Below are 71,553 nucleotides of genomic sequence, written 5' to 3'. Positions count from 1 at the left end.
CATGAACTCCTCAAACTATGGTCATCACCGGGAGTGGTCCCGATTATTGTCACTTCGGGGTTGCCAGATCATAACACATAGTAGGTGACTATAGACTTGCAAGATAGGATCAAGAACTCACATATATTCATGAAAACATAATAGGTTCAGATCTGAAATCATGGCACTCGGGCCCTAGTGACAAGCATTAAGCATAGCAAAGTCATAGCAACATCAATCTCAGAACATAGTGGATACTAGGGATCAAACCCTAACAAAACTAACTCGATTACATGATAGATCTCATCCAAACCATCACCGTCCAGCAAGCCTACGATGGAATTACTCACGCACGGCGGTGAGCATCATGAAATTGGTGATGGAGGATGGTTGATGATGACGACGGCGACGAATCCCCTCTCCGGAGCCCCGAACGGACTCCAGATCAGCCCTCCCGAGAGGTTTTAGGGCTTGGCGGCGGCTCCGTATCGTAAAACGCGATGAATCCTTCTCTCTGATTTTTTTCTCCCCGAAAGTGAATATATGGAGTTGGAGTTGAGGTCGGTGGAGCGTCAGGGGGCCCACGAGGTAGGGGGCGCCCAGGGGGGCAGGCGCGCCCCCACCCTCGTGGACAGGGTGTGGGCCCCCTGACGTGGATTTTTCTTCCAGTATTTTTAATATTTTCCAAATAGATGTTCCGTGGAGTTTCAGGTCATTCCGAGAACTTTTGTTTCTGCACATAAATAACACCATGGAAAGTCTGCTGAAAACAGCGTCAGTCCGGGTTAGTTCCATTCAAATCATGCAAGTTAGAGTCCAAAACAAGGGCAAAAGTGTTTGGAAAAGTAGATACGACGGAGACGTATCAACTCCCCCAAGCTTAAACCTTTGCTTGTCCTCAAGCAATTCAGTTGATAAACTGAAAGTGATAAAGAAAAACTTTTACAAACTCTGTTTGCTCTTGTTGTTGTAAATATGTAAAGCCAGCATTCAAGTTTTCAGCAAAGATTATGACTAACCACATTCACAATAACTCTTAGGTCTCATGTTTACTCATATCAATGGCATAATCAACTAGCGAGCAATAATAATAAATCTCGGATGACAACACTTTCTCAAAACAATCATGATATGATATAACAAGATGGTATCTCGCTAGCCCTTTCTGAGACCGCAAAACATAAATGCAGAGCACCTTTAAAGATCAAGGACTGACTAGACATTGTAATTCATGGTAAAAGAGATCCAGTCATAGTCATACCCAATATAAATTAATAGTAATGGATGCAAATGACAGCAGTGCTCTCCAGCTAGTGCTTTTGATAAGAGGGTGATGACTCAACATAAAAGTAAATAGATAGGCCCTTCGCAGAGGGAAGCAGGGATTTGTAGAGGTGCCAGAGCTCGGTTTTGAAATAGAGATAAATAATATTTTGAGCGGCATACTTTCATTGTCAACATAACAACCAAGAGATGGCGATATCTTCCATGCTACACACATTATAGGCGGTTCCCAAACAGAATGGTAAAGTTTATACTCCCCCTCCACCAACAAGCATCAATCCATGGCTTGCTCGAAACAACGAGTGCCTCCAACTAGCAACAGTCCCAGGGGGAGTTTTGTTTGCAATTATTTTGATTTAGTTTGCATAAAGCATGGGACTGGGCATCCCGGTGACCAGCCATTTTCTCGTGAGTGAGGAGCGGAGTCCACTCCTCTTGAGAATAACCCGCCTAGCATGGAAGATACGGACAGCCCTAGTTGATACATGAGCTATTCGAGCATACAAAACAGAATTTCATTTGAAGGTTTAGAGTTTGGCACATACAAATTTACTTGGAACGGCAGGTAGATACCGCATATAGGAAGGTATAGTGGACTCATATGGAATAACTTTGGGGTTTAAGGGATTGGATGCACAAGCAGTATTCCCGCTTAGTACAAGTGAAGGCTAGCAAAAGACTGGGAAGCGACCAACTAGAGAGCGACAACAGTCATGAACATGCATTAAAATTAATAAACATTGAGTGCAAGCATGAGTAGGATATAATCCACCATGAACATAAATATCGTGAAGGCTATGTTGATTTGTTTCAACTACATGTGTGAACATGTGCCAAGTCGAGTCACTTAAATCATTCAAAGGAGGATACCACCCCACTATACCACATCACAACCATTTTAATAGCATGTTGGCACGCAAGGTAAACCATTATAACTCATAGCTAATCAAGCATGGCATAAGCAACTATAATCTCTAATTGTCATTGCAAACATGTTTATTCATAATAGGCTGAATCAGGAACGATGAACTAATCATATTTACAAAAACAAGAGAGGTCGAGTTCATACCAGCTTCTCTCATCTCAGTCAGTCCATCATATATCGTCATAATTGCCTTTCACTTGCACGACCGAACGATGTGAAAATAATAAGAGTGCACGTGCATTGGACTAAGCTGGAATCTGCGAGAATTCAATAAACAGGAGAAGACAAGGCAATATGGGCTCTTGGTTAAATCAACAATAATGCATATAAGAGCCACTTCAACAATTTAATTATGGTCTTCTCCTATCGACCCCCAAAGAAAGAAAAGAAATAAAACTATTTACACGGGAAAGCTCCCAACAAGCAAAAAGAAGAACGGGAAATCTTTTTGGGTTTTCTTTTTAATTATTATTACTATAGCAAGAAAAGTAAACTAACTAAAAGCTACACTAATTTTTTTTGTTTTTCTTAAGGTTTATCAAACACACAAGAAGAAAGCAAGAAAAAGAAAATAAACTAGCATGGATATTACAGTGAAAGAGTATGAGCACCGACAACTAGCAATGAGTGTGTGAACATAAATGTAATGTCGGTGAGAGATACGTACTCCCCCAAGCATAAGCTTTTGGCCTAAGTTGGTCTATTGCCACGGATGGCCTGGCGGATATCCATACTTGTAGCCGGGGTCGTACTGAGATGCAGCAGCTATCGCCTCCTGAGCTGCAGCGTGGCGGCGAGCTGCCTCTGCCCTCCTCTCGTACTCATCTGCCTCCTCTCTGGTAATAACATATCTTCCTTTTGCCTGATAATCAAAGAAGGCAGGAGCAGGGAGAGTAATACGGACAGCACGACGTCTGTCAAAGATTAAGCGATAATGGAGAGGTGATTCATTCCTCTCAACAAATTGGTGGTGAACCATAGCATTAAAGTCTAGGTAAGCAGGAGGCAATTCAATATCATCCTCACGTATGTCCACACCAAGAAAATTAGCTAAGCGGGTTGCATAAATTCCACCAAAGAAATCTCCATTAAATATATTGTGATGCAACCTACGTGCAACAATGGCTCCCACATTATAAGATTTGTCTCCTAACACAGCACTCCTAAGAATACTGAGGTCAGGGACACACATGTGACATGCTTCATCTTTACCATTTATGCACCTACCTATGAAGAGAGCAAAATAATGTATAGCAGGAAAATGAATGCTCCCTATGGTAGCTTGTGCTATATCTCTAGATTCCCCCACAGTTATACTAGCAAGAAAATTTCTAAATTCAGATTTGCGAGGTTCACTAGCACTACCCCATTGTGGAAGTTTGCAAGCAGTGGTAAAATCCTCTAAGTCCATCGTATAAGATTTTTCATAAAGATCAAACAGGACAGTTGGAGAATTACGTGAAGATGAAAATTCAAACCTCCTCACAAAGGAACTAGTGAGATAGTGGTACTGGCGGCACTTTTCTGCCTCGAAGCTCACAAGATCAGCGTTACGCAAATATGCGTTAAATTCTTCCTTGATTCCCGCTCGATCCATAAAGTTTTCTGAAGGCCATTCACAAGGCCGCACTGGAGCGTCCCTTGGTGGCTCATCGTCAGCATCACGCATTGCAAGCCTGGGTCCTTGCTTCCTTGAAGAACCACCTTGGAACATTTTCCTAAGCATATTTCTTCCTCTGAAAAATTTCTGAAATTTTTAGTAACTTCAAATAAAAGTGAACCAAGCTCAACAAAATTGATAGCAACTACTCCTACAAGTGCCTAGAGCCTATATCAAGCATTAGAACTACTTGGAACCATATAAATTTGACATGCAAGCTCAAGAACATGGTCACCTAGGCAGCACAAATTTGCAATGAATAAAGCACTAGAACAAAAACTAATTGGACCAATGGAGGAGTCACATACCAAGGAACAATCTCCCCAAGTAGTTTTGTGAGAGGTGCTTTGAGCAAGGAGATCGAAAATCGCAGCAAAATGAGCTAGAACTCGTGCTTGAGCTGGATGGTGATTTTTTGGGAGGAAGAAGAAGTGTGTGGGTGCAGGAATAAGTGGAGGGGAGCCACCATGGGCCCACGAGGCAGGGGGCGCGCCCAGGGGGGTAGGGCGCGCCCTCCACCCTCGTGGCCAGGTGCTTGCCCCTCCTGCTGTGTTCTCAGTGCCAGATATTCTCAAATATTCCAGAAAAATCATATTTCATTTTCAGGGCATTTGGAGAACTTTTATTTTCGGGGTATTTTTATATTGCACGGATAAATCAGAAATAGACAGAAAAATACTATTTTTACTTTATTTCAACTAAATAACAGAAAGTAGAAAGAGGGTACAGAAGGTTGTGCCTTCTAGTTTCATCCATCTCATGCTCATCAAAAGGAATCCACTAACAAGGTTGATCAAGTCTTGTTAACAAACTCATTCCGAATAACATGGAACCGGAGAAATTTCGAATAACACTATGTTACCTCAACGGGGATATGCACATCCCCAATAATAAGAATATCATATTTCTTCTTGACAGTAGGAAGAGGAAATTCAAAACCTCCAAAAATAATCGATGGAATTTTTCCAATAGAATTGATACTGTGGACTTGAGGTTGTTTCCTCGGAAAGTGTACCGTATGCTCATTACCATTAACATGAAAAGTGACATTGCCTTTGTTGCAATCAATAACAGCCCCTGCAGTATTCAAAAAGGTCTTCCAAGAATAATAGACATACTATCGTCCTCGGGAATATCAAGAATAACAAAGTCTGTTAAAATAGTAACGTTTGCAACCACAACAGGCACATCCTCACAAATACCGACAGGTATAGCAGTTGATTTATCAGCCATTTGCAAAGATATTTCAGTAGGTGTCAACTTATTCAAATCAAGTCTACGATATAAAGAGAGAGGCATAACACTAACACCGGCTCCAAGATCACATAAAGCAGTTTTAACATAGTTTCTTTTAATGGAGCATGGTATAGTAGGTACTCCTGGATCTCCTAGTTTCTTAGGTATTCCACCCTTAAAAGTGTAATTAGCAAGCATGGTGGAAATTTCAGCTTCCGGTATCTTTCTTTTATTTGTAACAATATCTTTCATATACTTAGCATAAGGATTCATTTTGAGCATATCAGTTAATCGCATACGCAAAAAGATAGGTCTAATCATTTCAGCAAAGCGCTCAAAATCCTCATCATCCTTTTTCTTGGATGGTTTGGGAGGAAAAGGCATGGGTTTCTGAACCCATGGTTCTCTTTCTTTACCATGTTTCCTAGCAACAAAGTCTCTCTTATCATAACGTTGATTCTTTGATTGTGGGTTATCAAGATCAACAGCAGGTTCAATTTCTACATCATTATCATTGCTAGGTTGAGCATCATCATGAACATCATTAATTTCACTAGGTTCATGTTCATTACCAGATTGTGTTTCAGCATCAGAAATAGATATATCATTTGGATTCTCGGGTGGTTCAGCAATAGGTTCACTAGAAGCATGCAAAGTCCTATCATTTTTCTTTTTCTTCTTTTTAGAAGGACTAGGTGCATCAATATTATTTCTATGAGAATCTTGTTCAATTCTCTTAGGGTGGCCTTCAGGATACAAAGGTTCCTGAGTCATTTTACTAGTTCTAGTAGCCACTCTAAAAGCATAATCATTATTCTTACTATTCAATTCATTGAGCAAATCATTTTGAGCCTTAAGTACTTGTTCTACTTGAGTGGTAACCGTAGAAGCATGTTTAGTAATGAGTTTAAGTTCACCTTTAACTCTAGACATATAATCACCCAAGTGTTCAAGCGTATCGGAATTGTATTTCAATTGTCTATCAAAATAAGCATTGAAGTTTTCTTGTTTGACAATAAAATTATCAAACTCTTCTAAGCATTGTCTAGCAGACTTATAGTGAGGAATATCACCTTCATCAATTCTATAGAGAGAATTTACCTTTACTACCTGTGTCGGGTTGTCAAGACCATGAGTTTCTTCAATAGGTGATGGATTAAGATCATATGTTTCTTCAACAGGCGGTAAATTAAGACCATGTATTTCTTCAATAGGTGGTAAATTCTTAACATCTTCAGCTTTAATACCTTTTTCTTTCATAGATTTCTTTGCCTCTTGCATATCTTCAGGACTGACAAATAGAACACCTCTCTTCTTCGGAGTTGGTTTAGGAATAGGCTCAGGAATTGGCTCAGGAAGTGTCCAATTATTTTCATTTGTCAACATATTATTCAATAGAATTTCAGCTTCATCCGGTGTTCTTTCCCTGAAAACAGAACCAGCACAACTATCCAGGTAATCTCTGGAAGCATCGGTTAGTCCATTATAAAAGATATCAAGTATTTCATTTTTCTTAAGAGGATGATCAGGCAAAGCATTAAGTAATTGGAGAAGCCTCCCCCAAGCTTGTGGGAGACTCTCTTCTTCAATTTGCACAAAATTATATATATCCCTTAAAGCAGCTTGTTTCTTATGAGCAGGGAAATATTTAGCAGAGAAGTAATAAATCATATCCTGGGGACTACGCACACAACCAGGATCAAGAGAATTAAACCATATCTTAGCATCACCCTTTAATGAGAACGGAAATATTTTAAGGATATAAAGGTAGCGAGATTTCTCATCATTAGTGAACAGGGTGGCTATATCATTTAATTTAGTAAGATGTGCCACAACAGTTTCAGATTCATAGCCATGAAAAGGATCAGATTCAACCAAAGTAATTATATCAGGATCAACAGAGAATTCATAATCCTTATCAGTAACACAGATAGGTGAAGTAGCAAAAGCAGGGTCAGGTTTCATTCTAGCATTAAGAGATTGCTGCTTCCATTTAGCTAATAACCTCTTGAGCTCGTATCTATCTTTGCAAGCTAAAATAGCTAAAGCAGCTTCTTTTTCAAAAACATAACCCTCAGGAATAACAGGCGATTCATATTTATTAGGGGGAGAGTCTTCATCATCACTTTCATCAATGTTATCAGTTTCAATAATTTCATTCTCTCTAACCCTAGCAAGTTGTTCATCAAGAAATTCACCAAGTGGCACAGTAGTATCAAGCATAGTAGTAGTTTCATCATAAGTATCATGCATAGCAGAAGTGGCATCATCAATAACATGCGACATATCAGAATGAATAGCAGAAGCAGGTTTAGGTGTCGCAAGCTTACTCAAAACAGAAGGTGAATCAAGTGCAGAGCTAGATGGCAGTTCCTTACCTCCCCTCGTAGTTGAGGGAGAAATTGTTGTCTTAGCGTCTTTCAAGTTCTTCATAGTGACCAGCAGATATAAATCCCAAGTGACTCAAAGAATAGAGCTATGCTCCCCGGCAACGGCGCCAGAAAATAGTCTTGATAACCCACAAGTATAGGGGATCGCAACAGTTTTCGAGGGTAGAGTATTCAACCCAAATTTATTGATTCGACACAAGGGGAGCCAAAGAATATTCACAAGTATTAGCAGTTGAGTTGTCAATTCAACCACATCTGGATAACTTAATATCTACAGCAAAGTAATATGGAAGTAACGGTAACAGAGGTAACACTAGCAAAAGTAATATTTTTGGTGTTTTGTAGTGATTGTAACAGTAGCAACGGAAAAGTAAATAAGCGAAGAACAATATGTGAAAAGCTCGTAGGCATTGGATCGGTGATGGAGAATTATGCCGGATGTGGTTCATCATGTAACAGTCATAACATAGGGTGACACAAAACTAGCTCCAATTCATCAATGTAATGTAGGCATGTATTCCGAATATAGTCATACGTGCTTATGGAAAAGAACTTGCATGACATCTTTTGTCCTACCCTCCCGTGGCAGCGGGGTCCTAATGGAAACTAATGGATATTAAGGCCTCCTTTTAATAGAGTACCGGACCAAAGCATTAACACATAGTGAATACATTAACTCCTCAAACTATGGTCATCACCGGGAGTGGTCCCGATTATTGTCACTTCGTGGTTGCCGAATCATAACACATAGTAGGTGACTATAGACTTGCAAGATAGGATCAAGAACTCACATATATTCATGAAAACATAATAGGTTCAGATCTGAAATCATGGCACTCGGGCCCTAGTGACAAGCATTAAGCATAGCAAAGTCATAGCAACATCAATCTCAGAACATAATGGATACTAGGGATCAAACCCTAACAAAACTAACTCGATTACATGATAGATCTCATCCAACCCATCACCGTCCAGCAAGGCTACGATGTAATTACTCACGCACGGCGGTGAGCATCATGAAATTGGTGATGGAGGATGGTTGATGATGACGACGGCGACGAATCCCCCTCTCCGGAGCCCCGAACGGACTCCAGATCAGCCCTCCCGAGAGGTTTTAGGGCTTGGCGGCGGCTCTGTATCGTAAAACGCGATGAATCCTTCTCTCTGATTTTTTTTCTCCCCAAAAGTGAATATATGGAGTTGGAGTTGAGGTCGGTGGAGAGTCAGGGGGCCCACGAGGTAGGGGGCGCGCCTAGGGGGGCAGGCGCGCCCCCACCCTCGTGGACAGGGTGTGGGCCCCCTGACGTGGATTTTTCTTCCAGTATTTTTCTTATTTTCCAAATAGATGTTCCATGGAGTTTCAGGTCATTCCGAGAACTTTTGTTTCTGCACATAAATAACCATGGAAAGTCTGCTGAAAACGACGCCAGTCCAGATTAGTTCCATTCAAATCATGCAAGTTAGAGTCCAAAACAAAGGCAAAAGTGTTTGGAAAAGTAGATACGACGGAGACGTATCATCCACCCTCGGGGCTGAGGGTTTGTACCAGTAGCTATGTGTTTAATCTCTCTCTCTCTCGTGATCTATATCATGGGCTTTGTTAATATAGTCGGATCATATGGTGTTTCTCCCATCTATACCCTTGTTGTTATGAATTGAATCTTTACCCTTTGAAGTTTTGTCATGTCGGATTGAATATTCAGATTTGAGATCACATGATGTATGTCTTGCGGTATGAATACTTGAGGTGACATTGGGGTATCTTATTGATTCACTTGATATACGTTATGGCACTCAACTTGCGGATTCCCGCGGTGATATTGGGGTAATCTATGCATAGGGGTTGATGCACGTTTTTATTATCTTTTCTCCGATAGAAACTTTGGGGTCTCCTTGTAGTTCTTTGTGTGGATTGAGTATTATGAATATGAATTTGCTTTGGTGTTATTCTAGTACGAACTCTAGGATAGATCGAACGGAAACAACAACTTTGTGTTATTTTAGTATGAACTCTTGAATAGATCGAACGGAAGAATAGCTTTGAGGTGGCTTCGTACCCTACAAACAATTCCTATCTTTTGTTCTCCTCTCATAGGAACTCGGGAGTGATTCTTCATTGCACTTTGAGGGATAATCATATGATCCAACTATGTTAGCATTGTTGAGAGATTGCACTAGTGAAAGTATGGACCCTAGGCCTCATTTTCAATCATTGCAACACCGTTTTTGTGCCCGTTTACTATTTGCTACATTGCTGTTTTTATTTATTCAGATTATAAAAATATATTTCTACCATCCATATTACACTTTATCACCATCTCTTCGCCGAACTAGTGCACCTATACAATTTGCTATTGTATTGGGTGTGTTGGGGACACAAGAGATATCTTGTATTTGGTTGCAGGGTCGTTTGAGAGAGACCATCTTCATCCTACACCTCTCACGGATTGATAGACCTTAGGTCATCCACTTGAGGGAAAATTGCTACTGTCCTACAAAACTTTGCGCTTGGAGGCCCAACACGTGTCTACAAGAATAAAGTTGCGTAGTAGACATCAGTTGTCATTCTCCATTCCATGTCTGAGGCCCTCACCGGCGTTGCCATGAGTTTGTTCCTTCCAGCCTGAAAAGAAAGCTAGTCTCCCCAGCGACAACGGAGCTAGTTTCTACAACTGGAGACAGAAATGGCAGGAGAAGACGAAAGGCCACCGACGGTTGCCGAAGTCCGAGAGCCGTCAGTGGCGAGGAGGCCGACAATCGTGCCGGAGGATCCATCGGCAAGGGGATGACAACGTGAGAGAATCTCGGCTGAGGCGTTCATGGAGGAATATGAGAGGCATCGAAGGCAAGGCGATCGTGGCGGAGCCGGATGAGCTTTCAGAAGTGAGGCGGCCTGGCAGTCGTGCTGGACCAAGAGAGTGGACAGTGGGCTGGTGGACAGAGCCATACATAGGAGTGCCATCACGCCGAGATCACTGTCCAGTCGCCTCACCTATGATGTGGAGAAGATATCACTTCTTTTATGAGGGGTCCTTGATCTTTTTTTACTTTTAAGGGAGAGAAGGGCCGGTGGTTATTCATAGTTGGAACCATCCACCTCCTCTGCCACAACAAGCACCTGCTGATGAGCCACCCATTCTCACGAGAGCGGCAAGCAAAGGCAGGAAGCTGAGGTTGCGGTCACCACTCAGCACAATGCCCAAACGGGGGCTTTTGGAGGAAGATTTATATGCTGCAATTTGCTAGAAGCTGGGTGGTCCGAGGAAGTTGAAGGGGAAGGGTGTAGGTAGAGAAGGGGATGAAGTATTGGGATGGAAAAAGTAATCTCTATGCCGGTTAAAATAATAATTAATGACATGGGATCATGCATGTAGTGCGCCAAGTAGTTTACCACTGAAAAGGAAATGCAAGAGGGGGCTTGATTTGGCCAATCACGTATGAATGGAAACAGAAGGCACGATGTCCCATGTTTACATGTTCAGAGTTGCTGATAGGCCGCATGTCAAGAGAAATAGGTAGTGGGGTGCTCCTATTTAAATATAGTAGATGCCATCATCAAAAACAATTTTTTTGCAAAATCAAGCACTTTATTCACTAACATCACCACAGAAAAACAAAGTAGAAGAGGAGAAAGGTATGTTACTTCGTTTCACGGCAGAGAGAAGGGGACAATAATCATGATGCTGCAGATGTAGAGTTGTAATATAAATTCCTTAGAGCATCTCCAGCCGTTTGCCCCAGGCATGGAGTAGCAGCAATAGCAGCAGCTCGCCACCGCAAATCCACCTCTTCCGACGCACCCCCGTCCACCGCCGCCGACGCAGGAGCAGCAGCTCGCCAGTCGGCACCGCAAATCCACCGCCGCCGACGCACCCCCGTCCACCGCCGCCGACGCAGGAGCAGCAGCTCGCCAGTCGCCACCGCAAATCCACCGCCGCCGACGCACCCCCGTCCACCGCCGCCGACGCAGGAGCAGCAGCTGTAGCAGCCCGCGGAGCAGAGGATCCGCCATGGGCATGGGCGGGCGGTCGGGCGGTTGGGCGTGGGCGGCCAAGCGAGGGAGGCGCGCGGCGGAGACGAGAGCCGCCCAAGACGTTCGCGCGCGTGCTCGCCCTCGTCCAAGTGCAGTTCCCCGGCCGCCGTGATCGACCACTCCGTCACCCCGCCGTCATGGCCGCCGACGGGCCGAGCCGACTGCGGAAATGGATTTGCCGTGCCGTTCTCCTCGTCCACACGGAAGATCGCGAGCCGGAGCTTCCGTCGCGGACCGGCCGGCGAGCGAGCGAGCAGTGCGTGCGTGCGATGGAGAGGTGCGGGAGCTGGTTTGGGTCCGACGCGGCGGCGCAGGCGGCCGCGCAGAAGGCCGTGCCCGCCTCCCTTCGTCGTCCCGGCCTCCCTTCTTCAGGCCTCTGCACTTCCCGCTATTCCATCCCGGCGTCTTCGTGGCTCATCACCACCAGCAGTTCATGGGCGAGGACGGCACAATGGCCGTGCACGCTGGCATCGGCGTCCCGTTCATGCAGCCGCATTGGCGGGAGCAGGGCGCGCCTCAGTTGTTGGCGCTGGGCAGCCCTGCGCGCCCTCGCCGGCAGCGGAGGGCAACGGCCGTGGCGCCAGCGCGGCGGTGCTGATGGACGAGAACGAGCAGTTGCAGGGTCAGCAACACGACACCGCTGCAGGAGCTCTCCCACATGCGCAAGCTCCACAACGTGGTCGGGAGGTTGTTGGAGGGGCGGGGACGGGGGAGTGTGCCTTGTGCGGCCGAGCGCGTGGGTGGGCCTGGAGAAAAGAGAGGGAGAGAGAGAGGAGAGAGGGAGTTGGGACACTGACAGTGGACCGTTTGCATGCAAATAACAGTGCCGGCGTCCCCAGCTACCCCCGGGGGCTGGGTTTCGCCTGGGATCGCCGGCTGAACTTTTGCTCAAATCCGGCGAAAACTGGGCTCTTGGGGTGACGTGTGGAAAAAAATTCAGTCGCCGGTGCCTAAAAAGTGGTCCTGGGGGGACGGCTGGAGATGCTCTTAGGCTGCAAGGCTAAAAGGAAGACATTCCATCGCTTTCAGAGAAGAGATTCATCAGCGGACATATGTAAAGTCATCGAGAGAGAGAAAGATGACTTGCTAGCCTATTCTCACACATTGTCCTGGAGTGTCGTGCTCCTCTCCGTCGTTTACTAGTCCTCCCCATGGCAGAGCTTGCCGGAGGTGACACCTCGTGTTGTAGCTAGTGGAGGAGTAGGTTGAGAAGGGTTGGCTAGAGATCTCGACCGGGGTGTGGAGAAGTTGTGGTGTCACATGGGTGCACTGGAGGGAGATCTCGAGTTCCTGTAGGAGCAAAAGGCAATGGCTGCGGCGGTGGACACCAGAGGAGGGGGGAAACTTCAGACAAAGAAAAGAAACTAGGCGTAACTAGACTTGCAGGAGGCGATGCTAATGGCCACTGGACCGCCGCGCATGCGAACCTAGCTTCGCCTAGTGTTTGGTGCGGGGACATGTCAAGAGGGGGTCGAAGGCTAGGCTAATGTAGGAATTGGTGGTGACGGATCGTTGCGAAGCTGGACTGACAAATGGTGGTGCTAATTAGGGGCATATATGGCCAAAATCTTAGTCAGCGGTGCTGAATTTGGAATAAAAGAAAGGGAGAGAAAGAGACGACAGTGAGCGAGAGAACATGGGAGAGAGGCGGCATGAAAGGGTTGTGTTATATCACGCGAAAGAAACCTAGCCAACATTGACTGAGAAGAGTGGTCCCACTCATCTCGCACCCCCACGGTGCACCAGAAAACTCTATTCCCCGAAAGTTTAGAGTTTTATAAGAATTGCATATTCATTTCATATTTACCTACAAATTTGTCTAAGAACCTTTATATATTGTCCAGATGCATTGAACCATGGTGCTCTATTTCATCAAGTTTCTAAAAACCAGTTGAAAAGGGTAAAATAGGAGTAATAAGGAATAAAAATCACACGGAAAGGGGAAAAGGACCCCTACTCTCTCCACAGGGGCCAGGGAGTCCCAACTCCGCCTCCACGCTTGACCTCACCTCCATCCGTAAGCGTCGCCGTCGCAGTCGCCGGCGAGCGCCATGCGGCCTTCCTCCCGCATACTCGCCGCGAGGCACCTCCTACGCAGCTCCCGCTTCCAACCCTCCACGGCGGCCGCCGCCTCCTCTGTTTTCCGGCGGCTCGACGGAACCAATGGGCAGTCCGTGGCGAAGCCTCTCCGTAATCCCCACCTCGGAGAACTCGGACCAAACTGTAGGGTTTTTCCTGGGAGCGGCGCCCCCTTTGCCCACCTCAACTGCTTGCTGCCGGACTCCACCTACCCGCCGCACTGCGCGCGGCCCCTCCGCGACTTGGTAACAAGTGCTTACCGCATTCTAGTTTTTTTTTTACGACATACCGCATTCTAGTTTCGACGCTGAGATGCATAGATACAGTAGTGCATGATAGGGTCTTACCTTATACGTTATCAATGTTTTACTGAAATATAAGTGGGAATTTCCTAGCAAAACAGTAGGCAGCAGTAAGGTGATTCGTTAATAGCTTACACATAAAAAATGAAGCACGACTGATGGACTTAGCGGGCGCTGTTGATTCGGCTTCAGTTTTGTTCTCTAATTGTTACAAAGGGAAGATACTCGGTCTCCGGCTTAATCTGCCAAAGCACAAAATGAAGTACTAGCGTGGTGCATATGGCAGTGTTGCCTTCTTAATGCTGATTCTGTCTGTGAAGTGTTGTTGTATTTACTCTGCACTTTTCAGTTCCATCTGAAATATGGTTATTCAAGTATCTTCTTGCGGTTGGTTCGTGATGTCAGTGATTGCAGCAATGACGAAAAGTTTGATGCATTTGTCTGTTAATTTTCTTAATAGAAGCTACTGTTTGTTTGTCAAATATGGTTTTGTGATTCTTACTATGTTTGTAGAGAGGGCATGCATTCTCCACAGCTGCCAATTCAGTGACTATTGGGAAGCCGGCTGATGATAACATGCATAAAGATGCCCCAAAAAAGGACATTGATGATCAGATAGCAGACGCGCAGATTCTTCGAAACCTTTGGAAGTACTTAATGCTGAACGATAGCCCTGATTTCCGCTTCAGGCTTGTGCTGTCATTGGGCCTCTTAGTTGGTGCAAAGGTAAATGCTACTCGTGAAAACTCTAACCCATACAAGTATCGTTGATGATAAGAAACATCAACTTTTGTTAGCAAAAACTTTTGTTTCTTTTGTACTCATTAATGACCAGCAATCTGCAAATGTTGGCAATCCCATTTGAGCTAACACTCTTCCCTAGAAGCTACCATTGACCATCATGTTGCAGGCTCAGTATTGATAATCTCTTTACCTCACTTTGTTGGTATGCAGTGCCCATAGTGCACTGATATTCTTCTATATTTTCTTTATACAAATGACCCTTTAACCAATTCTCATGTAATGTGATAAACTCATATACAGCCTATTTGTAGGTGTATTTTTAAATGGAATTTCTTGTTTAATACCTCAAATAGTCGACTATCATCACTCTGAAATCAAAGGAAGAATATTGCCCTTCCAGTTATGATACATCATACATACATGTCATAATGGATGAAGTTGTTACATGAACCTTCCAACTTTGTCACGTGCCTTATCTGTTTAAAATTTTATTTTGACGAAGCTTTTCTGTTTATAATGGACACCAGGTTATAAATGTTCAAGTGCCTTTCTTGTTTAAGCTTGCTATCGATTGGCTTGCAGCCCTTGGTGGCGCTGAAGCCTCGCTGGCATCATTTACAGATGCTAATGCAACCATGCTGGCTCTCTTTGCAAGTCCAGCAGCAGTTCTGATTGGTTATGGTATTGCACGGTCAGGAGTATCAGCTTGTACAGGTACATTTGTTACAGAAGTTGCTTATCATTGTTTTCTTACGCCTGAAAAGCTGTCAAAAGAAACTCCTTTGGTGAGCATGAGGATATGCATTTTTGAGATTCTCTCTTACTGCTCTCCTGTTAAAAGATATATAACTATGATTTAGTCCTCATGGCAAAATTTCTGTTTTCAGAATTGCGCAATGCTTTATTTTCTAAAGTGACTGCGAGAGCCATCCGTTCAGTCTCCAGGACGGTAAATATTGAAACCTTTTCATTTCTATGGTACCACGTTTTAGTGAAGTTGAATGATTATTTTCTGTTTGAAGTCATCCAGAATTTGGATGTTTCAGCACAGTATGGATATAGTTGAATTAAGCATCTTATTTTTCTTGATATCCAATGCTATCGTTCTCCTATATATGTTTATATTCACGGAGAAGAAAAAAAGTTACTATAATGGCATCTGGACAAGATCCACTTGTTGGATGACTGGTGCTGCGCAACTGTTTCGATGTTAAACTGCAGGCACTTTAAGTATTGATTTAGTTTCTTAACTCTTCGCATTGCAGGTATTTTTTCACCTGCATGAGCTTGATCTTCGTTATCATCTAAGGTACTTGGGAAATGCTCTGATTCATCCATCATGCTTGTTTCGATGTTTTCCCTCTTTTCATTGATTAACCGCATTATCTGTTGTCCTGACGTACAATACATTTGTGGTAAAAATACCACAAGTAACTTAGATGGTTAAACACTAATTCCTTTATATAAGCTGCACCCATTTTTTTATTCAATCAAACAGTCAATAAGAAGTCTCTGAACCCTAATATCCTCTATCCGTGCCCATGCTACCCTTCCTGCTTACCTGCGTGCCCACACCAGTAACGTGCGCCAGCTTTTAATCGGCCCTAAGGTCTTGCTTGTATTGCATCCTGTAAATCGGTGTGGAAACAAGCGACAAGAACAACACTTATTATTATGTAGTTGCTGAGTATTGATTTAATGGAGGCTATTTGAATTTTCATTATGTTTCCTTGCCGGTTTATGTGTTTCAGCCGTCAAACTGGAGCTCTAAATCGCATAATTGACCGAGGCAGTCGTGCCATAAATTACATTCTTACAGTGATGGTGTTCAATGTTGTTCCCACAATACTAGAGGTACTCACAGTTACTACCCTCAACTGTTACTGTCCACCAGTTGTGCAAATTGCCTGTGATATTGTCATATTGGTGCTGGTTGCTTTTGGTAATTTATGTCATTTCTTCTTGTGGCCTTTATGTGAGCTCTGTTTGCCTTGTGCTGTTGCTTCTTATTTACAGATTGGTATGGTGTCAAGTATACTTGCGTACCAGTTTGGTTCCACTTTTGCTTGGATTACTTCAGTTTCAGTTGCTACCTACATTGTTTTCACTTTGGCTATCACACAGGTGCGGACACTGTACTCTGTCATCACATATGTAGTCTTAAGATCTTGCTTTCATAAATGCTCAATCTACCTATCTAATGGTATCTTTCCTACCATGTATTACTCTGGTTCTTCATCACTCTGTTTTCATTATGACAGTGGCGGACTCAGTTCAGGACAGCCATGAACAAAGCTGATAATGCTTCTAGTACAGTGGCAGTTGACTCCCTGCTCAATTATGAGGTTATCCCATGGTTGTCCGTTACTCTGGTGTCTGGTCTATATTTTTACCGTTACATATTGTAATTCAACTTCTTACCATTCTTGTTTTGCTTGCGTGCAGACTGTTAAATACTTCAACAATGAGCAATTTGAAGTTCAGAAGTATGATAAATACTTAAAGAGTAAGTACATATATCAATTAATTCGTGGGAGAAATATCATCACAAAATGAAATACACAACTACACTATAAGTTAATTTTGTTAGATATGTTTGATCTTTTAACTACTTTTTCTTACAATGTGCTCAGGTTACGAGGATGCTGCACTGAAAACTCAAAGTAGCCTCGCCTACCTGAATTTTGGGCAAAGTGTTATATTCAGCTCGGCATTATCCACAGCAATGGTTTTGAGCTCATATGGTATAATGAGTGGTGCTCTGACTGTCGGTGATTTGGTAGTTCCTTATGTCAAGTCTTTGTGTTTTATATCTTTTGCCATCTCATTTCTTAAATCACTTTGACACATTGGGGTAGCAATACATCCACATCAAAGTAGAAAGATATTCAACTCAGGTTGAATATATCCTCAGGTTGACCAATATTACCTCAGGTTGTCAACATGAAAGTTGGTAGAAGCGAAAATGTGTAACTGGAAAATAAAATATACTCCCTCCGTCCCAAAATAAGTGGCGACCACGTCACTTATTTTGGGACAGAGGGAGTACTGTTTAACAATGACTTGATATTAAGCTTCAGATCTTTTTCGTTTTCTGCTTTTCTTAGTCTTGCAGTTGCCTTTGATTAATGTGTTGAAATCTTGGCGTCCAGGTCATGGTTAATGGACTTCTATTCCAGCTTTCACTGCCGCTGAACTTCCTTGGGAGTGTCTACCGAGAATCTAGACAGAGCCTCATTGACATGAAGTCTATGTTTCAGTTACTTGAGGTAAAAGCTTTGTAGTTATAGATTCATACTGCTCAATGTCTGATGGCATGCAGTTTAATTTATCATTAATTATGGTCTCAGAAACTTCAGAACTATTATCTGCGTCTTGTTTTAGGAAAAACCTGGAATAAAGGATGAGCCTCATGCACAACCTTTGCAGTTCAAGGGAGGATGCATTGAATTTGAGAACGTGCATTTTGGGTAAGTTTTGTCCTTTGTTAGCTTGTTAAGTGCCGCAAAGTGCTTATATTATTTCCCAAAAGAAAACTGCACATGTAGCAAGTTTGAAAGCAGTAGAGCAACCAAGCAGCTTCTTTTAACCATTGATAGCCAATTAAATGATAGTGTTTTTTTCCAGTATATTTGGTTTCCTTTGAAAAGAATGTGAAAGTATTCCTGCTAAATACATCCTTGTTGAGTGAATTTTTTTTCTTTCCTGAAAGTTCTTTCAGCAGTGAATATATAGTACTGAAGTGTTTATAGGACATCTAAATTTAGTGATTTTCTTTGTCTATGATCTCCCTGTAAATTTGAACTTCTCTAATCATCTCGACTGTCATCTCCAAAGACCTCAAATAGGTGAAATATTAACAACTTGGATCATCTAACAAATAACTCCCGATTCATGTCATCTGGGTACTCATCACTGTTTCAGATACTATGTTATTAGGGATTTACACATACAGCTAAGACTTTACTAATTTTAACGTTCTTTAATTAGCAAAAATCTGAGAACAGTCACTGTGCATATTGGGATGTACTCCCTCTGTTGTAAATTAAGTAAAGTTCTAGCTTTGTCCTAAGTCAAACTTGTTTAAGTTTGACCAAGTCTACAGAAAAATAGACCAACATTTAAAACACCAAATTATTTTCATTAGATTCTTTATAAAATTTGTTTTCGTACTATCTATATTTGATGTTGTAGATCTCTAACACATTTTTGTATATACTTGGTCAAACTTAGACTTGTTTGACTAAGGACAAACCTAGAACTTCAATTAATTTGGAATGGAGGGAGTACCCTGACTAAACAGAATTTCTTCAAAGTAAATTTAAGAAACCAACCAAGGCTTTAAGTACAACTACGTAAATCAGATCTGTGATGTAGTAGAGGCTGTAAATTAGACAACAGTCTGATCCAGTACCATATTTATTGACGAGTAGCTCAGAGATTTGATTTCTTCCAGGTATGTGCCAGAAAGGAAGATTCTTGATGGGGCCTCTTTCACTGTACCGGCAGGAAACAGTGTGGCAATTGTTGGAACTAGTGGCAGCGGTACACTAATCTTCTTATTTACTAAATAATATTAAAGCTTTCGGTTATCTTATGTTGGTGTAAGCAAAATATAATCTTCGAAGTCATGAGCATCATTACCTCACAAGTTTTGGGGTGTCAAGTAGAACTGTTAGCATCTCATTTTTGTAGACCTGTAGCTGTTTTGTGTTGGATATCATAATAATTTAGGCCACATCTGGAAAATAAAGATCAGTGCGTGAGTTTATGAGAGGTCTTTGAATTAGAAGCTCCTCTTGAAGTGCCCTTGTAGATCTGTACATAATCATACAAGAGTTGATACCCCACTGTTGTTACTATCAACATAACTTCTGTAGGGTTAATTGGATTGTCTATGTCTGCAGTGCTTCTATAGACATGCAATGTGATGATGTATCATATATGTCAGCTGTGATTAGCAAGACCTTAGTGATTTTGGACTTCTAAATATACATAGAACTAAGAAATCCTAATAGGGTACACATCAGCAATCTCTTTTCTGTAAGGTCTTCATATATTTACAATATCAGTAATGAAAGTGCAAACATTGCCACATTGGCCAATGCATGATTTCTTAGCATGTCGTGTAGTCATGGCACATGGACTAGAGTCATTAATGAAGGATATCGAGTTTCCAGTAATGGATGCACAAATTTCGCTTAGGACCTGTAAGAGCATCTTCAACTGGACTGGGGAAATTTGACATCTCATATGTCCGCGGATGCGTCCGCGGACAGCATGGGCTCGAACCCTATTTGTCCGCCCCAGCAGCCGCACCCCTCATACCCAAACCCCCAAATCCATACAAAGCCATGCAACATAGAACAACACAATGATGATAAACACATAGCAGTTTGTCATACATATATAACCGGACACATCAAGTTCATCATAGCTAGTTCATACTTCATACGATAGCACTAGGATAGGACAACCGGGCATAGTTAGTTCATACACATGTGATAGATACGACTACGATCTAGGACTAGATGACATAAAAGTACGCAAATGGACATCACCACTTTGCCTTGCCCTTCCCCTTGTCGTCTCCGGGGCGCCAGTAGTGCATGTCGAAGGCGGCGTAGGCATCATCGTCCGGGGGGCCATCAAAGTTTCTGGAGGACTCGGAGGAGGGGAGCCTGGCGAGATGTCGGGTGGCGCTGGCCTACTCGGCAAGGCGGTGGGCTTTGGTGGCGACGACTGTTTGCCCAGCTGCAAGCCGCTCCGACGCCTCAAGGCTCAGCCGCAATGCCTTCGCGTCTCGCGGTGGCAGCGGTAGTGGGCGTTCGTCTTCGTGTTGGTCAACGACCAGCGTAGAACGCAGTGGAGGATCCGGTCCTCGTCGTTCGATTCGGAGGGTAGGGGGACCGGCGCGGATATGCAAGATCCATGAACGTAGTGGCTGGATCCTGCCCGGGCCGCTTGCTTTGTGCGTGAGCTGCCCGTGCCTCGGACTCAAGGAGCCGCCGCGGGCTCAATGGTGATGGGACCAGCACCTAGCGCAGCCGAAGGTGATGGCCTGGAGCTGCAAGAGCCCCGCCAGGCCGTAGGGGAGGGCACAGACCGCGGTGGTCGGGCGTGGAGGTGTAGGAGCCATTTTGAGCCACGGGGGAGGGCGCGGAGCTCGACGTGCCGCCCCTATCCATTCGCGATTGGCGGATGGCGAGCTTGTCGTGGGACTCCGCTGCGAGGGCGTCCTGGTCAATGGGATCTGGTTCGGATCCGGAGCTGCTGCCGGAGCTGGAGATGGTGGCGAGGAACGGCGGGGACAGGACCGGAGTGGAGAGAGTGAGGTAGGGTTTGGTCCACGGTGGGCTTGGGGTTTTGTGGGGTCGGGGTGGGCCAATGCGGTCCGATCCGACGTGGCGGACGCGCCCCATTTCTGCTCACATATGGGCTGTATGTGGGGGGGTGCCGGACAGCCCGGACATATGGGCTGGGTATAGGGGGTCTGGTTGGGTGGCGTTTTTGGTCTGGGCCCTGTCCGGGCTGACAGCCCGGACATATGGGGGCGGGAGGTGGGGGGGGGGGGGGGGGGGGCGTGGGAGTGGGAGTTCCGGTTGGAGATGCTCTAAGCCTCTCCAAATAAATTTTGTTGAAGCCATTATGTTTTCAGTACCTAATAGGAGGTGTCTTCTAAGGTTTACAAGCCAAAGGTTCATCTCTGCCCAAACATGTTTGAGGGCTTATTTCATATAATTGTGTTTTATAGTTGTTTAACATTTTATTTGAGTCCAAATCTTGTCTACTGGATGGACAGCACATATTGTTTAATCTTGCTTTAATGTGAGCCATAGAAGAGCTGTTACTTCTGGGTAAGTGGTGTTCATTAACTAGTCCTTTCTTCTGCAGGAAAGTCAACCATACTTAGACTTCTCTTCAGATTTTTTGAATCTACTTCAGGATCTGTAAGAACAAAGAAGCATGATCCCTACTTTTGATTTCTTGCTGATAAATTGATACTCATGTTATGGTTTCTCAACTTTCTGATGTACTTCACATTTTCCATTCTTGTGATACCTTGTGTTCTTTCTTCCTGGCAGATACGAATAGATGGACAAGACATCCGAGGAGTCACACTGGAGAGTCTTCGGAAGTCTCTTGGTGTTGTACCACAGGACACGGTTACCCCTCTGATACTCTATTCTCTGTCAACGCTTAATATTTCATGCTTCTGTTGGCCTCTTACTGAATGCACTACATTGTGCTGTAGAGTCGAAATGCATTATTACAAGTCCTACTTTAGGAAGACGACAAAATTGTATTTTATCTAGTTCTGGTAGGAACTTGTACCCTACCAGACCTGGGGCGTAAGCAGTAAGGGAAGGATGGAGCGGGGCGAGGCGATGAGCGGGCGCGCCGGCGGCTGGGCGCCGTCGCGTAGGAGGAAGATGGCGGCGGCGGCTAGGGTTCTGGGCGGCTAGGGTTTCCGGCTCCTCTGGGAGCCGGGCAATAGGGATAATAATATTCTTATTGCTTAATTCCAAAAAGAGTCTTACAGCCTATATTTATAACCTAGATAACTTGCATAAGAATTAACCTAAAATAACTTGCATAAGAATTAACCTAAGATAACTTGTGGGCTAAGATTGCCCGGTGGGCCTAGCTAAACCGGCCATAACACTTCTCCCCGCCTGCACAAACAGCTCGTCCTCGAGCTGTAAGGTGGGGAAGCGCTTGCGGAACTCCTGGAGGCGATCAACCAGCGTCAAACACCTTCTCGACAGCTGGGGCGGCCAGGTCGGCGGCGACGGCGTCCTCCGGAATGTAGTCTGCAACCTCCAGGTAGAAGAGTCGCGGGCAGGCATGGCCGGGCGTGTAGGGCTTGTCGCAGTTGAAGCACAACCCTTGGCGGCGACGCTTGAGTAGCTCGTCTGAGGTGAGCCGGCGGAACGGGCGCGCCGCGGTCGCGGCGAGGGGTGCCGCAGAAGCCTGCACATGCCGACCCTGTGCGGAATCCGGCCCGGGTAGCGACCCAGCGGTCCGGGACGGTGATTCCTGCTGGATGGCCACCGCGCGGCGCTCGAACGCGCGGGCGTAGCACATGGCCGACTGGAGATCCTGGGGTCCCCGAAGCTCCACGTCCACGCGGATGTGATCCGGAAGTCCACCGACAAAGAGGTCGGCCCGCTGCTGTGCCGTCACGCCCGACGCATGGCATGCCAGGGCCTGGAAACGGTCGGCGAAGTCCTGCACCGTGGAGGTGAAGGGAAGGCGGCCAAGCTCCGCCAGGTGGCTCCCGCGAACCGGAGGCCCAAAGCGAAGGAGGCAGAGCTCGCGGAAGCGCTCCCAAGGGGGCATGCTGCCCTCGTCCTGCTCGAGGGCGTAGTACCAGGTCTGGGCTGCACCGCGAAGGTGGTAGGATGCCAGCCAAGTGCGCTCCGACGCGAGCGTGCGCTGGCCACGGAAAAACTGCTCACACTGGTTGAGCCAGTTAAGCGGGTCCTCCGTGCCGTCATAAGTGGCGAAATCGATCTTGGCGAACCGTGGCGGCGTCTGGGTCGGCGCACCATGGCCGACCGGCTCGGCGGTGCGGAGCAGTGATGATGACGGCGCCTGGTCAACGGTGGGGAGGCCGTTGTAGGCCCCCGCGGAGTCGGACGAGGCCACAGACTGCAGCGTGGGTACCGGTGGGTCCCCGGCCTCTGTGTAAACTGGCGGTGGCGACGTCCCGGTTAGCCAGGCCGGGATCGGGGACGGTGACGGCGGAAACCGGACCTGCTGGATCGGAAGTCCTCCCGGTGTGGACTGGCCCAGTCCGGAGCTGGGCGGCGGCGGTGGGAGCTGGACCGGCGCGGGCCAGTGCGGCCACTGCGGCGCTGGGGCGGGCGCGGGAGGCGCGGGTGGCGCCGCGAGAACCGGCGCGGGCCACTGCGGCCAGGACGGTGCTGGGGCGGGCGGCGGCTGGAGCGACGGATGGGCCCCGGCGATCGCCGCGGGTACCGAGTACCAGGGCAGGTGCAGCAGCGGCGGGGGCCCGCCGGTGTAGCCCGCCTGGAACGGCAGCAGGGGCGTCCCGCCCGGGCCCGACACGTTCTGGATCGGCCAGTGCGTCGCCGGGTGGCTGTAGGCGGGGGGCGCAGCCGGCGGGGTGGTGTGCGGGCCGGCCAAGTACAGGGAGATGCCCTGGACGGCCGTCACGAGGTCCCGCAGGGTGCTGGTCATCTCCTCCGGCGTGAAGACGGAGGTTGTCGGCGGCGCGGAAGTGACGGGGGCCGGCGGCGCGGAGGTGATCGGGGCCGGCGGCGTTAGGGACCCGGCACTGGTCATCGGGGCGGTGGTGATGATGGGCAGCGGCGGCGTGGGTGTTGATGACGACATGATCGAACCCGAGTCTCTTGATACCAAATTGGTAGGAACTTGTACCCTACCAGGCCTGGGGCGTAAGCAGTAAGGGAAGGATGGAGCGGGGCGAGGCGATGAGCGGGCGCGCCGGCGGCTGGGCGCCGTCGCGTAGGAGGAAGATGGCGGCGGCGGCTAGGGTTCTGGGCGGCTAGGGTTTCCGGCTCCTCTGGGAGCCGGGCAATAGGGATAATAATATTCTTATTGCTTAATTCCAAAAAGAGTCTTACAGCCTATATTTATAACCTAGATAACATGCATAAGAATTAACCTAAGATAACTTGTGGGCTAAGATTGCCCGGTGGGCCTAGCTAAACCGGCCATAACAAGTTCTCTTTTGGAAACCCAGCTTTCTATGTAAACCTCTCCTACAAAACAACAGCTTCCCCACCATAGCTGCTTCTGGTGCAGCCACAAACCGCACAGATGGGGAAAACATATTGAAGTATCATTACATGTGGGATAACAAGTTTACCTATATTTAACAGAAGAAAAGTTCCAATAGATGATCGAAATAATGTGGTTTGTTCTGTTGCAAGAGAATCAGGTTAAGCTTACAGAATTAATACCACTGCAGGTACTTTTCAATGATACTATTAAGCATAATATACAATATGGGCGGTTATCAGCAACTGATGAAGAGGTGAGGTGTTCTTCCAATACACAGAGGAGCTATAGTGGTGGTGACGAGAAGGCAGCTTAGTCATGTTTGTTGTAGAAAAGTAATGTATTTTTTTCTTCCAAATTTCCATACAGGTTTATGATGCTGCTCGACGTGCTTCTATCCATGATACAATTATGAACTTTCCTGACAAGTATGACACAGTCGTGGGAGAGCGTGGATTGAAGGTAAGATAATGTCTTATTTTGTGCAAAATCAGGAAATGCCGTAACCTGTGACATTGAAATTATTAGCTTAGCATATCTCAAGAACTGTTGTTTGGCCGTTTTTGCAGTTAAGTGGTGGTGAGAAACAACGAGTGTCAATTGCTCGTGTATTCTTGAAGGAGCCTTCCATTCTGTGAGTCTCTCTCACCCATTTGTATTATTGATGGTTGTCTTGTTTGTATCGAGATATTAGGTAGTATCCAGTGGGCAGAGCTACTTAGCGGCCATACTGAGCCATGCCACCCTGCCCCTGCACCTCTTAAATCTATGCACAATAGTTAGTAAACCATATATATATATAGAAAGTCTATTCATCACCCAGGGTGCAGAATAAGTTATTCTTCACCCGAGGTAATCTTACGATCATTTCATAAATAAATTACATTTGAAATACAAATAGTTACTCCCTGCGTCCCAAAATAAGTGTCTCAACTTTGTACTAACTCTAGTACAAATTTATACTAAGGTTGAGACACTTATTTTGGGACAAAGGGAGTACATTCATATTGATTCACTGCATAAAATTTGACATAAGAAAAAAATATAGGTCATAAGACCAGAAAAATTACATTTTATGTACATTTTACACTATGTTTTTACATTTATAATTTTACGAAACATAGAATATTTTTTACGGCGATTATATATTTTCTTACGTTCTCTTTTTATGTTTGAAATAAGACAAAATTTACGGAACGTAAAATTACGACGCATTGATGTTAAAATAGAGGGGGTGAAGAATAACTATTCCTCACCCAGGGTGATGAATAGTCAATCCCTATATATGTGTGTGTGTGTGTGTGTGTGTTAGGCTTAAAATCTATTAATTTGGGTTTCTCTAACCTGTTATGTGGTCATGATCCACTCGTATTGTTGGCACTATCTTGATTTTCTGCCTATCTCCACCACTGGTAGGTATTGTTTTCTTGTCAGCATTATTGAAGTATCATGATACTGTATGTTTACAATTGTTTCGTAAGCATACTCAGCTTGTGTTTTGTAAGAAAATACCCAAAGGATTGTCCATTCACCAACCTAATTATGTAGAGGGTAATTGGCTAGTATCATTACTTAATTACGGACACATGAAGTACTCCCTCTTTTCATTAACACAAGACGTTTTAGGGACTTGCATGTTCAGTCTAAAACGTCCAATATTGGTGAACAGAGGGAGTACTTATTAATTGAAAATGCATAAGCAAGTTCAAGCTGTGACCTGTGACATTGAAATTATTAGCTGTTTTCTCTAGCGTAGGTCACTGGGAGTTTGTGCATGGATAGTAGATAATGGCATTGAGCTTTCGTGCAAGTAGAAGCTAATCGGGCTTTGAACTCCATTTATGCATGCATGCAGCATGCCTTTTAAGATTGCATGAGCAGCTATTTTACTGTCAGGAGGCAATAGGCCTCAAGCTTTTAGTACCTCATTGAACACGGAACGAGGCAATGACTTCGTTTGTAAGCTTTTGCGTGGCTAGCTGCACATGCAGACCATTTTAGGGGAGGCCCAGGCCCAGTTGTTTCCGTCCTTGGTGTGTGATCCTGATCAGTGTCACGACTCCAACAATTTTACAAGTTGTATTGTGTTCCCACCAGGTTGCGATCCATCGTATGATCCGTTCTAGTCAGGCAGGGTTGTACCAGCGCGTGATACCATGCTCCAATTGCAGTACTGAAAACCAGGGTCTTATTGTTCTCAATCTTTAGGCAAGCCGCTCTGTATGTAGAATCTATTAACGCTCTTGTATGATGGCTAACATGAGTCAAAGTCAGACCTGCTAAATGGTTTTGAAGTTTGAACTAATTTCAGATACTTATCAAACAATATTTTGGAGTTATTTTGTGTGCAAATAATGGGCTTAACCAGTTCCTCGTGCTGACATAATTTCTTCTCTGATTTGTACCAGATTATGTGATGAAGCTACAAGCGCACTCGATAGCACTACTGAAGCATCGATTTTGAATTCTCTGATGTCCTTGTCCGTCGATCGTACCTCAATTTTTATCGCTCACCGACTCACAACTGCAATGCAATGCGACGAGGTATTGAGATTTGTGCACATACTTAGTATGGCGTACATATGTGGAAATAAATAGCGTGGCTTGTTGCTAAATTGACAACACGCAGTCCAGATTAACAACCAGAGGTTGCTACCGCAACTGCTCATGATATGAATTTTCTAACTGCATGGGAGTAAACCCTATATGCTTTGTATTCATCTATAAAAAATCATCACTTCCTTGATACCTATGCAAGTCATGTTTCAATTGATTTTCAGATCATCGTCCTGGAGAATGGAACAGTAGTGGAACAAGGACCACATGATTTTCTTCTGTCAAAGGGCGGGCGGTATGCTGAACTGTGGTCACAGCAGAACAACAGTGAAGCCAGTGATGCTTCTGATGTTAGCTTAGAAGTTTGATAGACTCGATACAAGTTCCCCTTTGCAAGGGAAAATTACACATCCATCTCTCACTGAAAGCAGGTTTCTCCTTGGCCTTGTAAATGTGGTGCTTAAGATTTCATACTGGGGGAACATAAATATACAGTTGCGGGAAAAATTCTCCATTTAAGAGAGAGCCGAGAGGCAAAAAAGTTTCTTCAGAACCATTTGACGATCCTAGCATATGTCCATGTCAATGTAACACTTTTTTTTGTTACATGGAGTAAGTAAATACTCCCTCCGTCCCAAAATTGTTAGTACAAAGTTGAGTCACTTATTTTGGAACGGAGGGAGTATTACTAACCGCCCGTTCATGACCCTGGCAGGTAGTTTAATGTAGTACTACCTTCCTTTTGGTTTATAAGGCTTGTGTGTATTAGATCTATAATTTAACCAACATAAGATGAGCTGTATTGTCTAAAACTTATACCATTAGAAAGTATATGATTTGAAGTTTCTAATGATATATTTTTTATGATATATAACTTGTATTACGTTGGTCTATTGGTCAACCTAGATATACATGTAAGCCTTATAAACCGGGACGGAAAGGAGGTAGCACTATCAAAACTGCCAAGACGTCTTACATTAGTGGACAGAGGAAGTAACATTCAAATGTTAATTTATTTCCATTATGGACATGTAAGCCTTGCGTATGCCATTTGGCCATTCTTGTGTAGTCAGACTTCATTGCAGTTATGGTAGATACCCAGCTGGACGGCATTGGAGCTTCTAATGCAAAACACACGAGACACGTAGTGTGTTATTGAGTTCTTATTTGTTGCGTAGAAACTTATTCCTTTTGCGTTCTACAGTTGTGGATGAGTATACACTGTTATATTATAGCCAATCAAGTTAATGACAGCTAAATTCTTTGATGTGGACAACGATTTGCCCCCATGCTAAATTGGAAGGATGCTTGGTAGCGGTATTAGTTTTTTTTTTTGCCCCTTGTTGCTTTGCACTTGGATAATTTGCCACTACTTACATTGTAAATATTTGATAATTTGCCACTCTTTACTTTGCACTTTGATCTTTTGCCCCCTGTTAGATGAGACCCATGCGAAATCCCTAAATTACTCTTTGCACCTGATTGACCATGCACGAGATGAAGTCGATCCCCATCTCCCGTTCTCCTCTTTGTTCCCACAACTTTAGGACATGGGAGGCGGCTAGGCCTTTGTCGTGAGTGTCTACCTCCCGGCGATGGCCAACACAAGGTAGGCTACAAGGGCGGTGGAGAGTAGCAAGGCTGAGGGCAACAAGGTGCAAATGTGGTGAACTGGGGCTCTTCTCCGTGCCGCTCGAGGAACTCCACCAGTAGGTACTCCCCCACCATCATTGCCAGCAGCAGTCGTTGCTCACCCAACATGCTCGTAGGTCGGAGCAAGTTGGGCAGGAGAGTGCAAGCTCATGACGACTTCATCGCGGGCTTGCGGGCTCGGGCGTCACACCATCGCTGAAGAAGAAAATGGGCTCCACAACCCTGACCAAGGCGCGACCGAGCTGCCCAACCTAGGTGGCCCGTGACAATGCATGTGTGCCCGCTGGAGAAGATGTCGTCATCGAGCCGACGTCCACCTGAAAAGCAGAGGAGACAACAATGGCGATCTTGCCTTCTTCTTTGGCATAGAAGCAGGCGTCACCGCTGCTCATCCAAGCCACCCTTCTTCTGCTTGGCGGCTCGATCGAGGGCATCACGGATTTTGCACGCCACGACTTCGGCTTGAGCTTTCGAGACGAGTGTGCGCCTCCTCCTTTGCACAGGCAGTGTGATGGGCACCACACAACTCCGAGTAAATCTGCATGGAGTGAGGAGCGGCGAGCGCCTCCTCCTTCTTTGCTTCGGCAGCCACACGAGCGTCACCCGTCTCCTTTTCCTTGGCAGCGGCAACCGTGTAGTGCCGTGTAGACTGCCAGTGGAGGTACGACCACTTGATCTTGCGTGGTGGAGATGGGGAGGACATGGCGAGGGTAGGAACGCGACGTGGGCGCGGATGGGTGAGGACGAGGAAATGGGTGGGCTAGGATTTGGGGGTCGCCGACCGGCCAGACATCAATGCAGGTAGGCGGAGCGTTGAGCAAGGCAGGGTTTTGGATGGTACTGAGGTGTCAAAGTCCGACGTGGTGGACGCTAGAGCTCCCATGATTTGGGTCGGACGCCCAAATCGATCAGGCCCAATTTGGATGGCCACTTTGGAGGCCTAAAAATATCTAGACCGCCCGTCCGAACATGCATATAGTGGAGGTTTGGGCATCTGCGTTGAAGATGCCCTTAAGGAAGGTTATGAAAAAAAAGTATTAGGAAGGTTATAGAAAAAAATATTAGGCTATCTCCAACATGGATCTAAAGATGGACACCCTTATGTTTCAACGGACCCGCATGGACGTGTTCGTGGACATCTGGTCGGAAGGAGAGCATCCCATGCTATTTGTTTTTTGATAAAAGTAATTGTTCACATACACTTAGCATAGAAATATAAATCTAATCTCTTATCACGATGGCCGGAGCCTGGGAAGACACCTCGTCTTACATATTTGACCGGGCGTCTTCAATAACTATGGTCGGAGCGTTGACTGGTGCGGCGGCTGCGACCTTGGCTTCTTTGGCATAGAAGCAGGCGCTGCTGCTGCTCATCCTGATCGAGGGCATCACGGCTTTCGCACGCCTTGACTTTGACTCAGAGCATGTGACCGGTGGCGAGCGCCTCCTCCTCTTTTGCACAGGCGGCGCGCGACTCCTGAGTAAGGCCGCGTTCGGCTCCTCTCCGCTCCTTTCACACTGCTCTCCGGAGCGGACGAGCCTCTAGTTCATTTTTACGGAGCGGCCTAAACTGAGCTCCACAACTCCGCGGAGTCGGAGCGGATGTGATGAGGAACACTAGATGAGAAGAAAGAAAACACATGCCAGATCTGTTTGGCTACTTCTAGATGCTTCCACTCCAGTGTAGTATTTCTTTCCTTTTCTTTTCTATCCTACTTACCGTTTTCTAGAGTCTTCTAGTTGTGAGTAGCTATGAGTAGAATGGTGAAACTTACATAATGTTTTCTAGAGTATTCCAGCTATAAGTAGAAGTATGTGAAGGCTTCCCAAAGCCCTATAAATAGAGGTCCTCGCCTCTACTTTAGAGGCAGACTATGTACCCCTACCTATAATAGAACTTGTTGTTCTTATCTAAGATCTTGGAGTAGATCTTGTGCCCTAGGAGTTCTGAATTGAACTCTTGCTGCCCTATCAACCTACATTCGCCTCTAGAGCGATATCTAGCGCAGCACGTTGAAGCTGTTCCTTCAACACTTGTGCTGTACACATTAGCAGCAAGGTGGAGTTGCTCCTCCACAAACTTTGTGCTGCTTCAGGTGGTATCAGAGCCTCGTTGACCCATACTAGTTCTTGCTGTCCTCTTCGAGAGTAAGTTGCAGCAAGCAATGGAGCAATTGGAGAAGAGGATGGATGCTGCTGAACAACAAATCAAAGAGCTGCGTGAAGATCTTAATAGGAGATTTGACCAGCTGGTTGAGATGATAAGAAAGGGTGTCCCCCCTGCTACCAATGAAGGAGATTCATCTAAAGAAGAGGAAGATGTTCATCAAGGAAGGAGAGGTAATCTTGGAGCAAGACCGCCACGACAACATGTTGTTCAACGTGCTTCAAGAAGGCCAATTTATGTTGAGGCTTCTGAAGGTGAAGAATATGATGATGCCCTTGAAGAGCCAAATCTCTACGCATATCGGAGAGCACCCAACCCTACATATGCAAGAGATACATACAAGGTGAAAGCTGAGATCCCAAGTTTTAATGGAAATGATGACATTGAAGGGTGCCTGGATTGGTTATATGAAGTGGAGACTTTCTTTGAGGTCATGGAGGTTCCGGAAGATCGTAGAGTTCCTTTGGTCGCATACAAACTGAAAGGAGGAGCCGGTGCATGGTGGCATCGCGTTCAAGAGGAGCGTAGGCTCAGAGGAGAACCTCGTGTTAGAACTTGGCGACAAATGAAAGGCCTCTTGAAAGGGAGATTTTTGCCCGCTGATTATGACCAGATCCTATTTATCCAATTTCAAAATTGTGCTCAAGGAAATAGGACTGTTTCAGATTACACGGAGGAGTTTCTAAGGCTACAAGTGAGGTGCAACCTTGCTGAAACTGAAGAGCAACAAGTTGCAAGGTACATCAATGGTCTCAATGATGCTATTCAAGATCGATTGATGATGCAACAAATCTGGTCCGTTGATCAAGCACAAGCTCTAGCCTTAAAGGCCGAGAGGTTTGTGAGGATGAGAAAGACAACTAAGGCTCCATATCCTTCATATCCTCATACCGAAGGCTCATCTAGGAGCCAACCTAATAGAGTGGAAGAAAAGACCACTCCACCAAAGACAAAACAGCCCATCCCGAAGCAAACTAGAGGCAAGGGTAAGGCAAATGAAGGCCCAAAGTGCTATAAATATGGTAAAGAGGGACACATATCCAGCGGCTGCCCACTAAGGAAATTTGTTAACACGACTATCCATGATGGTGAAAGCGATGAGGAAGAATACGAATCTGAAGATGTAGACGGACAAGAGGTTTGTCAAGAAGAAGGTGAAGAGGTGGTATGTGTGATCCAGCGTGTCCTATGTTCCACACCACAACTCGATGACACACAACGGAAGAAAAAAATTGAGAGCAAATGCACGGTGAATGGCAAGGTATGCAAACTAGTGATTGATAGTTGCAGCTGCGAGAATCTTATCTCCCAGAAGTTGGTGGACCATTTAAAGCTTGAAACCCATGATCATCCAAATCCCTACACTATTGGATGGATCAAGAAAGGAGTGAATATGAGGATCACCAAACAATGCAACCTGCCACTTTCTTTGGGTAAGCATTATCGCTCAAATGTGTTGTGTGATGTGGTTGGCATGGATGCCAGCCATGTTCTTCTTGGGAGGCCTTGGCAATTTGATGTGGATACTACACACAAGGGCAAGGAAAATTCTTACTCTTTCATTTGGAACAAGAGAAGGATCATTATCTTACCAAACAAACCCGAAGGTAATACCTCTAAGGAGGAGGGGAAAACTATGTTAACTATCTCCCATACCTCTCATGAGTTTATGGAAGACTTGAAGGAGGCAGATTTGTGTGCTGCACTTGTTGTAAAGGGAGAAGAGCACCTGACTGTTGAAATTCCAGCAAAGGTACGTGGTTTATTGGCGGAATTTCAGAACATACTTGGGGAGCCACATGGCTTGCCACCGATGAGAGGAATTCAACATAGAATTGACTTAATTCCGGGAGCAAGTCTTCCTAATCTTCCACACTATCGAATGAGCCCAAAGGAGCATGCTATATTGAAGGAGAAAGTGGAGGAATTGTTGCAAAAGGGGCACATTCGAGAAAGTATTATCCCATGTGTTGTACCAGCCCTACTCGTGCCAAAGAAAGATGGATCTTGGCGCATGTGTACGGACAGTAGAGCCGTTAACAAGATCATCGTAAGATATAGATTCCCTATTCCCCGTCTGGATGATATGTTGGATCAGCTTAGTGGAGCAAGAGTGTTCACAAAGCTAGATTTAAGAAGTGGATATCATCAAATCCGTATAAGACCCGGGGATGAATGGAAGACCGCCTTCAAGACAAAGGAAGGGTTGTTTGAATGGCTAGTCATGCCATTTGGACTCTCAAATGCACCAAGTACCTTTATGCACTTAATGAATCAAGTCCTTAGACCCTTCTTATCCCACTTTGTTGTGGTCTATTTCGATGACATCTTGATCTATAGCAAGGATGAGGATGAACACTTTGATCACATTCGGAAGGTGCTAGAAGTACTAAGGGAAAATGAGCTCTACGTCAACTTGAAGAAATGTGTTTTCCTGCAAACACAACTTCTTTTCCTAGGATTCGTCATAACATGTGACGGCATTCGTGTTGATGATTTTAAGGTTGAAGCAATCCGAGAATGGCCAACTCCTAAGACCATTTCTGAGGTAAGAAGCTTTCATGGCCTTGCAACTTTCTATAGGCGATTTGTTAAAAAATTTAGCACTATCATGGCACCAATTACCGAGTGTTTGAAGAAAGGAAAGTTCTAATGGGCAGAAGCAGCTGAAGCTAGCTTCAATGAGATTAAACAAAAGCTATCACAAGCTCCTGTCTTGGTACTACCTGATTTCAACAAGACTTTTGAGTTGGAGTGTGATGCAAGTGGAGTAGGCATTGAAGCTGTCCTATCTCAAGAAAGGAAGCCCATTGCTTTCTTTAGTGAGAAGTTAAGTGAAGCTAGACAGAAATGGAGTACCTATCAGCAAGAATTATATGTCGTTTTCAGAGCGTTGAAAACTTGGGAAGTCTATTTGCTGCCTAAAGAGTTCATTGTTTATAGCGACCATCAATCCTTGAAGCATTTTAGAAATCAAAAGCATGTTGACCGCATGCTAGCAAGATGGGCAACATATCTTGAGAGGTTTAACTATCTCATCGTGCATAAATCTGGAATAACTAACAGAGTGGCCGATGCTTTGAGTCGTCGTGCATGCCTCTTGACTTCTTTTGAAGCCGAACTTCCGGCCATGGGTCAAATAAAGGAGTTGTATGAGGGTGACGAAGACTTTGGCCATGTTTGGGTAAAGCACGCAAGGGGCCAACCATTAGGTGATGACTATTTGATGCAAGATGGATATCTCTTCAAAAATGATCGTTTGTGCATTCCAAGAAGTTCTCTACGTGACAAGCTGGTCAGAGAGCTCCATTCAAGTGATCTTAGTGGCCATGTTGGACGGGACAAGACTATCGCTAACCTGGAAGCTCGCTACTTTTGGCCACAACTAAAGAGAGATGCTGGAAAGTTCGTTCAACGGTGCCCCGTATGTCAGACCTGCAGAGGCCAAGTCCAGAACACAGGGTTATACATGCCTTTGCCTGTTCCTGTTGCTCCATGGGAGGACATTTCTATGGACTTCGTCTTGGGCTTGCCAAGAACAAGACGAGGAAGTGATGCTGTATTTGTGGTCGTGGATAGATTCTCTAAGATGGCTCATTTCATCCCATGCCGCAAGACAACGGATGCTCATCATGTGGCAAACCTATTCTTTCGAGAAGTGGTTAGACTTCATGGAGTTCCAAGGTCCATTGTCTCAGACCGTGATAGCAAGTTTCTTGCTGCATTTTGGCTCACTTTGTGGAAGCAATTCAACACTGAATTGAAATTTTCTAGCACTGCTCATCCACAAACAGATGGACAAACGGAAGTGGTGAACAAGTTTTTGGGTAATCTGATCCATTGCATTTGTGCAGAAAGAAAGGGGCAATGGGATTTGGCTTTATCTCTTGCAGAGTTCTCCTACAATAACTCCAAGCATAGATCCACAGGAAGGAGCCCTTTTTCCATTGTCTACACTAAAGTTCCAACACATGTGGTGGACCTGGTGAAGCTGCCATCAAGGGGAAACTCAAAATCATCATTGTCCTTTGCTGATAATTACACCGAGTTATTTGAAGAGATTCGCGGCGCTTTGGAAGCACAAAATCAGAAATATAAACAACTAGCTGATTGCAAAAAGAGGCCAAAATCATTCCAAGTCGGTGATAAGGTGATGGTCTACCTCCGAAAAGAGAGGCTGCCTTTAGGTGTTAAAGGAAAAGTTAGGTAGCGAAGGTATGGGCCCTTCTCTATCATGAGGAAGATAAATGATAATGCTTATGTGATAGATCTTCCAAGTGACATGGGTATCTCCAACACTTTCAATGTTGCGGACTTGACTCTCTACCATCCAGAAGAAGCGCTCTATGAAGATAACTCGAGGGCGAGTTCCAAACAACCAAGGGAGAATGATGAGGAACACTAGATGAGAAGAAAGAAAACACATGCCAGATCTGTTTGGCTACTTCTAGATGCTTCCACTCTAGTGTAGTATTTCTTTCCTTTTCTTTTCTATCCTACCTACTGTTTTCTAGAGTCTTCTAGTTGTGAGTAGCTATGAGTAGAATGGTGAAACTTACATAATGTTTTCTAGAGTATTCCAGCTATAAGTAGAAGTATGTGAAGGCTTCCCAAAGCCCTATAAATAGAGGTCCTCGCCTCTACTTTAGAGGCAGACTATGTACCCCTACCTATAATAGAACTTGTTGTTCTTATCTAAGATCTTGGAGTAGATCTTGTGCCCTAGGAGTTCTGGATTGAACTCTTGCTGCCCTATCAACCTATATTCGCCTCTAGAGCGATATCTAGCGCAGCACGTTGAAGCTGTTCCTTCAACACTTGTGTTGTACACATTGTAGCAGCAAGGTGGAGTTGCTCCTCCACAAACTTTGTGCTGCTTCAGGATGAGATGGATTCCGAACACGGTCTAAATCCGCATGGAGTGAGGGGCGGCGAGCGCCTCCTTTTTTCTTAGGCAGCCACACGAGCGTTGGACGCCTCCTCTCTCTCTTGGTGGCGGCGGCAGTGTAGTGTCGTGAGAGACATGACCACTTGATCTTGCGTGGCGAAGGTAGGGAGGACATTGCGAGGGGAGGAGCGTGATAGCGGCGCAGACGTGTGAGGACGAGGAAATGGGTGGACTAGGGTTTAGCGGGGGGGGGGGGGGGGGGGGGTCGTCGGCCTGCCGGGCATCAATGCAGGTAGGCGGAGCAGTATGCTGTGCAGGGTTTTGGACGGTACCAGGGTGTCAAGTCTGAAATGGCGGACATCTGGACTCCCTCCCCGATTTGGGGTTGGGGGATTTCAATGCCCGGATCGATCAGGCCCAATTTGAATGGCTGTGTTGGTGGCCTAAAAATGTTCGGACCGTAGGAGATTTGGGCGTCACAGGTACGTTATCTTAGTCGCGCGCTGAAAAAAGCCGCTCTTTTGCGCGCGCGTAGCCGAAACGGGCGCTCTAGCAGCCGCGCAATAATCGCGGGCGCGGAAGGAAACGGCACCGCGCGCGGTGTATTTGCTGCGCCCGCCCCCGCGCGCTGGACAGCGACGATTCACGCACGACTTCACCAATCGCCAGATCTGAGACCTCCAGGCGCTGGCGCCGCCGCCGGCACCTTCCCCATTCGCTTCGGTGACCCGTCGGCGCTTCCCTTGCCTATCCCCGCACGCCGCCGCTACTTCCTCCACCTCCTCTCCTCGCCGCCGCCCGCACCTTCCCCATTCGCTCCGGTGACCCGTTGGCGCTTCCCTCGCCTATCCCCGCGTGCCGCTGCTGCTTTCTCCACCTCCTCTCCTCGCCGCCGCCCGCACCTTCCCCATTCGCTCCGGTGACCCGTTGGCGCTTCCCTCGCCTATCCCCGCGTGCCGCTGCTGCTTTCTCCACCTCCTCTCCTCGCCGCCGCCCCTCCAGCACACCATTCCTTCGACGAACAGCGCCCGACGGCCATTTGCAGCTCGACGCCCACAAGGTGTTTGACAAAACGCTTGCAAGGTATGTATTGCTTCAACTTTATATTTTGTAGATGAATTTGGTGAACTATTTGTTGTGCTGAAAGATAAACTATTTGTTTGAGTTGTAATAAATTGAACTATTTATTGTTGATTTATTTTGTGTGTGTTCGATCTTCTTGGTTCTATTTTGAGTGCGAAATGGTGTTTGTGCTAGGGGCGCGCTGTGTAAATTTAGCGCGCCTGCTGGAGCTATAGCGCCGCGCCATATTTTGCGGCGCCTGCTCCTGCTACGAGCAAAAAAAGGCTATTTCGGCACTAAAAATAGTTTAGCGCGTCGCGCGGTTACGCGCCTGTTGTGCTCTAACCAGATTCTTTTGCGTGCTACACAATGTACAAGGATTAATTTCAGATTGCAGAAGGTAAGTGTTCACATATGGGAAGCAGCTACTAATGGTAAGTTGGCAACACGCGGGCACAAGCTTTTACAGCCAAGCTGTAACTGGCTGAGCCATTCTAAGATGATTTCAGAGGCAAACTCCAGATTGTTTCCGTTTCAATGCAATTGCTGCTATATTCACAATCTGTCAAACAGGATTGGCAACCCTTTAAAGCGCCCACGTAAAATAAAAATTTCCATGTCAGGAACAGCATTCAAAGATTTACAGGGCCATACATACATGCTGGAAAAGTAACTACAGTAGCATGGTACATAAGTTATAGCGCATCTCAGGCTCACATCACCTATTCCTCTTGTTGTTTGTTGGATACAACGACCATGAAGGAAGAAGAAACCAACAAGAAGAAGATGCCTGCAAAGAAGAGATCCATGTCTGGAAAAGGGAAGAGGCGAAGCGCCAGGTTGCTCAAGCTCGAGGAGCAGAAGAATGATGACAAGGATGGTGGCTGCATCCTAGATCCCTGGCACATCATCCGGAATAGCTTCTCCTGCGCCGCGCAAGGGAAGAGAAAAAGGAATGACGAAGTCCAGGTAAAAATTTCCATCAAAGCTATGAATTTGTTTTCTCCCTCCCGGTTGATCTGTTCATTCATCTACATCTTTCTTCAGAAGTTGCAGGGAGAAGCTTCGTGTGGCCAAGAGATCGATGCGGCATATACCGGTACGTGATCACCGCCTCGTTTTCTGATGCTGCCTGTGTGTGCATGCGTGAATCCAGTTAATTTTGTTTCAGATAACATATCAGGCAAGGGCGCGACGTCGGAGCAGATCATCAACTACATTCTCAACATGCTGGAGCTGTAAGCTTGGGACTATGTGTATATCTTTTCTTTTCCGGTTTTGCTACATCACAAGCGAGGTTGCGTTGATGAGAGAGTGGCCGTGGATAGGGGAGGAAAGGGCGGCGGCAAGAGAGCTAGAAGACGAGGATGTGATAAGGAAAGTTAGGGTTAGGTGACGAAGACGAATTATAACCATTGGATGGAAAGCATGCGGCTAAAGGAGGTTACTAGGATTTTAAGAAGAAGAAAATGCAATTGTGCTATAGCAAGACCCCTTTCGGTTTGAATAGAGCTCATGTGACTGGAATTTTCTTAAATTTAAATCACCTTGCTTCTTCCTCCTCCTCTCTAGTGGCATGAGGTGGAGCTCATAACCGGCGCTAAGGAAGGAGATGGCCATGAAGAGAGGCCTGGGGCAGGGGGCATTGGCGCGGGAGAAGAGCTGCCGCCACCTGGACAGAGAGATGTTTGTGTGCGTGTGCGGAAAGGGGGGGGGGGGGGGGGGGGGGGGGGGGCATGTAGAGAGGAGGGTGAAGTGGGGAAGGGGGCAGCGCAACTAGCTATGGGATGGGTGGGGTCAAAGAGAGGGTTGAGGAGCAAATGATGCGGCGACAATGAGAAAGCGATCGGATATTGGGAGAAGAGGGCGACGGTGGCAACCGGAGAGCTGAATGACGAGGACAGGAAATATAGAAAGTTAAGGGTTTAGGGGGATAAGGCCAAACATAGCCATTGGATGGAACTTATGTGAAGAGCAAAAAAGAGAAATTGTGGAAATCATGTGGCTGGGCTAAAGAAACGGACCAGGCAACTATGCTCTAGCATATCTTTCTTGTTGGTGTCCTGTGGAAGCATCGGGAGCACAAGCGCGAACCTGGAAGGTTTTTTTTACATGCGCTTTCTTTGTCCTGTTGCAGGAGAGACGGACTCGAGTTGTTCGCGATGCCGGATGACATCCAGGTAAAGCATGCACGCATGAACAAGACACGTCTGAAATTTCCCCACACGATTTATAGATGGAAACGTTGACACATTTCTTGTTTCATCTTGACATGGTAGTGCAGGTGGGTGATTGCGCGGAACGGGTAGAGAGGCCCGGCGATTTTGCGACGTTAAGGCAGAAGAACACAGATGGCACGTACAAGACACTGGAGCAATTCGAGGTCAGCCCGTCTCATTCATTGTTCCTGTTGTTTCTTTTCTTTCTTTCTTTATTTATAGATGGATCATGGATGGATGGATGGATGGATAGATGGATAGAGAAATGAAGATTTGGTTCCATGATCTTCATGTGCAGAAGGATGTGTACATGGTGTTCCAGAAAGCAATGTCCATAAACAGCCAGGACACCATACCTTACAAAGAGGTTAATCGGTCGTTCATTCCTCCTCAATTAACCAACCATACTATACGTTGCATGCATGCCAGAATGAATGAATGTTTGTTTTTGGCTCAGGCCGTGGCGTTGCTGGATCAAGCCAAGCAGGTTTTCCTGTCCCTCAAGAAGAACCGGATGTACTCCGAGTCGGACCTCCTGGCGTGGCGTCACAAGCAACTCGACGCTGGGCCCAGCAAGGCAGCGAGAGATCAACAAGGCGGCGATGCTGCCGTTACACCTGCACAGCAGCGGCACAGCATCACGCCGCTGAAGAAGAAGGCCGCCGGCGTCGGCGTCGGCGAGAAGAAACACCGGATCGGCAAGGGAGGAGTCAGAAGCACGCCATCGCCGGTAAAGAGAGCAAGAAAAGGTAATGAGTCGAGGAGACGACATCGATCCAATGCACATCCAAAGAGACCATTGGTGAATGCTGACGTGATGGCGCTGGCCACAGGGTTCGCAGCAGCGACAACGGAACCTGGTGGCGCCAGGGAGCTCAAAAGGAGGCTCACTTACAACGATGGCGCTGGTCGGGCAACGCCGGTGACGCCGCCGCCGCCTGCCTTCCGAGATGGGCAAGCTACCGTTGTTTATGTATGTAAAATAAAAGCCTCTCAACTATAGGAGTAACAATCATGGATGCATGCGTGTGCGTGGAAACTGAAGCAAAGTTTTGGTGCAGCAACATCTGCAGGTGCAGGGGGGGCACACGTACCAGGAAAGCCTCCGGCGCTTCGTGCGGGACGCAGGGCTCAAGGCAAGGCTGGCCACCGAGTTCAAGATCCTCGAATGTGACACTCGGGGCAGGCACAACCCCTCGCCGGCGTCCTACTGGAACGGTTTCGCCCCCAACGCCGGCACCTACTACCCCTCAAGTGCCGCGACGTCACCGGCGGCCGGTGGCGAGCGGCCTTTTCCGGATTGCAAGCCGGGGACGGACGACCTGCTCAGCCTCGTGATGCTGATGGGCACGCCCGCCTTCTTGGAGAGAGCCAAGCACATGTTTGGTTACACGGCCTCTGAGGACAGCTCCAAGGTGACCAAAGCTGCCAAGGACGCAAAGGTCACCATCACAGAAGCGCCGCAGACAAGTGACGCAGGCGACCCCGCTGCCACTTTCGGACCATTCGCTCCGCCCAAGTTGCCCCTCAGCCGGCTGGGCTTCAGCCAGTTCGCCGCCTCTTCTGCCCAGCCGTTCACAGTGAAGTCGAAATCTCCTGGAGAGAAGAGACGAGAATGAAGGACGAACCCAGCTCCAGCAAGTTCACTCCGTACATTTTGTGTCGTGTCCTCAACTCCCATTGTATCGCTCAAAGTCAGCGGGAAATGATAGTATTATTTTAGAATAATTGCAACTAGCATCTCTTTTCTATCTAAACTTAGTCAAACATAGTTTATCATACATAATTGCAACTAGCACCGAGGTTGCTCATAATCAAATGTATGCGAGTTCCAACCATCACAGACTTCAGATATACACAAGACATTCTGCCACAGGCCAACATAGTTTTTGTTTGTTTTGCCAAGAAATAACATACCAGTAGTAATTAACATGCCACAACAGTTGTATTCTGATTGATACCAAAGCATATTAGCAGACTGGACTCCTTTCTCTTATGTTTTTCTTAAAGGAAACACTGGCATATTATCTTCTTAACACGTACGTAGCTCTCAAAGCATCGCACGGCTGTAAACGCCACCTACACTGTAACAATTACTGCATCAGCCAACTTTAAGAGGCCTCGCAAACTTAAAACAAGAAGCAGCAGCAGGACCTACAGTATGAGTGGCAGCTGCGTTTATCAACCTTTCCAGGTATCCTTGATGTTCCTGACCGTCCTCAGCGCTTCAACTGCCGACTTGGCACCAAATTTTGCCTGCAGAATCAAGGATACAGTCACCAAATGTGTGCCGTTTGTGTTACAAGAAACTGTCTGAGATGGCGCAAGAGTACAATGCAACGGAAAAACCAAAGAGACCAGATGAGCAGAAACTGGTGAGGAAGAAAAGAAACGACTGAAACTGTACAGCTAATAAAATTGAAATTAAGAGACTCCTGATGTGCTAGTTCTTATTTGTGAGGCGACAAGTTACTATCTAAAACTGGCGCTACGAATTACAGAAGATGGTATCATCTAGAAGCATAGTAACTAGCGGGTGTGCTTTACGGACCTGTATTTCAGGCAGATCAACACGCATGAAGGTGTTTATCTCAAGCTCATCTCCTATAGTTGAGGGAACCGTCGGTTGATTTGCTTCACGCTGCTTTTGAGCCCATTCCAGTTTCTGCTTCATTTTTTCGTTCTCTGGCTCGACTGTCAGCATGAATTGTAGGCTCTTTACAGTGTACTGTGAGACACGATGAAATAATAAGAGCAGAGTATACATCACTTATCTGTTCAAGCATATCATATTAGCAACACATAACACAAATTATTGTTGGGCGCACACATGGAGTTAACAGCAAAGGTGTTTTCAGGATGTTTTTTAGAAAGAATAGTGTGACACTGTAACATGAACACTTTTTACATAACATAGGAAGCCAGATTGCAACAATTTGAGCCAGACAGAAAATGTATAAGATATTATATTTTAGTTAAGGATCCGTATGCTAACCTCATTCAGAATTCATGTTTTCACATGCATCCAGAATCTAAAGCATACGTCATCTTCTATAACTCAAGTTTAAAAGGAGGCCAAAACAATCAAGGGAATAGCATAGAGGATGTAGAGAGTGGCATGATAGCTAAACTACCACTTGTCGATGTTGAACACATGTAACAGAAACACACAGAACCGAACAAATAATTAAGGAATATATCTGCTACACTTTTGAGTATATAAGTTTCACTGAAGATTCATATTTGTCAAAAATGAAGGCCTGTTATTCCAGAAAGAGCTAAGAAACTTGCCTCATGGCCACAGTAAACACGAGTTGACTTAGGCAGCGAGCCCAGTGTAACACAAAGGGACTGGTACATTTGCTCTGCCGTACCCTCGAAAAACCTCCCACAGCCAGCAATGAACTGCGCTTCAAAAAATGGTCAGGTATTTAACATGGAGAAGAGCAATTATTATGTGATGTGTATACTAACCAAGGTGTCTCCAGTAAATACTGCTGGGTCTTCCTCCTCTTTGCTAGTAACGTAGTAGCTAATATGACCTTTTGTATGACTGTTGGAAATATAAAAAGGGTAAGGACCACCAAATCAAGAAAATAACAAAGTTGATAATTCACAGAGCAAACATACAAAAGGTTCCAACACCATTCAAATCAGTAATACTAGCAAAATCCATGAAGTAGTTGTGCTATTATATGATTTATTTATTCAAGCGGATGCACATCTGTAAATAATTCAGTGTCCTTATACACAAAAAGGTTTTATTTCTTATCTTTTAAAGCTTACGTGATACAGAAAATAGAAACCATACTAATCATATAAGAAAACTAATGAGGAGGTGAGAACTATGTTACATGGCAAGAAGGTAACAACTCATACCATGGCGTATGTAGGCACAGTATGTCAATTTCCTTCCCAATGGATAACTTAGTTCCGTTTTCCACCTGATCAGTGCAGCCTTTAACATTGTCCATGGATCCCCCATAGACCTTAATCCCTGGCACCAGCAGCCTCATCTTCTCATTGCCACCAGCATGATCCCTAGAACCATAAATAATCATTACCAGCTCACTACATGATTGCAACAATACCTGACGATTATAGCACATATGAAGTAAATCATCATTACCAGCTCCCTAGATAGTTCCAATAACACCTTTTAGCACATATTGAGTACTCTCTCCATCCCGTAATATAAGATGTTTTTGCAAGCTAACACAGCTTGCAAAAACGTCTTTATTGTGGGACGAAGGGGGTACTACTTATTTTCTACCTACTGCCAGATAGCTACCTTGAAAGCATCAAAATGTTTTCTTCATCAGTCTTTATTTGTATTAGAAACGCCACATGTAGTATGAATGGAATACACCAATTACTTAGACTGCATATTCAGTGGAGTGCCCACATAGCTCTTTCATCATTGTGTAATTTATTACTTCATTTCTCTTCAGCCATTTCTTATGTATGATTCTACTTTGTATCATTCTCTACATGATTGCTAATGAATCGTACAAATATATGTTGGTTTAGCACATACTAATATTCTGTTCCCCTTAGGCATGAAAACGGAGTGGAAACTTCCGGATTTTCCATGGAAAAACGGTGATGGAGAAGAAATACGTAAACGAAATATTGTGGAATGGAAACGGAAATGGAATTTCTTACGCGGAACGAAACGGCGTTTTCCGGCAGAAATTCCATTTCCGTAAATACGGAACTTTCCGTTTCTCCATGGCTATTATGTGGCTCAGTCCAGCACTCAATAAAACACATGTTGTGGCCCAACATCCAGATCGCTAATACCTAATGTAGTCTCCTTATACGTGTCACTATCCCCAGCAGACCAGCCTACACCCTCCTGCCCATCTTCGCTGCACTGTCCAGGCGCCTCCATGTAGTGCGGCTGGTTTAGGAGATCATCAAAAGACGTTGTAGTCATATAAACTGGAATAGCTTGTTAGTTTGCTTGTGTTTTTCGAAATCGTTCAACGGGTCTTTTAGTTCCGGCGAACATAGTATTTGTATCAGCGCCCGCACCGTATTCATTACCGGTAGTATCTCTTTCCGTATTCGTTTCCACTTCCGGAAAAAAAAATGAAAACAAATGCGGCAACACTCAGTTCTGTCTGTTTCCGTTTCCGTTTCCGCTTTGTTTTCTTTTTGAATTTTCAGGGGGGCGGGGGTGTCCCACCTGAACATTTCATTAAAAGAACAGGGGCAAGCCCCGTGGGGGCAGAATGTTTACATCATTTTGGGAGAGACAACAGGCAGAGAGATTTTTTTTGGGGGTGGGGGGGGGGGGGGGATTTCAGCAACAGCACGGGGTTGACAGAGCACAAGGTAAGCTGCAAGGGCGATCAGCCACGAGTCGGCGTCTCCCTGTCTATCACTCTTCAGCCTTCCACGCCACAGAGCAGCGTCCTCGCGGCAGCACTTGAGGAGAAGCGAAAGAGATGGCCGCAGGCCACGGAACACCACACCGTTCCGATGCTTCCACAAGTGCCAGCAACACAGCAACAGGAAGGTGTCAACCGATGGCCGGAGAGACGTCCTGCAGGTGCAGCAACTTGACCGACGCGCCGAGGAGCAGGACGCCCAGCTTGGTCCAGAAGGAGACGGCGAAGGGGCGGCCGAAGACAAGGTGTTGGGCGGACTGAATTTCTGCTCCGTTTACATCCCTAATTCACCTTGTAGTTATCCTCAGAGCAATAAGAGCATCAAGCTATTAGCTTTATCTTTCCTTTTCCATTTCTCAATCTCTATCTTCGAGTTTTATAAGAACATGTAGCATGATTGCACGAGTGACGTTTTTGCAATTATACTTGGTTTGTTCTGCAAGAACTATAGAAGCACGAAGCAGAGCACATCCCTATTCTAGAAAGTAGTGGCCCTCTTAGCAACCAAGGGAAGTAATAAGCCGATGAATTACTAGGCTGGGATGGGATGGGATGGATGGCGTACCAGTGGTGGTGGGTGGTGAGGACGCAGTCGATGTAGGCGCCGACCTCGCTGGCCGCCGCCAGCACCTTCTCCGGCTCCACCGGGTCGACGGCCGCCGCCGCCTTGGTGCTCTCGTCAACGATCCTTGAAAAGAGAATAAACAGGATCTCAAACGGATCTCCGAGCAGAAGCTAAGCAAGAAAAGAAGCAAGATTCAAGATTCGTACAGGTAGGCATAGTTATCCTCCAAGCAAGCCACCGGAATGATCTTCATCTTTCGATTTCTGGAACGAAATCCTGACGGAGAAGAGTGGAAGCAGGCCGGAAGGGAGGAGAGGGTCGTGGAAGGTTTAAGAATGGGGAACAACCGCTTTGGGGAACCAGGATCCTCTCTACCCGTCAATTGGTGAGCCAGGCCTGCCATCGTTTTTTTTCCCTCTGTCTCTCTCTTTTCTTCTGAAAAATCTACGGAACCAATGCGATGCTTAGAGCAACTCTAGCAGACCCGCATCCCGCCAACCCGCAAAACGCTTGCAGTTCGTGCAAAACAGTTTTTACGGGCCGACTCGGGCTGGCACAGATGCAGACCCCCTAAATGGATCGGTAAAAATGCATATTCGCGAAATATGCTATTTTACGGGTCAGCTATGCGGGGTCTGCTCTTTGCGCCGCTGCATCCCGCATATCATCAGCCCGCAAAAATCAAATCCAGCATAATTCAACAATCGAAAACAAACTGAATTATTCAAATCAAACATAAAACAATAATCATCCGCATTATAATTAATTATTCAAATCACCGTAGCAAACTTAAATAATGCAAATACAAAACTTAGTCACTTGTCATGAATACAAATACAAATGAATACAAAAATTAGTCACTGTCCAGCCTTTTGCCAGTGGTGCTCAATGAGATCTTTCTGAAGTTGAAAATGTGTGTCTGCATTTTCAATCTCCTTGTATGTCTGAAGAAAAGCTCTAATACGGTTTGGGTCTCTAGCTGGTTTGCGACGGCTACCCACATTGTCGTAAAAAAAAATCTAAGTTAATTCCTCTCTCATCTTTAAGAATCATATTGTGCAGAATAACACAGCATGTCATGATGTTCTTCAAGGTTTTCTTATCCAAAAACGAGCAGGACCACGGACAATAGCAAACCTAGATTGCAAAACACCGAATACTTTTTCAATGTCTTTTCGGGCTGCCTCTTGCACCTTTGCAAATTCACATTGTTTTTTTTGTTTTGGGTTCTTTGATGCTCTTGACAAATTTGCACCAAGGAGGGTATATACCATCTGCAAGATAGTACCCCTTTGTGTATTCATGCCCATTGATAGTGTAGTTGCAAGCAGGAGCATCACCACTAGCAAGCCTAGCAAACAAATGAGCGTTGCAAAACATTGATATCATTGAGAGTGCCCGGCATACCAAAAAAGCAATGCCAAATCCATAAATCCTCGGATGCAGCGGCCTCTAGCACAATTGTTGCATCACGAGACTTGCCATAATACATTCCTTGCAAAGCCTTGGGGCAATTTTTCCAATTCCAATGCATACAATCAATGCTACCTAGCATGCCAGGCCAACCTCTCCTCTCATTAGCTGCCATCAATTTCTTTGTGTCATCTTCATTGGGTGCCCGAAGATACTCAGGACCAAAGACACAGACGATTACTTTCGCAAATCTACGCACAGACTCAATTGTGCTATCTTCACCAATGCGAAGATACTCATCGGCATAGTCAGCCGGAACGCCATATGCAATCACCTGCATCGCTGCGGAGATTTTTTGATATGCACTAAATCCCTTTAAGCCCGCGACATTTCTTCTTTGGGATAAAATACCGGCAATTTGCCTCGCAAGTTTCACAAAGAGGGATCGGCGCATTCGGTACCTTCTGCGGAAGAGGTGTGCAGGATAGGTAGGATTCTCCGCAAAATAATCTTGCATCAACATCTCGTTCCCAAGATGGCGATTCCAAGGAATGCACAGACGCCCGACAGTAGATCCTCGCCTCCTCTTCCGGTACTCGTCTTCATGCTCCTTCACGGCAAGCGCCATGACTAATGTTTGCCGCCGAAAGGTCGCAAGCATGGTCTCCACATCCGAGTCGTCCGAATCGGATAGCAAGAACTTCTCGCACGGGGTCAACTCCATCTACACGCACACCGGCGCGTCAATCTACCACACAGCTCGCAGAAATCACAAAAAAGAGACTAACCGGTGGCGGGTGATCCCGGGCGGCGACGAGGGGGGTGCGCTCGACGGTGGTCGATCCCCAGCGGCGGCGGCGACGGGGGGAAGGGGGGAGGCTCTTCTCGCCGGATCCGGAGGGGCGGTGCAGCGGACCGGCGTGGGAGGGTGTGGGCGGCCCCGCGGAGCGATTCCGCCCGCAGATATGACCGGAATCGCCGGCGGCGGGCGGGCGGAAGCAAGGGCGGGCAGCGGCGGAAGGAGGGGGAAAAGAGCGCGGGGCTGAAATGTCCCTCCCGCCAACTGCTTCTCTGTGGTGCAGGGCACCGCAGTCGCGGGGGCGAAACCCGCGTTTTCCCGGGTTGGGGTCGGGAATTTGCCGCGCCCCCTAAAAAAATTTGTGGGACGGGGCGGGATGCGGGGTCTGGTCGGGCAGGCTTTCCGGTCCGTACCCATATTTTGACGGTTATTTTGCGGGTCGGGGCCAGATGTGGGGTCCCCTAGGGTTGCTCTTAGGGCATATACAATGGTATACAGTCAACAGTGATAGGATTTTCATTGACGTTGAAGAGAAAGATAGAGGACAGAGAAGATGCCCGTCTGTAGAAATAAAGACGATCTGTTGCCATAAACTTCGCTGCTAACCAACGGCCTTTTTGCCATTGTATGGAAAGTCCGTCTATTGTTCTCCAGAAAAATCTCACGATCTGTTTCCCTTGCCTACAAAACTCACCACGCGCACGACCAGAAATTTACGTCGTGAGTATGCTACAGATTGTCCAATAGACAGACTACTGTACAGGGCGTCTTTTATACTATCTGTAAAGTGATGTGTACGTAACCTATAAATAGCAGCTATCTAAACAGATGCACATGCCCTTAGCACGAGACGTGCACCCTCCGATTGGCCGGTGAACGACAGGCGCCTACCGCCTGTGTATCTGTGTTCCACGGCATTTTTTTTATAAATAAAATATATTAATATCGCGAAGATATCAATTACATTTAGCCTTACCAAAGTGTGTTTCACGGTATGCCCTAGAAAAATCTTTAAACTACCCCTCTATCTCCTACTATAACATAAATAATACAAGATGCAATACTATCTAGTTATAATAACATCTTAGCATATTATAGGACGGAGGAGTAATTTCTTTTTTTACTACTAATGAGACGTACATCAATTTACTTTAAAGATACCAAAGCATTCTTTGACCCGGTCATTTTACTGGTTTGTCTGTTTTACTATCATCGACGAGGGCTTTGGAAGTGAAACCCATTTCGACATATTTTGGAGCATTTAGACTCTTAGTTATTTACCATCATATTTATAATGAGTTTTCAAAAATTTAAACATTGTTGTGCACCGACTAGTGTATACTAGAGATTAAAATTTTGTAATGTGTACTAGCAATCCATCTTTACAATGCAAGAGAATACAATCATATAACTCTCATCCAGCAAAGTGACATCACATGGGTATTGTTGTCCATTATAATCCTTCATCTTTCGTCTTTCGTCAACATCAATTACGCCATCTTATTTCTCAAGGCCAGTAAGCATAACTATTTCTTTTCTTTTTGAGAGGTGGTATCCCTTCCCGCCTAGAGCTTTAGGAGAAGAGCACTGGGCCAGTATAAATATAGGTTAGGTGCCACCATAGAGAGGGATCAATCTTTGCGCCCTCCCGAGGTAGCTCACCCTTGTACCAGTTCATACTCATCCTCCTCGCGAGGCAATCCACCACAAAGCAGGAGTAGGGTCTTACACCGCAAGGTGGCCCGAACCTGGATAAATCTCGTGTCCCTTCCCTCATTCGCTCGCTCAAGCACGACGGAGGAAGGCCGTGGGGCGGTGAGCAGCAAGCCGTAGGCTAGCGGAGTCCTTCGCGCACGCCCCAGAGTTCGAACCTTATTTTGGGTCTGCGGAGCCCCGATTCCGACATTTGGCGCGGTAGGTAGGGGCGTGCCGAAGTTCTTCCGCAAAGAAGAAGCAGCTCCTCCCAAAGATCCGACCTGAGGCCAAGAAACGCGCCGGCGACGCCTCAGGTGCTGCGCTTGCCGCCGGGCGCCCCTTCCTCCCGCATAGGAAGGCGCGCCCGGCGCCTCCCTCAGGACGGGCTCGGGGGCTTCCATCTAGAGAGCGTCTGACCTGACCAGTGGAACGAGGGAGGTGTTTGGGCACCACTTGGAGGTGTGCCTTGACGCGCGCCCCCACAAGCAAGGAACGAGGCACAAGGCGCCAGGAGCACAAGAATTCATCACCAAGGCGATCGACGAGCTTCAGGAAGTGCGGGCCATGCGCGGCGAGCGTCGCCCCACGTGCCCCACCAACTTAGCTGCCGCTCTCGACGCGGGCGGCGAGCTGCGAGTCTGCGTCAACATCCTGGGCCTCAACAGGGCCGCTTCTCAAGACCTCTTCTGGCTGTCGCGTGTCAGCCGGAGCGCGGGTTTCCCCTGCAACTAAATCCGCATGCCCTTCGGCTTGCTCAACGCGAGCACCACGTACCATCGGTTCGCGCAGCTCGCGATGGCGTCTCATGAGGCCCGGCGCTTGGCGCCGATGCCTCACGAGGCTCCAGACCCCCGCGAGCCTCCCGGACCTTAGTAGTCGTCCGACTCGTGAGGAGCGAGCCTCCGCGGCGCACTTCATCGACTCCCTCGATGCTTCCGCAGCATTGCCATGTGACTTTTTGGTTTGTTCAATTGAGGGCGCCCCACGGGCTGCATTATCCTCAGGCTGGCTAGGGTCCGTCCCTGCAGCCGCATCGTTTTGCTCATGTATCAGAACTGGCCATGCCTTGATGAAATTTCCTTGATGATTTAATCTACTTGTCCGGTGCTTCGTCACCATGAACGTCGCCGCGCCCTCATGAACCCACTCTCGACCGCCTCATGATTAAGGACTGGCACAACGTCTATGCTTGGGTCCGTCCCTGCAACGTTGTTAAATCCAAGCGACCGAGCTCTGTCTCGCGGGCCAGCTCCCATGCACGTCACCTCCCGGGGTCCTTGGTGCCTTGTCCTTGCATGAGCTCATCGAGGGTAGGTGAGTAAGGGTGCGCGGCTCAGTTCATACAACCACGATCTTGGTGCCTCACCACCGCGGGAGCCACGCGCCGGGTGTTCTTCCTTAGATTGTGGCATGAGAAGACGTGGCACGACGTCTGTGCTCGGGTCCATCCCTCCAGCGTTGGCAAACCCAAGTGATCGAGCTCTGTCTGGCGGGCCGGCCCCGTACACGTCACCTCCTATGGGTCCTTGGTGTTTAGCATTCTCATGCAATGACCTCTGGACGTTCATTCTGCGCAGGTCGCCCTCATAACTCAGGTTCCGCAAGCGCGCTCCACGCCGAAAACTAGGCGCAACCCTCCTGAGGTAGGACCTCCTGAGCCCCGCGCTGGCTCACGAGCGTCTAAAAACACCTCCTCAAAGTTGTGTCGTGCCAGCCACACATACAAATGAAATAGGGCTGTACACACCCCGGAGACTCTAGTGCAGAGCTCCTGCCCACGCCCAGTCGAAGCTCCATGCTCAACGCTGGTGGATACGATCACAGTTCGGCCATGCCCATGCCCAGCGGAAGCCCCATGCTCCGCGCTGGTGGACAAACAACTGAGGGCGCCCGACGAGCAGCGTTAACCTCAGGATGGCCGCTCCGCTCTTCAGCGACACTTCTAGTAGCCTTCCCCCGGGCCTCACGCGAGCGGGGGCTGGACACAGTGCCCGTGCTTGGGTCAGTCCCAGCAGAACTGAGAAACCCAAGGAACAGGGCTCTGGCTCATGGGCCCACTCCCGCGCACGTCACCCCACCAAGGTCCTTGGTGTCTGGTCTCCTCGTGTGACCCCCAGGTGTATCCTGACGAGAGAAAGGTAGGAAGGCCCCCGAGTTAACCTCGTCGTCGCCCACATTTCCTTCGTGCGGGCTGCTTGCGCGTCAAGGGGGGGCCCTGAGCATCGCGACTCAGGAGCCTCACTAGTCTCGTAGCCCCTCACCCCTTGGCTTTGTCCAGGCATCGTGACCTGACATCCCAACAGCGGCCGAGGTATGCGCGGGGCTGGGCCCTACCGACGCAGAGCACAAAGGCAAGTAGAAATGAAATCAAGCGCGGAACAGAGACTACGAAGTTCAAATAGTCATTACAAGCATCAAATGTATCTCCAATTTAAACAAAGTCTTACGCCTCTGCGAGGCATGATCGGTCTGTTGTAGGATAACGAAAAAGCTTCAGGAAGAAGGCTCGTCGCCGCTGTTGCTGCTGCCTACCTCAGCCTCGATGGGCCCGCTATCACTACTGCAGGTGAACTTCTCAAGCAGCGCGGCTACATGGCCCTCCACAGCTTCCGCCGTCGCTTCACGGGACTCACGAGGGACGGGCCCTATCACCATGCCGAAGTCGAAGCCGGGGTGGTGGAGGTAGAGGTGGCTGAAGACACGCGTCGCTGCCACGGAGAAGAGGTAGCGGCACTCCCCCTCCAAGATGCTGTCCACCTTATGGGCAGCGCCTTCGAGCTCGTCAGTGATCTTGGAGGAAAGCTCGGCGTAGCCGGCATCGGGGATGGCGAGCGGAGCCTTGAACTCCTCCCTGCATATGTAGCTCAGTGCCTGGCGAGCCTTGAGCTCGAGAGAAGAGAAGGCGGTGCGGTCCGCCGCCGCTCATGCCTCGGCGTTGGCCGAGATCTTCTTCTCCCTGGCGTCTAGTCAAGCGTTTACCTCGGAGACATGTTCGGCGTAGGCCGCTTTGGCTTCGGTCACCTCCTGCTGCAGCTTGCCTAGGCGCTCGCGCTCCGCGGCCTGCTCGACGCCCACCATCATCAGCACGGAGTCACGATTCGTAAGCTTTGCCTCGCGAGCCTTGAGGTCGTCCTCCAGCTGCTGGAGTTGCTGCGTGCGTGCAACCAGTTCCTCCCGAAGCGCCTTCAGGCTGGCCTCCGCCTCGCCGCAGCGCTTGGCGGCCGCCGCTTGCTACCTCTTGAGCATGCGTTGGTTTTCCCTTGAAGAGGAGAGGGTGATGCAGCAAAGTAGCGTAAGTATTTCCCTCAATTTTTGAGAACCAAGGTATCAATCCAGTAGGAGACAACACACAAGTCACCTAGTACCTGCACAAACAATCAAGAACCTTGCAACCAACGCGATAAAGGTGTTGTCAATCCCTTCACGGCACTCGCAAAAGTGAGATCTAATAAAGATAGTAAAGTAAATATTTTTGGTATTTTTGTTGTATAGATTGGAAATTAAAGATTGCAAAATAGTACACGAGATGCAATGTAAATAAAAGAGATGCAATATAATAAGAAAGAGACCCGGGGGCCATAGATTTCACTAGTGGCTTCTCTCAAGATAGCATGTATTACGGTGGGTGAACAAATTACTGCAGAGCAATTGATAGAAAAGGGCATAGTTATGAAGTTATCTAAGGCAATGATCATGAATATAGGCATCACGTCCGTGTCAAGTAGACCGAAACGATTCTGCATCTACTACTATTACTCCACACATCGACCGCTATCCAGCATGCATCTAGAGTATTAAGTTCATAAGAACAGAGTAACGCATTAGGCAAGATGACATGATGTAGAGGGATAAACTCAAGCAATATGATATAAACCCCATCTTTTTATCCTCGATGGCAACAATACAATACGTGCCTTGCTGCCCCTACTGTCACTGGGAAAGGACACCGCAAGATTGAACCCAAAGCTAAGCACTTCTCCCATTGCAAGAAAGATCAATCTAGTAGGCCAAACTAAACCGATAATTCGAAGAGACTTGCAAAGATATCAAATCATGCATATAAGAATTCAGAGAAGAACCAAATAATATTCATAGATAATCAAGTTCATAAATCCACAATTCATCGGATCTCGGCAAACACACCGCAAAAGAGTATTACATCGAATAGATCTCCAAGAACATCGAGGAGAACTTTGTATTGAGAATCAAAGAGAGAGAAGAAGCCATCTAGCTAATAACTATGGACTCGAAGGTCTGTGGTAAACTACTCACGCTTCATCGGAGAGGCTATGGTGTTGATGTAGAAGCCCTCCGTGATCGATTCCCCCTCCGGCAGATCGCCGAAAAAGGCCCCAAGATGGGATCTCACGGGTACAGAAGGTTGCGGCGGTGGAAAAGTGGTTTCGTGGCTCCCACTGATGTTTTTAGGGTATAAGAGTATATATAGGCGAAAGAAGTACGTCGGTGGAGCTACGAGGGGCCCACGAGGGTGGGGGGCGCGCCTACCCCCCTGGGCGCGCCCTCCTGCCTCGTGGCCGCCTCGTGTCGTTCCAGACTTCAACTCCAAGTCTTCTGGATTGCTTTCAGTCCAAGAAAGATCATCGCGAAGGTTTCGTTCCGTTTGGATTCCGTTTGATATTCCTTTTCTGCGCAACACTAAAATAGGAAAAAAAACAGAAACTAGCACTGGGCCTCCGGTTAATAGGTTAGTCCCAAAAATAATATAAAAGATCATATTAAAGCCCATTAAACATCCAAAACAGATAATATAATAGCATGGAACAATAAAAAATTATAGATACGTTGGAGACGTATCAAGCATCCCCAAGCTTAATTCCTGCTCGTCCTCGAGTAGGTAAATGATAAAAACAGAATTTTTGTATGTGGAATGCTACCTAACATAATTATCAATGTAATTTTCTTTATTGTGGCATGAATGTTCAGATCCGGAAGATTCAGGACAAAAGTTTAATATTGACATAAAAATAATAATACTTCAAGCATACTAACAAAGTAATCATGTCTTCTCAAAATAACATGGCCAAAGAAAGTTCATCCCTACAAAATCTTATAGTTTGGCTATGCTCCATCTTCGTCACACAAAATGCTCAAATCATGCACAACCCCGATGACAAGCCAAGCAATTGTTTCATACTTTAGTATTCTCAAAATAATTTCAACTTTCACGCGATACATGAGCGCGAGCCATGGACATAGCACTATAGGTGGAATAGAATGGTGGTTGTGGAGAAGACAAAAAGGAGGAAGATGGTCTCACATCAACTAGGCGTATCAATGGGCTATGAAGATGCCCACCAATAGATATCAATGTGAGTGAGTAGGGATTGCCATGCAACGGATGCACTAGAGCTATAAATGCATGAAAGCTCAACAAAAGAAACTAAGTGGGTGTGCATCCAACTTGCTTGCTCACGAAGACCTAGGGCATTTTGAGGAAGCCCATCGTTGGAATATACAAGCCAAGTTCTATAATGAAAAATTCCCACTAGTAAATGAAAGTGACAAAATTAGAAACTCTCCATCATGAAGATCATGGTGCTACTTTGAAGCACAAGTGTGGAAAAAAGGATAGTAGCATTGTCCCTTCTCTCTTTTTCTCTCATTTTTTGGGCCTTCTCTTTTTTTGGCCTTTCTCTGTTTTTATTTATTTATTTCCTCACATGGGACAATGCTCTAATAATGAATATTGTCACACTTCTATTTACTTACAACTCAAAAATTACAACTCGATACTAGAACAAAATATGACTCTATATGCGTGCCTCCGGCGATGTACCGGGATGTGCAATGAATCAAGAGTGACATGTATGGAAAAATTAAGAATGGTGGCTTTGCCAAAAATACGATGTCAACTACATGATCATGCAAGGCAATATGACAATGATGGAGCGTGTCATAATAAACGGAACGGTGGAAAGTTGCATGGCAATATATCTCGGAATGGCTATGGAAATGCCATAATAGGTAGGTATGGTGGCTGTTTTGAGGAAGGTAAATGGTGGGTTTATGGTACCGACGAAAGTTGCGTGGTACTAGAGAGGCTAGCAATGGTGGAAGGGTGAGAGTGCGTATAATCCATGGACTCAATATTAGTCATAAAGAACTCACATACTTATTGCAAAAATCTACAAGTCATCAAAAACCAAGCACTACGCGCATGCTCCTACGGGGATAGATTGGTAGGAAAAGACCATCGCTCGTCCCCGACCGCCACTCATAAGGAAGACAATCAAAGAAACACCCCATGCTTCAAATTTGTCACACAACGGTTACCATACGTGCATGCTACGGGACTTGCAAACCTCAACACAAGTATTTCTCAAATTCACAATTAATCTAGTAGCATGACTCTAATATCACCATCCTCATGTCCCAAAACAATCATCAAGCATCAAACTTCTCATAGCATTCAACGCACTTTATATGAAAGTTTTTATTATACCCATCTTGGATGCCCATCATATTAGGACTAATTTTATAACCAAAGCAAATTACCATGCTGTTTTAAAAGACTCTAAAAATAATATAAGTGAAGCATGGGAGATCAATAATTTCTATAAAATAAAACCACCACCGTGCTCTAAAAAGATATAAGTGAAGCACTAGAGCAAAATTATCTAGCTCAAAAGATATAAGTGAAGCACATAGAGTATTCTAATAAATTCTGATTCATGCGTGTCTCTCCCAAAAGGTGTGTACAGCAAGGATGATTGTGGTAAACTAAAAAGTGAAGACTCAAATCATACAAGACGCTCCAAGCAAAACACATATCATGTGGTGAATAAAAATATAGCATCAAGTAAAGTTACCGATAGACGAAGACGAAAGAGGGGATGCCTTCCGGGGCATCCCCAAGCTTAGGTTTTGGTTGTCCTTGAATTTTACCTTGGGTGCCTTGGGCATCATCAAGCTTAGGCTCTTGCCACTCATTATTCCAAAATGCATCAAATCTTTACCCAAAAACTTGAAAACTTCACAACACAAAACTCAACAGAAAATCTCAAGAGCTCCGTTAGTATAAGAAAATAAACCACCACTTTAATGTACTGTAATGAAATCATTCTTTATTTTTATTGGTTTTAAACCTACTGTATTCCAACTTCTCTATGGTTCATACCCACCGATACTACTCATAGATTCATCAAAATAAGCAAACAACACACGAAAAACAGAATCTGTCAAAACAGAACAGTATGTAGCAATCTGACTAAATCGAATACTTCTGGAGCTCCAAAAATTCTGAAATAAATTGGTGGATGTGAGTAATTTTTCTATTAATTATCTGCAAAAAGAATCAACCTAAAAGCACTCTCCAGTAAAAATTGGCAGCTAATCTCGTGAGCGCAAAAGTTTCTGTTTTTTTACAGCAAGACCGCAAAGACTTCACCCAAGTCTTCCCAAAGGTTCTACTTGGCACAAACACTAATTAAAACATAAAACCACATCTAAACAGAGGCTAGATGAATTATTTATTACTAAACAGGAAAAAAAAGTAAATAACAAAAATAAAATTGGGTTGCCTCCTAACAAGCGCTATCGTTTAACGCCCCTAGCTAGGCATAAAAGCAAGAATAGATCTATGTATTGTCATCTTTGGCATGCAATCCATAAGTGGATCTCATAATAGATTCATAAGGCAATTTAATTTTCTTCCTAGGAAAGTGTTCCATGCCTTTCCTTAAGGGAAATTGGAATCTAATATTTCCTTCTTTCATGTCAATAATTGCACCAATCGTTCTAAGGAATGGTCTACCAAGAATAATAGGACATGTAGGATTGCAATCTATATCAAGAACAATGAAATCTACGGGCACATAATTCCTATTCGCAACAATAAGAACATCATTAATCCTTCCCATAGGTTTCTTAATGGTGGAATCCGCAAGATGCAAATTTAAGGAACAATCATCAAATTCACGGAAACCTAGCACATCACACAAAGTTTTTGGGATCGTGGAAACACTAGCACCCAAATCACATAAAGCATAGCATTCATAATCTTTAATCTTAATTTTAATTGTAGGTTCCCACTCATCATAAAGTTTTCTTGGGATAGAAACTTCTAGTTCAAGCTTTTCTTCATGGGATTGCATTAAAGCATCAGCGATATGTTTAGTAAAAGCTTTATTCTGATTATAAGCATGAGGAGAATTTAACACGGACTGCAACAAGGAAATACAATCTATCAAAGAACAATTATCATAATTAAATCCTTGAAATCCAAAATAGTGGGTTCATTGCTATGTAAAGTTTTGACCTCTTCAATCCCACTTTCATTAATTTTTGCATCAAGATCTAAAAACTCTGAATCATTGGGACGCCTTTTAACTAAAGTTGACTCATCTCCAGTCCCATCTTTATCAAGATTCGTATTGGAAAACAAAGATTTAATAGGAGACACATCAATCATGTTTAGATCTTCATCATTATTATCATGAAAACTAGAAGAACACGCTTTCACAAAGCAATCTTTTTTAGCACGCGTCCTAGCGGTTCTTTCTTTGCACTCGTCAATGGAAATTCTCATGGCTTTGAGAGACTCATTGATGTCATGCTTAGGTGGAATAGATCTAAGTCTCAAAGAATCAACATCAAGAGAAATTCTATCCACGTTCCTAGCCAACTCATCAATCTTAGGCAATTTTTCTTCAAGCAAAGCATTAAGATTCTTTTGCGAATTCATAAATTCTTTAACACTAGTCTCAAAATCAGAGGGCATCTTATTAAAATTTCCATAAGAGTTGTTGTAGGAATTACCATAATTATTAGAGGAATTACTAGGGAACGGCCTAGAATTAAAGTTTCCTCTATACGCGTTGTTACCAAAAGTTGTTCCTACCAACAAAATTCACATCCATAGATTCATTATTATTCTCAATCAAAGTGGACAAAGGCATATCATTAGGATCAGAAGAAACACTTTTATTAGCAAACAATTTCATAAGTTCATCCATCTTTCCACTCAAAACATTAATCTCTTCAATCGCATGAACTTTTTTACTAGTGGATCTTTCGGTGTGCCATTGAGAATAATTAACCATAATATTGTCTAGGAGTTTAGTAGCTTCTCCTAAAGTGATTTCCATAAAAGTGCCTCCCGCGGCCGAATCTAAAAGATTTCTAGAAGCAAAATTCAATCCGGCATAAATTTTTGTATAATCATCCACAAATTCAAACCATGTGTAGGGCAATTACGTATCATTAATTTCATCCTCTCCCAAGCTTGTGCAACATGCTCATGATCAAGTTGCTTAAAATTCATAATATCGTTCCTAAGAGAGATGATCTTAGCGGGAGGAAAATACTTAGAGATAAAAGCATCTTTGCACTTATTCCATGAATCAATACTATTTTTAGGCAAAGAAGAGAACCAAGTTTTAGCACGATCTCTAAGCGAAAACGGAAATAGCTTCAATTTAACAATATCATTATCCACATCTTTCTTCTTTTTCATATCACACAAATCAACAAAGTTGTTTAGATGGGTAGCCGCATCTTCACTAGGAAGGCCAGAAAATTGATCTTTCATAACAAGATTCAACAAAGCGGTATTAATTTCACAAGATTCAGCATCGGTAGTAGGAGCAATCGGAGTGCTAATAAAATCATTGTTGTTGGTATTGGAAAAGTCACACAATTTAGTATTATCCTGAGCCATCGTGACAAACAATCAATCCAACACACAAGCACACAAGAAGCAAGCGAAAAGAGACGAAGGGGAAAAGGGCAAAGAAAAAGGCAAAGGTTTTCGAAAATCTTTTTAGAAGTGGGGGAGAGGAAAACGAGAGGCGAATGGCAAATAATGTAATGCGAGGAGAAGAGTTTATGATGGGTACTTGGTATGTCTCGACTTGGCGTAGATCTCCCCGGCAACGTCGCCAGAAATCCTTCTTGCTACCTCTTGAGCATGCGTTGGTTTTCCCTTGAAGAGGAAAGGGTGATGCAGCAAAGTAGCGTAAGTATTTCCCTCAGTTTTTGAGAACCAAGGTATCAATCCAGTAGGAGACAACACACAAGTCACCTAGTACCTGCACAAACAATCAAGAACCTTGCAACCAACGCGATAAAGGGGTTGTCAATCCCTTCGCGGCCACTCGCAAAAGTGAGATCTAATAAAGATAGTAAAGTAAATATTTTTGGTATTTTTGTTGTATAGATTGGAAAGTAAAGATTGCAAAATAGTACACAAGATGCGATGTAAATAAAAGAGATGCAATATAATAAGAAAGATACCCGGGGGCCATAGGTTTCACTAGTGGCTTCTCTCAAGATAGCATGTATTACGGTGGGTGAACAAATTACTGCCGAGCAATTGATAGAAGAGCGCATAGTTATGAAGTTATCTAAGGCAATGATCATGAATATAGGCATCACGTCCGTGTCAAGTAGACCGAAACGATTCTGCATCTACTACTATTACTCCACACATCGACCGCTATCCAGCATGCATCTAGAGTATTAAGTTCATAAGAACAAAGTAACACATTAGGCAAGATGACATGATGTAGAGGGATAAACTCAAGCAATATGATATAAACCCCATCTTTTTATCCTCGATGGCAACAATACAATACGTGCCTTGCTGCCCCTACTGTCACTGGGAAAGGACACCGCAAGATTGAACCCAAAGCTAAGCACTTCTCCCATTGCAAGAAAGATCAATCTAGTAGGCCAAACTAAACCGATAATTCGAAGAGACTTGCAAAGATATCAAATCATGCATATAAGAATTCATAGAAGAACCAAATAATATTCATAGATAATCAAGTTCATAAATCCACAATTCATCGGATCTCGGCAAACACACCGCAAAAGAGTATTACATCGAATAGATCTCCAAGAACATCGAGGAGAACTTTGTATTGAGAATCAAAGAGAGAGAAGAAGCCATCTAGCTAATAACTATGGACCCGAAGGTCTGTGGTAAACTACTCATGCTTCATCGGAGAGGCTATGCTGTTGATGTAGAAGCCCTCCATGATCGATTCCCCCTCTGACAGATCACCGGAAAAGGCCCCAAGATGGGATCTCACGGGTACAGAAGGTTGTGGCGGTGGAAAAGTGGTTTCGTGGCTCCCCCTAATGTTTTTAGGGTATAAGAGTATATATATAGGCAAAAGAAGTACGTCGGTGGAGCTACGAGGGGCCCACGAGGGTGGGGGGCGCGCCCTCCTGCCTCGTGGCATTCCAGACTTCAACTCCAAGTCTTCTGGATTGCTTTCGGTCCAAGAAAGATCATCGCGAAGGTTTCATTCCGTTTGGATTCCGTTTGATATTCCTTTTCTGCGAAACACTAAAATAGGCAAAAAAAACAGAAACTGGCACTGGGCCTCCGGTTAATAGGTTAGTCCCAAAAATAATATAAAAGAGCATATTAAATCCCATTAAGCATCCAAAACAGATAATATAATAGCATGGAACAATAAAAAATTATAGATACGTTGGAGACGTATCACCGCTGCTTCAGCAAGCGCATCGTCACGAGCCGCCCTTGCATTGGCGGCTTCCTCCCTGCTCTCTGTAGCAGCGGCCTCGGCCTGGCTCCAGGCCTCCTTGGTCGTTGTCTCAACCTGGAGCCAAGCTGAGGCGAGCCCCAGACGCTCCCTGGCGAGGCAACGAGGTGAAATGGATACCCCTATCCACACGAAAAGATAGAAAGAAAACAGTTACTGGTCAATAACAAGATACAAACATACACGAAACGAAAAGAAGCATCTTCATTATCACTACAAAAAAACACTTCCGTGATGATACGTGTTTGTCACAGTAGGTCACGTTTTTTGTCATGCATGTACATCCATGACGATTTTATGACAGAATCAAGATAGTCATACCTGTGCTGTCGTAGAAGTGTTCCATGACAATACCAAAATTATCATCACGAAAGTGTCCACTTCCATGACGATAAATGGCACGTCATGGAAGTGCTTTTGTCAAGGGTAACCGACATGTGGCATCCACCGTAACGGTCACCGTTAAGCTATCGGGTTCCGGTTTGGATCCGATAACCCATTAATAGCCCGGACCAATGGGTATTTTCCATGTGTAAAATCATCATTGGCTGGAGGAAACACGTGTTGGCTCCTCGGTGGGCCAGATGTCGTCCGTCCAATGGAGGAGACATGCCTATGATACGTCAACATGTGGCAGGGCCCAACAAAGGCCCATATAGGTTAAAAAGGCTGGCCCAGTCAAAGGCCCATAATATTTACTCAGGTACTAGTGGGCCAGCCCAATAACGGCCTGTTTGAACATGGCCCATTTATGGTCCGAAGCCAGATCTGGCCCGTTAATTGTTCGCCGAATATTTGGGCCCAATTACGGCCCAGAGACATTTCGGCCTGTTAGAGGCCCGATGTAGACATGGGCCCATTTCAGCCCGGTGTGTCTTTCGGCCTAGGAATGGCCCGTGCTGCCCATGGGCCGTATATGGTCCGACGCGACATCCGGCCCTCCAACGGCCCATGATAAAGGTGGCAACAGTTCACGCCAATGTGACTTTGGGCCTGTTAAAGGCTTGTCGTATAATTTGGCCCGTTGATGCCTCTACTAAGCTTTCGGCCTCTTAAAGGCCCATGATATCAGTGGGCCAACTAAGGCCCGAGATATGTTTCGACCTGGTAATGGCCCGTCATATAGCTGGGCCAATAATGGCCCGGTCTACATTTCAGCCTGCTGAAGGCCCGTCGACGAATAGTGAAAATTGAGGCCCAACATGCATTTCAGCCTGCTAAAGGTCCATGGTTCTTCTGGGCCATAACAGGCCAGCAGAATATTCAGCCTGTTAATGGCCCAAAGCTACATGGGCCCAACTAAGCACTGGGTCCACTAAAGGCCCAACTAAACTTTGGGTCGAATATAGGCCCATGTAAGTTGTGGGCCTGGCACAAAGTGTGAAGGCCCCAATGGCCTTCCAGGCCTAAGAAAGTTGCAGGCCAGCCCAATTGTGGCCCACTAAAATGCAGGCCCGTTAGAGGCGAATATTTCGGCCCGGTCGACTACATCAGATTTTCGCCCTTTTTTCAGATGGCGAATGATGGCAGTGACTAGTAGGAATTAAGAACAAACCTACTCTATACAATAAAGAAATTATGGCATAGTAACTTAGAATAGCCCTACACTATACAATAAAGTATTTATGGTATATTACATCCACTGGGCATCGAAGTTCGCCACCAGTGATCATAAAAGCAATGAAGAAGCAAATTACAAAAACTGGGCGCCATTGCAGCGTAACAAAATAATACTAAACCAAGACCACTTCCAAGACAGTTCAAGAAAGGTTAGCCTTGCGCGGGAGCTGCTGCGCAAGCTACTGAGCAAGGTTGTGAGACTGGCCTAGCATGTCGGTCATAGCTTCCAGGTGTAGGTGTTTAGCCATGAGGTTATCATTGGTGTTCTCCACAATCTTTCTTAGAGATAGGACTTCAAGTCAAATTTGAGTTGCAGAATGCCTTTCTGCTAGAACTTGGGACTGAAGAAGTCGAAGTGATTCAGACAGTGGATTATGTGAGCTTGTCTGACTGCTAGTCTCAAGTAACTTGAACACTGCATCAAGACAAGACTTTGGGGTTGTCTCGCTATCTTCAAGATGTTTTGCCTTCTTTGCTGCAATATATGTTGGGTTTGTCTCACAGCCTTCAGCAGACTTGTGCATGCCATCAGGCATATCACCCTGAAACAAGCAGAGAGATGACATGTTTTGCACGTGTATAAACAAAGATGATAACTGTGCTGTCAATTCCATCCAATTTCAAATTAGAAAATAAAGAGTAAGTTCAAAATATCAATAGCATAATTTGGCATTGTTCATAATGCAGGGAGCTTCACCACACTACTGGATTACCATGTCAACAAAACAAGCATAGATGAAGGGCAAAGACAATCATTGTATCTATTTTGGTTAATGTGCATGGCATGTTGTTCATATCATCAGCCACATCAGTAAGATAAAACAGGAGATGACAGGTGCAAACGTGGGTTGCTTCACCACACACTGGATATAGATCCACAAAAACAAGCATACAAATAGGGAGTATTGAGTAATGTGCATGGTATGAATAAGGAATTTGGTTTTACAAGTAAAACTTGGAATTTACAGTTGTTGCGAACATGCATTTTGATAGAAACAACAAACTAAACAGCAATTAACAATAGGGAGTATGAGCAAATTAAACAATAGTTGAGGATAAAGGCTTTAGAAGGACCGACTTAAATTAACAGTTAACACCGGCTTTATAATGCCCTTCTCCATGTCAAGGGAAGGATAACTCAAGAATTTCAGCACATAATCTTCTTCATAAGCATTGCATGTACTCTACATTTGTAGAGAGTAATTATAGATATGACAATACTGGAAGGATAGAGGATAATGAAGATAAGATGCAGATTGATGCTACATAATCAACTACCAATCCCTGGAAGTACAAGCGTTACAGGACAAAATGTACTAACAAGAGCAATGGGCTACACTTCTGCACTAGCATTGTTTGTGTATTCAACTTTTTGGTAAGATTAAATATAGATCTAATATTTTTTTAGTAAATGGTGGGCGAGGGAGATAAGATGCAGAATGCTACACAATGAACCAATCCCTCTTCCCATAATATAAGAGTGTTTTGAACACTGGTGTACTGTACAAAACGCTCTTATATTATGGGACAGAGGGAGTAGCTGTTAACGTAAGTACAGTGATTGACGACATTCAGTCCTTACAAGAGGACTGCAGAGCTAAACCTCTTTAAAAGCGTTGGGTTGATTCTAAATTTATGTAAGAGTCCATATGGATCTTATAATGTCCACCAAATGGCGGATAACGATGCTAACATGTGCAGTGATGCTACATAATCAACCAGCTATGAAAGTAAGTACGGTCATACAGGGCAAGAGGTACTCACAAGAGCAATGCAGTGTGCAGTATAGTTGCGAGATTCTGTGGTTGCTTGAGAATGAGTGTTCTTCTGCAAACAGTTTTCATACAAGTGAGACGTTAAGGCACATGCAGAAATGTAGTTCAAATTGTGATGTGATATCATAGACAGTACCTTACGCTACAGACGAGACCAATGTGTAACAAGATTATTCCAGTCACTGTCTGATAAATGTAGCACCAGAGACTTTACAGAAATTTCGTTTAGATGCTTGCCATCGAAGTGCGCTTGCCTCAGGTAGGAACGATACTTCATCAACGAGTGCTTGAAAAGCGCAACCAACCCTTGCTCGTCTTGACTATCCAGTTTGGTCCTCACCTATTTGAAATAATGAAATCTTGTGTCTTCTGTTAGCAGAAACATATGCAGTAATTACCATGAATAGCATCAGTACATTACTTACGCGTACGTTGCGGAGGAAGATTGGAAATTGTTCTTTGTCTATGGTATAATCTTTCCATGAAGGAAAGATGCGCACAAAGTTCCTAACAACAATATAAGCTTCATCTTGTAAACTGGGAAGAAGTGGAACAGGAGTCCTATTTGCTGCAATTGGGGCTCTCTCTCGTTCAAAAAGGGATTTGGCAACTGGATTTGGTGTACTCTTTGCTGGAATGGGGGTTTTGCGTCGTAGAGCTGGTACTATGTCAACTGGCATCATCATACTGTTTGCGGCAGTTGGGGTCTGCTGAGTTGGGGCATTAGAGATGGCCAGTGTAGCAGGGCTAGAGTCTGCTAGAGTTGTGGCCGTGTTTTTTGGGTCTGGTGATATTGCAACTAGACCTAATGGGCTATTTGATTTTTCAGGTGTCACTACCTTTTCCAAATACTTTGTTCGTGCTCCTCCGCGATCAGCAATTGTCCTCTTCCTTTTGAACGTCTAATACACAAGAACAACATTTGAATGGATAAATATGCTATGATGATAGATGGAATATGTACTGAAAATGGATAGGCAGGGCGTATTCACATACACAATGTGTAAACTAAGCTTATGGTAGTGCAACAAAGTAGAAGCAATGCAAGACATCAGTTGCGAGATGTGTGAGACCAATATAACCTTGAAAAGTTAGAGCAAGCACCTTGATGGGTGAATAACATAGGGCATCCGCCTCTGACTCCTCCACTAGGGAGCTACATTGACCTATGTCACTGTTAGGATCATATTCTCAGCATGAATCTGTAGGTGGAGAGCATTTGCATTGCATTGCATCCAGACTTGATTTCAGTCCCTTAATGCCAAGTTTGACAGCCATGGCATTGTTTTGCTTTATTCTTATCATGCGCGCAAGCTCATAATCATTATGATGCTCTTCAGTATCTGAGATTCATGAAAACATAAAAAGTAGTTAGATTATCTATGGAATGCATTGCGGATTCAACTTGAAGAGTGTCTCCCTATGAACCCCTGCGTATGCAAAGTTCACCCCCAACCATGCTGACCAGACCACACACAGAAATACAAACCTCTTATGTCTCTATAACAGGCATACACATTTCAAAACTGAAGTAGGAACATTAGAATCATATCAAATTCGTATTTGAACAAATAAACTAAGGAACTATGAGTGGCATAATGTTTAGCTTCAAGGGTGGACTGCTGGTAGTGCGACACAAAGCAAGTAGGCATACTGTATTCCATGTAAAAGATTGTAGTCTATGTAAAAGGTGGAAATGACACTTTCTTTCTATGCAATGCAGTGTTTGTTGCCCACACATGATGGAAGAGATCACACAGAGAAATACTATTCACTCATGTCTGTGGTTCCAGTATTTTGAAACAGGGTGGTCCACCCGAAAAGAATATTGACAACAAATATGACAAGGCAAGCATAGAGGTAGTGAATCAATCATTACTTGTGAGCTTACTAGGACAAGTATGCAAAATTGTAACTACAGTAAGAGACCGTCCAAAATCTGAATCAAGAAGTTGGTATAGCACTTATTGTTTGCAACTAATCGACGTGAATAATTGGATATCATATCGAATGAGTAAGAAAGACAAGTAAAATTGTCAACAAAACTGGCCTACAGTAGTAATCTGGGTCAATGTCACTATGGCCAACAATCCAAAATGACTAGTGTCTGTTCCTAGGGCCGGAATTTTGAAACCCTGTGAACTTTATAGGTACTAAAGATTACTGAAATACATCTGAACCATTAAGTGTAGGTAGCACTCAGTACACAACAAACCCTAATGACATCCTGCCTAATGAGTAATGAATCAATTAGATATGGGTGATGAGGAGTGGCTGCTGAGTGTTGAGGACGTATCTCATGATAAATCGGGTTGGCTTAGTGGCTGGTGCACGCCTGAGCCCTGAACGAACTGGGAAGGTAGGCACGGTGGCGCGCTTGGGCAACGACGACGTTGTTGGGCGAGCGGCTCCTGACCTCCTGTTAGTCCGACGTCTCCTCCTAGAGTCATGTTGTCCGGGGATGGCAAGTCTCCGGCGAGGCAGGCGGCTGGGGACGAGTAGAGATCGGAAGCGCAACATAACAGAGGGAAATCGGGGCCTGGGCCGACCCAAAATCCCAGGGTGGGCCGCGGCCCACCGTGGGCACCCTTTAGATACACACGTGAGCGGCGTACATGCATTTTTGAAACTAAATTAGGAACATTTAGCTGACCAATTAAATGACTCTGTTTTAATAATATCATATTCGTATTTGAACAACTAAGCTTGTTTAGCTTGATGGGTGGAGTAGTGCTATTATGACATGAAGCATGCATGTTGATCGTATAGTGATCATAAAAGGGGGAAACCCTAAGCATCTTTTTAGCAAAAGAGGGTTTCCCCTCCGATTTCTATTAAAGAAACCACCACGGAACCAACATGATCAATTAAACCCTAAGCATGATCAATTAAACCCTATTATGACTATGCCATGGCAGATTTGAAGCTGCAAACCACGGAAATGCAATTTAGCAACCATTGTTTGCTTCGAACTAAGAACTAAATTCTAAGAGCTGAAAAGAAAGTACAGTAACCAAGTTACGATCTATTTTTTTGGTTGAGATCAAAAAGTTGAGCAGATATGAAGTACCACCTCTCTTGCGGCACCGTGTAGGCATCGAGGGTGCGATGGCTGTCGGTGGCGTTGAAGCAGATCTGCGACGGTAGATGGGTGCATCGGGGGATAAGTCCCGTTGCGGTGGACGAGAAGGTCGTGTGAGCGGCCTCGGCAAAGAGGACGACGACGCCGATGAAGCGACAGGACGCGATGCAAGGCTCCTGGTCCGTCGCCATGGATGAGAAAAGTCCATCTCTAGCAGTGGACGACGCGGTCTTGGTAGGCGCTCCTGCATGGTGGGGGATAGTGGCGATGGATGGGGTGGCGGCGATGGATGGGGTGGCGGACGGAGGAGGCTGGTGTGGGGATGGTGTTCTAGCGCGGACGGTGTATGAATGGGAAAATGGAGGGAGAGGTACGGGGAACCATGTTTTTGGGATGCGCCTTTCTGAAATATGGGAAAGTTACGAACTTAGCCCCCGTTTAAAATTTGGACGTCTCGTTAGTTGGGGATAGGACGGTAATCTCGCATCTCCCCAATATTTGCCCAGAGTGATTTTGGGTGATGAGAGGGTGTTTTGGCGCCCACGGTTGGTGCCCACGGTGTATGAATGGGGCTGACAGGTAGGGCGGTTGTGTTACGTCTGAGTGAAGTTACAAACCCGCCCCTATTGAAAATATATGCCTACGTCGATTTTGGCCAAGTCGAGTTTGTTTTGCCGTCCATCATGTATGAATGGGCAAATGGAGGGAGAGATAGAGGTCTTTCAGACGAGCTTGAATCAAATGTGTTTTGCCGCCCATGTTTGGTGCCCACCATGTCTGAATGGGCTTAGAGGCGGTCGTGTCACGTCTAATTGAAGTTACTAACCTACACTACAAAAAAAGAAACATCCGTGACATTTTGGGCCGAACGAATTTTTTTCTGTCATACTTATGGCACTTCTATGACGATAATTGTGACAAAACCCGGTATCATCATAGATGAGGGGGGTGTTGGGGAACATAGTAATTTCAAAAAAATTCCTACGCACACGCAAGATCATGGTGATGCATAGCAACGAGAGGGGAGAGTGTCGTCTACGTACCCTCACTACCGAACATACGACACCTCCGCGTTTAGCACACGTTCAGCTCGGTGACGTCCCGCGAACTCACAATCTAGTAGAGCTTCGGGGAACAGCTTCGTCAGCACGATAGCTTAGTGACGGTGATGATGATGCTACTGACGCAGGGCTTCGCCTAAGCACCGCTACGATATTACCGAGGTGGATTATGGTGGGGGGACACCGCACACGGCAAAGAGATCAATGATCAATTGTTGTGTCTCCAAGGGGTGCCCCCTCCCCGTATATAAAGGAGTGGAGGAGGGGGAGGGGGCCGGCCTCCTATGGCGCGCCCCATGAGTAGGACTCCCCCCTTCCAAGTAGGAGTACGAGAGGAGAAGGAAGGGAGAGAAGGAGAGAAGGAAAGGGGGGCGCCGCCCCCCTCCTTGTCCAATTCGGACTAGAGGGAGAGGGGGGGCACGGCCGCCCTGGCCGCCCCTCCTCTTCTCCCACTAGGGCCCATTAGGCCCAATATACTCCCCGGGGAAGGGGGGTTCCGGTAACCCCTCGGTACTCCGGTATATGTCCGAAACCTCCCGAAACACTTCTGGTGTCCGAACATAGTCGTCCAATATATCCATCTTTACGTCTCGACCATTTCGAGACTCCTCGTCATGTCCGCGATCATATCCGGGACTCCGAACTACCTTCGGTACATCAAAACACAAAACTCCATAATACCGATCGTCACAGAACTTTAAGCGTGCGGACCCTACGGGTTCGAGAACTATGTAGACATGACCGAGACACATCTCCGGTCAATAACCAATAGCGGAACCTGGATGATCATATTGGTTCCTACATATTCCACGAAGATCTTTATCGGTCAAACCGCATAACAACATACTTGTTCCCTTTGTCATCGGTATGTTACTTGCCCGAGATTCGATCGTCGGTATCTCAATACCTAGCTCAATCTCGTTACCGGCAAGTCTCTTTACTCGTTCCGTAATGCATCATCCCGCAACTAACTCATTAGTCACATTGCTTGCAAGGCTTATAGTGATGTGCATTACCGAGAGGGCCCAGAGATACCTCTCCGACAATCGGAGTGACAAATCCTATTCTTGATCTATGCCAACTCAACGAACACCATCGGAGACACTTGTAGAGCACCTTTATAATCACCCAGTTACGTTGTGACATTTGGTAGCACACAAAGTGTTCCTCCGGTATTCGGGAGTTGCATAATCTCATAGTCATAGGAACATGTATAAGTCATGAAGAAAGCAATAGCAGTAAACTAAACGATCAAGTGCTAAGCTAACGGAATGGGTCAAGTCAATCACATCATTCTCCTAATGATGTGATCCCGTTAATCAAATGACAACTCATGTCTATGGCTAGGAAACATAACCATCTTTGATCAACGAGCTAGTCAAGTAGAGGCATACTAGTGACACTATGTTTGTCTATGTATTCACACATGTATTATGTTTCGGTTAATACAATTCTAGCATGAATAATAAACATTTATCATGATATAAGGAAATAAATAATAACTTTATTATTGCCTCTAGGGCATATTTCCTTCAGTCTCCCACTTGCACTAGAGTCAATAATCTAGATTACACAGTAATGATTCTTAACACCCATGGAGTCTTGGTGCTGATCATGTTTTGCTCGTGGAAGAGGCTTAGTCAACGGGTCTGCAACATTCAGTATCCGTATGTATCTTGCAAATTTCTATGTCTCCCACCTGGACTAAATCCCGATGGAATTGAAGCGTCTCTTGATGTGCTTGGTTCTCTTGTGAAATCTGGATTCCTTTGCCAAGGTAATTGCACCAGTATTGTCACAAAAGATTTTCATTGGACCCGGTGCACTATGTATGACACCTAGATCGGATATGAACTCCTTCATCCAGACTCCTTCATTTGCTGCTTTCGAAGCAGCTATGTACTCTGCTTCACACGTAGACCCCGCCACGACGCTTTGTTTAGAACTGCACCAACTGACAGCTCCATCGTTTAATATAAACACGTATCCGGTTTGCGATTTAGAATCGTCCGGATCAGTGTCAAAGCTTGCATCGACATAACCATTTACGACGAGCTCTTTGTCACCTCCATACACGAGAAACATATCCTTAGTCCTTTTCAGGTATTTCAGGATGTTCTTGACCGCTGTCCAATGATCCACTCCTGGATTACTTTGGCACCTCCCTGCTAAGCTAATAGCAAGGCACACATCAGGTCTGGTACACAACATTGCATACATGATAGAGCCTATGGCTGAAGCATAGGGAACACTTTTCATTTTCTCTCTATCTTCTGCAGTGGTCGGGCATTGAGTCTGACTCAACTTCACACCTTGTAACACAGGCAAGAACCCTTTCTTTGCTTGATCCATTTTGAACTTTTTCAAAACTTTATTAAGGTATGTGCTTTGTGAAAGTCCAATCAAGCGTCTTGATCTATCTCTATAGATCTTGATGCCCAATATATAAGCAGCTTCACCGAGGTCTTTCATTGGAAAACTCTTATTCAAGTATCCTTTTATGCTATCCAAAAATTCTATATCATTTCCAATCAACAATATGTCATCCACATATAATATTAGAAATGCTACAGAGCTCCCACTCACTTTCTTGTAAATACAGGCTTCTCCAAAAGTCTCTATAAAACCATATGCTTTGATCACACTATCAAAACGTTTATTCCAACTCCGAGAGGCTTGCACCAGTCCATAAATGGATCACTGGAGCTTGCACACTTTGTTAGCACCTTTTGGATCGACAAAACCTTCTGGTTGCATCATATACAACTCTTCTTCCAGAAATTCATTCAGGAATGCACTTTTGACATCCATTTGCCAAATTTCATAATCATAAAATGCGGCAATTGCTAACACGATTCGGACAGACTTAAGCATCGCTACGAGTGAGAAAGTCTAATCGTAGTTAACACCTTGAACTTGTCGAAAACCTTTTGCGACAATTCGAGCTTTGTAGATAGTAACACTACTATCAGCGTCCGTGTTCCTCTTGAAGATCCATTTATTCTCAATGGCTTGTCGATCATCGGGCAAGTCAATCAAAGTCCATACTTTGTTCTTACACATGGATCCCATCTCAGATTTCATGGCCTTAAGCCATTTTGCGGAATCTGGGCTCATCATCGCTTCCTCATGTCTAGTAACATGACTTCCCAGAACAGGATTACCATACCACTCTGGTGCGGAACGTACTCTGGTTGACCTACGAGTTTCGGTAGTAACTTGATCTGAAGTTTCATGATCATCATCATTAACTTCCTCACTAATTGGTGTAGGCATCACTGGAACTGATTTCAGTGATGATCTACTTTCCAATTCGAGAGAAGGTACAATTACCTCATCAAGTTCTACTTTCCTCCCACTCACTTCTTTCGAGAGAAACTCCTTCTCTAGAAAGGATCCATTCTTAGCAACAAATATCTTGCCTTCGGATCTGTGATAGAAGGTGTACCCAATAGTTTCCTTTGGGTATCCTATGAAGACACATTTCTCCGATTTGGGTTCGAGCTTATCAGGTTGAAGCTTTTTCACATAAGCATCGCAGCCCCAAACTTTAAGAAACGACAACTTTGGTTTCTTGCCAAACCACAGTTCATAAGGCGTCGTCTCAACGGATTTTGATGGTGCCCTATTTAACGTGAATGCAGCCGTCTCTAAAGCATAACCCC

General features: G+C 45.5%; 3 protein-coding genes across 4 annotated transcripts; 2 read left to right on the top strand and 1 right to left on the bottom strand.

The window, feature by feature from the left end:
• Positions 1-13,523: 13,523 nt before the first annotated feature.
• Positions 13,524-27,515, top strand: LOC123097569 (ABC transporter B family member 25, mitochondrial). The gene is made up of 20 exons (XM_044519340.1): positions 13,524-13,831; positions 14,402-14,614; positions 15,160-15,346; positions 15,520-15,581; positions 15,898-15,941; positions 16,384-16,486; positions 16,649-16,756; positions 16,894-16,977; positions 17,078-17,138; positions 17,266-17,411; positions 17,785-17,901; positions 18,017-18,102; positions 19,089-19,177; positions 21,527-21,582; positions 21,718-21,798; positions 24,594-24,659; positions 24,773-24,865; positions 24,973-25,037; positions 26,812-26,947; positions 27,184-27,515. Exons 1-20 carry the CDS (start codon positions 13,559-13,561, stop codon positions 27,325-27,327), a joined length of 2,214 nt encoding a protein of 737 aa, XP_044375275.1. The 5' UTR covers positions 13,524-13,558; the 3' UTR covers positions 27,328-27,515.
• A 9,641-nt stretch (positions 27,516-37,156) lies between these two features.
• On the top strand, positions 37,157-40,567 carry LOC123096913 (uncharacterized). Its single transcript, XM_044518710.1, has 9 exons — positions 37,157-37,698; positions 37,777-37,828; positions 37,901-37,967; positions 38,867-38,909; positions 39,014-39,112; positions 39,247-39,315; positions 39,406-39,697; positions 39,782-39,921; positions 40,010-40,567. Exons 1-9 carry the CDS (start codon positions 37,486-37,488, stop codon positions 40,565-40,567), a joined length of 1,533 nt encoding a protein of 510 aa, XP_044374645.1. The 5' UTR covers positions 37,157-37,485.
• Positions 40,568-40,706: 139 nt separating this feature from the next.
• On the bottom strand, positions 40,707-45,338 carry LOC123097568 (hydroxyacylglutathione hydrolase cytoplasmic). 2 transcript variants are annotated; one of them, XM_044519338.1, is made up of 8 exons: positions 45,116-45,338; positions 44,910-45,032; positions 42,828-42,989; positions 42,423-42,501; positions 42,240-42,353; positions 41,500-41,676; positions 41,107-41,204; positions 40,707-41,032 (listed from the first exon to the last, which is right to left on the bottom strand). In XM_044519338.1, the coding sequence occupies exons 1-7, from the start codon at positions 45,310-45,312 to the stop codon at positions 41,130-41,132; spliced, it is 927 nt and encodes a 308-aa protein (XP_044375273.1). In that variant the 5' UTR covers positions 45,313-45,338; the 3' UTR covers positions 40,707-41,032; positions 41,107-41,129. The 2 variants fall into 2 exon arrangements, with proteins under 2 accessions (XP_044375273.1, XP_044375274.1); XM_044519339.1 differs by having other exon boundaries at positions 40,707-41,027.
• Positions 45,339-71,553: the final 26,215 nt, after the last annotated feature.

The sequence above is a fragment of the Triticum aestivum genome, chromosome 4D (genome assembly GCF_018294505.1).
Source record: "Triticum aestivum cultivar Chinese Spring chromosome 4D, IWGSC CS RefSeq v2.1, whole genome shotgun sequence".
NCBI lineage: Eukaryota > Viridiplantae > Streptophyta > Magnoliopsida > Poales > Poaceae > Triticum > Triticum aestivum.
Note: the sequence above shows the minus strand (reverse complement) of the source record. Positions and strands in the feature narration are given on the sequence as shown.

Bases quoted from the DNA above. Each gene is read 5' to 3' on its own strand.
- LOC123097568 (XM_044519338.1), bottom strand. From the start codon at position 45,312: ATGGCAGGCCTGGCTCACCAATTGACGGGTAGAGAGGATCCTGGTTCC. The intron at 42,502-42,827 runs GTATGAGTTGTT...TATTTCCAACAG, and splicing joins CTGTGCCTACATACGCCATG to TCATACAAAAGGTCATATTA. The intron at 41,205-41,499 runs GTCCGTAAAGCA...TTGATTCTGCAG, and splicing joins TTGATCTGCCTGAAATACAG to GCAAAATTTGGTGCCAAGTC.
- LOC123096913 (XM_044518710.1), top strand. From the start codon at position 37,486: ATGAAGGAAGAAGAAACCAACAAGAAGAAGATGCCTGCAAAGAAGAGA. The intron at 39,316-39,405 runs GTTAATCGGTCG...TTTTTGGCTCAG, and splicing joins ACACCATACCTTACAAAGAG to GCCGTGGCGTTGCTGGATCA. The intron at 39,698-39,781 runs GTAATGAGTCGA...CGCTGGCCACAG, and splicing joins GGTAAAGAGAGCAAGAAAAG to GGTTCGCAGCAGCGACAACG.
- LOC123097569 (XM_044519340.1), top strand. From the start codon at position 13,559: ATGCGGCCTTCCTCCCGCATACTCGCCGCGAGGCACCTCCTACGCAGC. The intron at 15,942-16,383 runs GTACTTGGGAAA...TATGTGTTTCAG, and splicing joins GATCTTCGTTATCATCTAAG to CCGTCAAACTGGAGCTCTAA. The intron at 21,799-24,593 runs GTTACCCCTCTG...ATACCACTGCAG, and splicing joins GTGTTGTACCACAGGACACG to GTACTTTTCAATGATACTAT.